We start from the raw sequence: 72,089 nt of genomic DNA, 5'->3' as shown, positions 1-72,089 counted from the left end.
ATGTAGGGCTGTTTGTGCAAGGGAAGCCTTAAAAGATAGGTTTTAAATATATAGGGATGTTCTTCCCCAGCCGGCTCAGGTCAACTCAGCCTTCCATTCCTCTGAGGTTGGTAAAATGACTACCCAGCTAGCTGGGGGAAAGGTAACTATGACTGGGGAAGGCAATGGCAAACCACCCCACTACAAAGTCTGCCAAGAAAACGTCCGTGAATGCAGGCGTCCCTCTAGGAGTCAGCAATGACTCAAGTGCTTGCATGAGAGGTTCCTTTCTTTTCCTTCCCCATCTCACCCCCAAATTTTGTGGGTAACATGCTGTGTCCTTTGTTTGCTCCCCCCCCTTGGCCTTTTCAATTTGTGCTAAATAATCTGAAGATAAACTTTGCACCTTGACAAAGTTAATGCATCAGTTTCACCTGTATTCACTCATAAGCCCATTTTATTCCATTTTCACATCTTTGAATTTAAACACACACACACAATTTTGCATTTATTTTTGTACACAACTTCCCCTAATGTAGGCACCCTTGTAAGCAACCCTAGCATACACACCTTTGAGTTGAGAATCTCATCGCAAAATTCTGGTAAATTCTGATCTCTGCACAGTCCAAAGGATAACTGTGATTCAATCTGCATATCGGTCAGGAGAGTATTAATTAGGACAGTTTGCTAAAAAAATTGTGAGCGAACCAACCAAAATTGCACTTACTTGAGGTGCAGATCAAATTCTCCCTCTTCTCTACCCTTGAAGAGTTAAAGGTGTACATAATAGCATCAGCATCTGTCCTTTTGAGAGGTTAATCTCTCAGTGGAGCCTCTGACCAGCCTTGCAAAAACTTGTGAACCACCAAGCTACATCCAGCCAATACAACCCACCATATATTGTAATCTGCCCAGATCTTGGCCACTGCACCTCCCCTTGCTTGTAATATCTCAGACAGGCAGCAGAAGTAGGAGGTTTATCAAGCCTAGGGTGACCATATGAAAAGGAGGACAGGGCTCCTGTATCTTTAACACCTGCATAGAAAAGGGAATTTCAGCAGGTGTCATTTGTATATGTGGAGAACCTGGTGAAATTCCCTCTTCATCACAACAGTTAAAGCTGCAGGAGCTATCCTAGAGTGACCAGATTTAAAAGAGGGCAGGGCACCTGCAGCTTTAACTGGTGTGATGAAGAGGAAATTTCCCCAGGTTCTCCATATACCTGCTGAAATTTCCTTTTCTATGCAACTGTTAAAGATACAGGAGCCCTGTCCTCCTTTTCATATGGAAACCCTAGACTACACTTCCCTGGATATTACATGGAGCAAGATCAAACGTGAGCTGAAACTCCTTATTTTTGTGAACATTTTTTGGCAGTGTTTTTTTTTATTTATTTATTTATTTATTTATTTTTCTAGCTGCCCTAGCAAAAATGTGCACTGTAGCTCATCATGTCATGTGAATCCAGGCAGGGTGGCTTTTTGACATAGGTAATAAGCCACCCAGAACTCTACAGCAGGCCATGGGTTCTGGCTGGCTTATTACCCATAGCAACAAGTCACCCTGCCCAGGCTCACCTAACACAACAAGCTGCACTACCAAGGGTAATTCTGCTAATCCCCCAGAATTTAACCAGCATATGTGGGTAGGCAACATAAGGAACATAGAACACAGGGATATGGAAAGCTGCCTTATACTGGGGGCCTTGCTAGACCTGCCGGGATAAGCCGGCAGGGAGGGGGGGCGATAGTGCGCTGACGTTAGCGCGCGCCGCCCCGGCTTCCAGACGCAGGACGCGCAGGGACGTCAGGATCCCTGCAGCGTCCGCCAATTTTTTTAAAAGTTTAAAGGGGTCACGTGCGGCCCGAAGACTCCGGACCAGGTAAGTCCGTTTTTTAAAAAAAACGAAGCCCCCCCCCCTGTCCCCGGCCTTGCCCTGGTGGCACCGCTTGCCTGCTTGCTCGGGCGGTGGCACCCGGCACTTGCACGGGCGATGGCGGCTCCCCCCATGCCAGGCCTTGCCCTGGCAGTGTCGCTCGCCTGTTTGTTTGGGCGGTGGCGCCCGGCGCTTGCACGGGTGATGGCGGCTCCCCCCATGCCAGGCCTTGCCCTGGCAGTGCCGCTCGCCTGCTTGTTCAGGCGGTGGCGCCCAGCGCTCTCTCTCTCACCCGCCCTTCCCCCTTGCCATCCCCGGGTCCGGCCTTCCCCCTGCCCCTCTCTTTCCGCCCCCCCCCAGGCCAATGGGCACAGCGCTCGTATGAGCGCTGTGCCAGGTCCGTGGCTTTTCGTGGCTACTAGTGAGAAAGCGAGTAGCCGCAAAAAGCCACGGAAGTCTCTAGACATTCTGCAGCCCCAGCCTCAGGCCGGAACTGCGGAAGAGGCGCGCCATAAGCGACTTCACTTATGGCGCGTTAGAGGAGGCTTCAGTGCGGCCTGGGGATGGATTCCCCTGTGTGTCATGTGGAAGCACAGCAGGGAAACCGGCTCTCAAGGCGCACTAAGGCCTCGTCTAGCAAGGCCCTGAGTCAGACCATTGGTCCATCTGGCACAGTATTGTTGACACTGACTGGCAACAGCAGCAGTTATCCAGAGTTTCCCTTCCATGCAAACCAGGTCAATCTGGGCCTGGGAGATCATTAAGGAAGGGCAATGTGTAACAGGAGATATGGACCCCAAATAGGAGGGCTCTAAACTGATACCTTCCTTAATTAGATTGCATTAACTGTCCTTCCAAATGGGGGGTATTGGCAATCTTGGAGTTTCTGGAGGCAGATAGAAATGATTCCAGAACTTTTAAGCTCAATTCTGAACCAGGATATTGCTGGCCAGTCGTGTGTGTGGTTTTTTACCCTGTGTTTTGTCTAATGATAAAAAAAGAAGAAGAAATCCTGCTTCTGTTAATAAGATGAAAGATCTGGGGCATAGCTAGACGGGGCGATATCCTGGGTATCGCCCTGGGATCATCCCTGTGCATCCACAAAACACAAAGGGCATCCCGAAAGCAGGGAGGGAAGATCCCTCCCTTTCCCCGGGATATCGTCCTACAGTTCTGTTGCACTTTTTTCATGGTCTCAGGATCTTCCTGAAAGTGTGGAACGAACATGTGGCCTGGCTTTGCAGGTTGTCCCGGCTCCTCACAAGGAGCCGGGCACAGGGCACATAGCTCCTCAGGAGCTCTTTGGCCATCTGGGGTGGGTTGGGGGAGTGGGGATTTTTTTTTTAAAAAAAAAAAGCACCTACCTTTTGCGCATGAGCGCTTGTATGCTCTGTTTCCTTTAAAAAATAAAAATAGCAGGTGCAATGTCCTCTTCCTCTTAGGACATCATGCGCTGTGTGTAGACAGAGGTGGAGATCTCGCAATAACCATATCATGAGATCCTCCCTCCTCCATCACTCTAGACCCAGTAGGTCTAGCCATGGCCCTGGAATGAAAGAAGGGGAGTGGAGGAAAGGACCAGCATCTACAGATGTCACAGAAAGCCCCAAATATTGATCCAGATGAAGCATGATTGTTGGACTCCTTTGGTGCATTCCTTGTCATAGATCAAAAAGAGATTATGAATAGATTGGATATATTGCATCTGAGTCCTACAGAGAAATGCATAAGAGATAATGTCTGCTTCAACCCTTGGCTTCTGGTCTCTAATAGCCTAGAAGGTGGTTAACACCATGGAGGTGGTTGTGAAGGTGTCTATTTCCGCAGCCAATAAAAGGACAATGATGTTTAAGCAAGGACTTAACTTACCAACCTCCCAAGAATGGACAGCAAGACGCAATCTGGAGCAGCATGAGCTGGCCAGCTGCTCTTTCCAGTAAACTGTGGTTTCAGACTCTACCACAGGGTGGAAGACTCTTACAGGCAACTGGTATCATCATGGACAAGGAGGAAGGACTCAATAAGACTGAGTTGTTGGACTGACTACATGTTCTTGTCTGGAATATCTCTCGATGGGGAAATAAGAAAATAGATGCTTTATTGTTGAAATGGCTAAGGAAATAGGATCTCATACTTTTTCAAGAGACTTGGGCACTTGAGGGAGATCTCGCATGCCTTCAAGGGTCTACTAGTTTTTAAGCCCCTGCCTCTAGAATCTGTGTGTGTGTGTGTGTGTGTGTGTGTGTGTGTGTGTGTGTGTGTGTTGGCAGTGGGGAGGCTCTGTATATTTATTTCAATAGCTATCAGGCAAAATTGGTATATAATTCAAGGGAACTGCAGTACAACTTGGATTTTACTGGTTTATTTGTACTTAGCTGTAGATGGGGGAGAGTTTGTTTGTTTGAATGCAGATTACCCTCCTAGGCCTAATTGTGGTAATGACTGAGACTTTGGGGAGAAACTGAGTAACATTATGACCACTTTTTCAAATGGTTACCTTATTGCTGATGATTTGAAAGCTAGAATTGGAAATCGTAATGGGGGAAACTCCTTTAGAATAGGGTTTGAATGAGAAGATATTTTTCCTCTAGGTCATTACTCTAGAGATTCCTGTTTAAATAACTGGGACTTTAAGTTGTCCAAGTTCCTTTTTCATCATTACTTGATGTCTTTCAATGGCAGTTCCTTTGATAAATCCACAGGCAATTATACATTTATAGCAGATTCAAGAGCCTCGGTGATAGATGATGCTTTAACCTGTTTTTCTTCTTTAGCGTTGATAGTTCATATGGACATCATTAATTAGACTGAAAATGATCACTGCCCTTTAGAATTAGTTATGAAGTTACATATAGGCAGGGTTGACATGACATGGTAACCCCGATGGTTTGTTTTTCAGAACAGTCTATGATGCGTTAGCATGTTCACTGTGAGCTGTTCCCCTCCCCACCAAACAAGCCACCCTGAGAATCCATGGTCTGCAGTAAGGCTTATTTTGCCCATAGTGGGTAAGTGCGTCATCTGTCAGGCCAGCATGGGTCACGGAGATTGTCAGCAGTGCTGCTCAGCAAGAGTGGCCCAAAATGGTGCCGCCGCTCTGCTCTTCTTGAGCTATCTCTGTTCTCAAGATCTGCCTAGTAACAGATTGTGCTGCCAGCACTCCAACCCCTTCACCACCTGACTCCTCCCCCTCTCCTTCGGCGTGCCCTCTGCAAAGTTGCTTTCACTCACATGAGTGTGAAATCCAAACACCATTAACCACTTACCAACCAAAGTCCAGACAGTACTTACAACCTAAATAGCAACAACCTTTAAAACATAACAAACACCTACATTATATATAATTGGCAATAAACAGTAAAACATCACAGGGCTACCAGGCAGCACATGCGGAAGGAGGAGAAGTCCTATTGTGTAAACCAAAGTCTGCTCATGTGCTGTTGGATTTGATGAGGCTCAAATCATCAGTTTAAACAGTTCTTCAGATTTGAAGACCATTTCATCAATGCTTGCATCTTCGCTGCCAGTTGGATTAATAGCACCAAAATAAATTACGTTAAATCTTCACAGAGATAGCACTCCCCCACCCACCCCAGCCAAAGAAGCATATAAATGCCTGGCTGTGTTTGAATTGCACCTCCTGGGAAAACTGTTTATAAAAAGCTGGCAAATGGAGATTCATTTGATAACCAATTAATTGCATATCTAGATGGAAATTGTATATTAAAATACACATGAGACCTGCACTAATGGAGATTAGTTCATAAACCTTTCGCTGTACTTAATAGAAGCGTATAGATTGTGGGATCATATGCTGATCACAGAAGTTCAATTGGCTGCAGGGGAGATGATCTCTAAAGCACATCATATGCCAAGCCTGCAGGGCACCAGCCTCACCAAGAATCCATGGTAAACGTCAGCCCAGGTGTAGTTTGACCATTAGTAATATAACTTTATTCCATTAATGTGTAGCTTGTGCTTGGGGCTGGATTCCCCTGATCTCACTCATTACCATGATGAAGGATAAAGTAAGGGTTGGTAATAAACACACTCACAGTTCATACTGTTAATTCAGGGGTCCCCAACTTTTTTGGGTCATTGGGCACATTCAGAATGTTAAGAGGGTGCCACGGGTGGCTGACGGGAAGGTGGCTTGCCCATTCATAAAATGGGTGCCATAGCAGGCATGGCTGATTGCAGAATGCTCATTTCCTAGATGTGAAACTGGTGAGACCAAAAAAAACATGGGGGGACATGCCCAAAGACCTAAGTGCAAGGAAAAGGTGGGGTCTGAACTCTAAAACCTCTCTTTTGAACCCCAGTAAAGAAGGCACTGGAAGGCAGCACTTTGCTTTCCTGCAAGCCAGCCTCCCAGTTAATTTTTTTTTAATTAAATGAAACTCGAATAGGCTATAAATCAGGAGTGGCAGGAGGCCTGGCACGCATTAAGAAAGACATCTGTGGACAAGTGAACAAGCAGTTTGCAAAAGTGAAGAGAAGAACATGTCCAAGGGTGTCTTGCTGGGATGTGGGGCTTTGGCAAGTGTCCAACCATATTTATTCTTGACACTGGCTCTGACTCTCGAACCCCTTTCGGAGCGCATGCGTGTCCCTAGAGAAGATGCTGCCACCACCACCAACATAGGCACCACCACCAAAGAACATGGGGTGGGTGATTTTGTACCCTATTTTGCCTCCTGCGACTTTTATCAAATCTCTTAACTCAAAAAGAGTAAAGTGTTATTCCAACTTCACTCAGTGTTTTGAACTTTCATTCCAACCCTTTTAACTCAAAAGTGGCCTGTGTTTATGGGGCTGTCCTGTGGCAAATCTAGCTAACCAGACTTCCACTTGTCAGTGGCCTAACGAGGTAAATTATGTGTAACTTTGCTTGCCATCATAATTGAGCGCTTTGGCCAACTGGGAGGATTTTAACGCTACCAGGGGCTCTTAAATGAGAAATGTAACATCTGTGCTTCAGCGTAGTGCCACCGTTCCTTTGAGAGACTTGAATGGAATAACGTCTCAGTGTTGTGCCAAGTGCAAGCAGTTGAAATAGATAAATGGTGTGTTCGAGATGAGTGGTTCCTTAGGAATATGGATAAGAAGATCAGACCAAAGGCCTATCAAGTTCAGCATTCTGTTCCCACAGTGGCCAACCTGATGCCTATGGGAAGCCCATCAGTAGGGCATGAGTGCAAAAAGCAATATATAGCAATTATGGCTAGTTACTGTTGATAGCCTTATCCACCATGAATTTGTCTGATCCCTTTTTAAAGCCAGTCACTAGTTTCATCAATTATCCTTGCTCTTCCCAGAAAGTAAGCCCTCTGACCTTTATACTTCTGCTGCTGTTAGGGCTCTTTTCATCAAAGGGAGATAAATTGTGGTATCTCGATCTAGATACCTTACAGTGACCATATGAAAAGGACAGGGCTCCTGTGTCTTTAACAGTTGCATAAAAAAGGGAATTTCAGCAGGTGTCATTTGAATATATGGAGAACCTGGTGAAATTCTCTCTTCATCACAATAGTTAAAGCTGCAGGAGCTATACTAGAGTGAACAGATTTAAAAGAGGGCAGGGCACCTGCAGCTTTAACTGGTGTGATGAAGAGGAAGTTTCACCAGATTCTCCATATATACGAATGACATCTGCTGAAATTCCCTTTTCTATGCAACTGTTAAAGATACAGGAGCCCAGTCCGCCTTTTCATATGGTCACTCTAGTGTAGTCTAACCCGTGACATTCAAATTCAATTCCAGCTAGTGTTTAATTCATTGTATTACCTAGGAAGTCCCTTTTCTTTTCCCTGAAAATATTTAACTAGAATTTTGTAATGAGCACCACATTGGCTACAAGTAATTTATTATATTTTAATGACTGGATTAATATGTTTTTATCTTCTTTTTTTCCATTTGGCAATGCAACATAAAGTAGGGTGACCATATGAAAAGGAGGACAGGGCTCCTGTATCTTTAACAGTAATGTAGAAAAGGGAATTTCAGCAAGTGTCAATTGAAGTGGGTGAAATTCCCTCTTCATCACAACAGTTAAAGCTGCAGAAGCCCTGCCCTCTTTTGTATCTGGCCACTCTACTATAGCTAGTGTAGCTTTAACTGTTGTGATGAAGAGGGAATTTCACCCACTTCGATTGACACTTGCTGAAATTCCCTTTCCTACATTACTGTTAAAGATACAGGAGTCCTGTCCTCCTTTTCATATGGTCACCCTAACATAAAGTACACTATTCAATTTATTCACTTACATACATTTCACTTGCCGTGGGCTTTTCTTTAAAAAAAAACGAAAACAAGTTTGCTATTTATATCAGAAATACTTAAGAGAGAATACCAGGACCAAACATTCACGTCATATGATTAAATAGGCATCAACTGCATTATGAAGGAATACTTCATAAATAAGAATGGTACTCTTAATGGACTCAAATAAGACATTTAGGTTAAGAGATCAAAGATTCTTCCAAAGAAATCATACAGAGAGATATGAATTCTTAATTAAAACATAAAACCATAGCAATCAGTTATTACAGCCAAACACATATGGGACTCATGCCTAAGCATGTTTAGAGAGAGAGAAAAACCCTACACCTCCCAGTATTTCCCAGCTAGCATGGCTGGCTGGGGAAAGCTGAGGATTGTAGGATTTTCTTCTGGTGAATGTGCATAAGATTCTGCCCTTAACGGATTTCTGTTTGTGATGTATTCAGCAACCTAGATAATCTGAATTGTTAAGGAACAAGTCTGACGGTGGCTGATTTCAAACAGGATGAAAGATCTAGACATGCTGAATAAGCATTAAACTACTCCACCTAAGCAAACAATCTGCAGATATTATGTAAGCCTTGTGATAAACTGTGCAGGAGACGTCAGATCATAGGAATAAGCATACAGAGCTCCTGCTGTTAGAATGTTGCTTGGCTGAAGAGTTAGCAATGAAACATATTCATGCCTATTGCCGAATTGCAACAACTAACTACCATTTCGTAGCACGATGTGCTTTTTCTCTCTTTTTAATGTGCTGTATTTTACCTTATAGTGTAACTGTGTGCCAGGTCAGGCCCCTGTAAGTGGTTAACTTCTGTGCATGGTGAGTTGGAAGCCCAGATTTTGAGTACGTGTGCCACCATCCCATCCCAAACAATGTTATGTACATGCAATTTGCATTTATTTCCATGCTAGCCAAATATCCTCATCTGTCCTTCTCTAAACTGACTCCTGGCTCGCCAGTGCAGTGATGTAGTCAAGAGAATGATCAGTTAAGCAGGCAAATGGTCCATCACAGGGAAGCAGTCAGATACACGGTCTAATGCAGAACGGTCAAAAGGGCAGTGAGAGGCCAAAAACACAGTTAGGCCATCAGGTACATTATTCAGTCCAGAAGCAGAGTCAAGAAGAAGTCCAAAGATCAATATCACAGATCATCACCACAGAGGAAGGTGCTGGAATTCCAACACTGGTAGGCAGATGGTAAAGGCTTTTAACAGCAGAGCCTGCTGCCCCACTCAGGGCTCAGCTGCAATAAGTTAGAGTTTTCTGGTCAGAGCCCTACTCATGAGGAGCCCCTTTCCTCTCTTGTAGCCTGGCACTTTGTCTTGGTTCCCTGAGTTGGGCCTGCCTCCTCTGGTGCCGTCACTTTCTGGGACTTGGGTATATGCTCAGCCTCCTCCTCTGAGGCAAAGGCCCCCTCTCTTGAATGGATGGACCTCAGCAGGCTCCTTCATGGAGTCAGGCTACTGTTGCGCTGCGGCCCCTGGGAGAAAGTGGGATTCATCCTCTTTTGCATGATATCATCATGCATAATTCACAGTTGCTCACCACCCCTTTTTATTGAATGTCAAAGTTTACACCCTGCATTTTGTGATAGCAGCAAAAACTGTTACTCCAAGTCTTCCTATGTGGCATGTAGACTATGCCTAATGTCACAACGATTGGTCATCATCTGAAGTGCTGGATAGGACCTGACATCTGCCACAAGTCAAGAAAGATTAGGTTTATAAAAAGACATAGCTGTGCCCACAGAAGTCAGAGACAACTCTGTAGAGGCATGAATATTCAATATTGGGACAGACACATTTCTATTAGGGGTGTGCACGGACCCCCCGCTCCGCCCCGCGGGCCGATCTGAACCGCGGGCTCAATTGAAGGCGCCGACGGACCGCGGATGGAGGCAGGTAAGGGAGAGGAGAGGGGGTTACCGGGCCCTGCCGCTGTCGCCGCATGGGCGACAGCGACAGCGGCAGGGCCCGATAAATCCCACTTACCTTTCTGGCGGAGCTCCGGATCGAGGCGAAGGATCCGCCTTCACCTCGATCCTCTTCGCCATGCTCCGCTGGCCCCCCAATCCTCTTCGCCTCCGCCTTAAGGGCAGGCGAAGCCCCCCGCTCCGCCGGTCCGATTAGAAGCGGAGCACATCCCTAATTTCTATCCTGGAGAGAAGATATATCTAGAGTCTGATTTGTCTGCTATAGAAACAGATGCTTTATAGTTCTGGCATTACATCAGTATGAAGACACTTAAATTAGAACTCTAGAAGTACACCAATCCCTTTTAAAAGTTGCATAAAAGCAACCCTAATAATAGGAGGACAAATGGTTTCTGTGGAAATTTCATGGTACAATATTGGAGCATGGTATTTCTTGAAGGTTTCCCACTCACCCTCTACGTATTGCCACACTCACAATTGGGAAACCTTCAAGTGGCTGCAATTGGGTCTAATAAACTGGCAAGAATTTGTTTATTCAGGATTGTACAGGACCGATTCATGACTTGCATTTTCTCACATTTGCACATATTAAATGTTAATTACTCAAATATATATGGCTGGCTGACTAAATACACAAATATAGATAATTCTTATTAAGCTCTTCACTAGCTCAAATGACAGTAATTTCATGCTCTACAATATTGTTTTCTAGACAAATTTTGATTGAAACCAACACCGGGGCGTTGCTTATGAAGAAATATTACAAAAAGCAAGGGTTCCCCCATACTACGCATATACACACACACACCCCTATATCTACATCTCAGATCTTAAAAATGAGGGACATTTTTCTCCCTCTCTCAAAATACTAGAACCTGGCGTCAGCCCATGAAGCTGATTGGTGGGAGATTTAGGACAAATAAAAGGAAGTATTTCTTCACACAGCACATAGTTAAATTACAGGATTCACTACCACAAGATGTAGCGATGGCTTAAAAAGCGGGTTGGATAAATTCCTGGAGAAGGCCATCAATGGCTACTAGCCCTGATGGTTATAAGCTATCTCCATTATCTGAGGCATTAAGCCTGTGTGCACCTGTTGCTGGGGAACATGGGTGGGAGGGTGCTGTTGCATCGTGTCCTGCTTTGTTGGTCCGTGGTCGATAGCTGGTTGGCCACTGTGTGAACAGAGTGCTGGGAGGGGATCTACACTAGTATATGAAATGTTGTTTTTACAGTCATGAACATTTTGTTTTTGAATGATTTAAAATGTAGCGGTTTTTAAAACATTTACTTACGTTTTCTCTTTCCATGGGAATGCATTCTTTTTGGCCACACTAAGAAAATAAATGCATTTGTTCTATTTCCCCATCTGCACATTTCCCCTCTCACTTCCTCTTCTCTCCGCTTCAATTGCCCCTCCACCTACAAACAATCCACCAAGAAGCCTCCCAAAAGTGAAATTGGAAGTGGCTGCAAAAAAGAAGGTTGAAAGAAAAAAAGGCTCCAACTTTGGGCTTGGAAATTACATAAACATGCCCCCCAGGAATGTGATTGGCTAAAGAAATACAGGAAACCCATTTAATACCACACCAAATAGAACGACTTATTTCAGAGAAGTTCAAAATAAAAACCGGAGAACAGACAACAATAAAACATCACAAACTATACGTCATGTGGCCTAATACTATGAAACGCACACTTAAAAACGGTAAGACACGTTCTAACTTGACTAGTGTAGATCTCCTCCGGGACTAGATGGACCCTTTGTCTGATCCAGCATGGCTCTTCTTATGTTCTTATGCACCTACTTCAGCTAGAACACCTTCAATTAATCCTGGTAGCTTTGATTCCAAATGAGATGAAAATGGTTTTAGGGTTCTATTTGTGTTGAAGAACTGCTAGTGTGTAGTGCTTCTTGGTAATTTAAATCATACCATATGATCACTGGATACATGTGGTGCAAGGTATTTTTTTGGAGCCACACACTGCACAGAGAAGCCTGATGTTTCCATTTAAATGTGTTTGTGGTAGCATGGTTGCTAATAGCCATCTCGGTGTTGCAGGTCGCTCCAAACGAAGAAGTGGTGATGGTCTCCACATGAAGTGATAGGAAGCAGCCATCACATATTGATTGTTGATTGATATCCACAGTAAATCAGAATACCTCATAAAAAGGGTGTTGCTGGTTGACAACATCACCTATTCTGGTTGTTCTGCGGATTTCAGCATTACAAAAAATAAAATCAAAATACTTTGCCTAGGTTTTTAAATGCTTCATGTAGTGTGATATAAACTGAGCCCAGTGGAAGCGATCAACACATTAACAGCTCAAGGACATAACAGTTCATTAATTACCATGTAAACACCATCATTAGCATTAATGGACTATAGATCAAGCCATAAATGAAGCAAAATCAGTTGTTTTTTTAAACACAAAGCAGCTGTACTACAAGACAAACAAAACAAACAAGGTAAAATATTTACTGAAGAATTTTGTCTATGGAGGAGTAATTTTTTTTAAAAAAAATATCAGCTTGGGATAAGCAAAATCTATCAATTTTGCTTCTTCCTGCATTTGAATTTTTAAACTCTGAAGTTCTTTCTTTTACAAACATAAACTTGGTAAATTCTTATAAAAAATTAATTGAAACAAAAAGTTTTCAAGATGCCCCCCTAAAGCCTGTTAATGTTATCAGGGGGTTGTGGGAATGGGCAGGACTGATATAAGTATCAAGGAAGGCATTTGAATGACCACCGACATGGGGATTGGTGACATCATACCTATGAGTTTTCATCCACATAAACCTCCTCTGGAATTATATCTAAAGCAGTTCCGTAAATCCCAGTATACAGCTGTCAACTGATTATGTCTGCAATCCTTTATTCACTTACTAAATGAGACTATTAAATGAGTAAACAATAATAATAATAATAATAATAATAATAATAATAATAATAATTGTATCCCACCTTTTGCCCAATTCTGGGCCTCAAGGTAGCCTTACAAAGTTTAAAACATAAATGGAGGGGGGGGAACAAAACCATAAACGTTTAAAGTACACAACAAAATTATAAGACATTATCATAGATGGAGGGCCAGATTATTCTCCAAAGGCCTGCTAGAACAAAAAACTTTTAGTCTGCTTCTGAAAGCCCATCAAGGAGGGAGCCAGCCTAGCTTCCCTGGGAAGAGAGTTCCAGAGCACTGGAGCAGCCACCAAGAAGGCCCCCACATATTACATGGGGCTAGTTAATAATCTGCCTTATTAATCCACTCAACAATTCATGAATTGCCAAACTCCTCAATATAAGTGCCCTTTTCACATACTGCAGGAAGTGTAAGTATTTTAGAATCTAATAAACAAGAGCTACAATTCATGATATATTTTATCTTGTTGTTCAAGCCCTTTTACAGTAACATACCAGAAACAAAATAGCTGGAGGGGAAAATACACACGTGCCTCAAGTCTCAGCCTCACTGATTTAAAAGTGGCCCCTACAGATTAATCAATGCTTTAGTTCAGGGGTGCCTGCCCAACCCTTTCGGCCCTGAGAGCTGTATCGGACAGCCTAGGTGGCTATAATGCACACATACACACGCTTATGAGTACACTTATACACATACATGCACACATACACATGCACATGAACACATAGTCACCCACACCCACCCTTATATCCAATTAGAGATAAGGAAAGGTTAGTTAGTCAGCATTAGCAAATTAACATCTCTGATTTCTGCTGACAGACTGAGATAAGGGAAGGGTTTGTCTAGCCTGTACTAGTAAGTTAAGCCTTTTCTTATCTCTGATCTCTGTTGACAGATTGTAAATACAAGAAGGGTTTCTCTTGCTAATGCTAGTACTAGGAATTTAACCCCTTCCTTATCTCCGATCTCTCAGCAGAAGCTATATCCTTGCTAGCACACCCCAAGCAGTGACACTGTGATTTCTCTGGGCAGAAAAGCCCATGAGCTGCGTTTCTGTATATAGCCAATCCTCTGTTCAGGGAGATAACCACAGGAGGATTATCAGAGAGGCAGGAAATCATGTTTCCTTACCTTCACTCTGCTTCCTGCCTCTCTTCCGCAATAGGGACAAGCAGAATCACATGGGGAAGAAAGGGGAAGAAAGCAGCGACCACAGGGCTCATTCAGTTTAGTAGGACAGTGCCCTCTTGTGGTTATTTTATAGTGCAATTTCTCCTGTACCAGGCAGGAAATAGCGACAAATATCGCTAAAGCTCAGAAAAGTCGGGCTTTCAGGCTCTTATTTTGTGATGGAAAAAAGAGCGGGAGCTGCATAGGAGGATCACTGCATCATCAAAACAACCTACGAACATTTGTGAATGGCCAGTCATGAGTGTGCTATAAAACACTCGTCCGAAGAAGCTCTTGGTTTTGTGTTTAGCCTGGGAAAACACACGTGAAGCACCTTTGCTGTATTACTATCATATTGTATTTTTAACCTAGCTAGCTGTTGATGCACAAATCATGGTTTCCTCTCAATTAAAATAAGTGGCTGCGTTTGCCAACGTGATATTTGTACCATAGGAAGGCATTCTCAGCAAAACAGCCAGGAATGAGGCTGCCCTGTTCCATTTGCTCAAATACGCTGCCGCATGAAAAATATATGGGCAAGTCAGATAAAATTAGGATGATCATACATAATCAAGTTCCTAATCCCCTTTGATTGAAATGGTATGAGCAATGGCCACCAAGCTTTGCATCTTTCCCAGCAATTTGAATCATGTTTTGAGCTGACAGAGAACGAATTATCCCAATTACTCTCTTTCAGTCAATTGCTACATAAATGGAAAACAGATCCATCTTGATATTAGAAAGTTATTTAAGCAAATATCCCTTCTACATTTCCATGTCAAACAAGACCAATACATTTTATACTTCAGTTAATCCTGGTTTTTTCCCCTAGTACTTTTTGTCCAATTTATTTTAGATCTCAAGGTGAATAGCAACTACGATGCTTTTGTCCAGCATTTTGGAATGATAGTCTAAGAAGCACTGCCTGAACTAGGAACCCTTCATCTCCTATGGCTCAGATCTGGCTAGTGGGGGAAGGAATAACTCTGGTTCCTTTCCCTATGACTCCAAGTTCCTAAGGATGCAGACCCACCAACTGCACCATTGATGGTTGGAAACCCCTGACTCAGAGACTTCTGATCATGGTGATGTTTTGGGGATTCTCCAGCAGCTGTCAACTGGGGCATCAGCAGTGGCACAGTGGAGCCAGAGATCACACAATCGAAATGATGGGACATTTTGATTAATGGGGAGAATGGCATCATCTGCCACTGCCCTCATGCTTCCTTCTACCCTCTGAGTTTAGCTGTAGTCCTCACAGTAGCTGGTGAGCAAATGAATTTTCCCAGCAACGATATATTGTTGTGAGCTGTCCCGGTTGTAATGCCAAGTATTCTGGGGTGGCTTAGGCCATAGCTAGACCTAAGGTTTATCCCGGGATCATCCCTGTTCATGTAAATGACACACAGGATATCCTGCAAGCAGGCAGGGATGACCCCGGGACGACCCCGGGATAAACCTTAGGTCTAGCTAAGGACCATTAGCTTAACAAAAGATCTACAAAAGATATGCATAATCTAGAGAGAGAGGGAGAGATGGGTCTACACAGATACCAGTAGTAAAAAAGGACCATCCATCAATATTATTTTCCAAGAAAGGATGCCAATTCCAAACTAACATTCAGACCATGTGGTTGTACAGTGTCAAGCTTGAAAATCCATTCTTCTTCCCTCCTTAAAAGAATATTATCATGACTGTTCCAATTGTATTTATGGGGGTATACTCTATCAATAACCAAAAACTTGAACTCATCATATCTATGAGAGTTTTCGGTAAAATGCTGAACCAATGGTGCATCCAAGATTTGATGTTTTAATTTTGAGCGATGTTCTATTATATATGTTCTCACACTACAAGAGGTTTTTTCCTATATAGAGAAGTCCACATGGGCAGATGATGACATAAACTACCCATTTTGTTGCACAATGGGAGAAATGATGTCGCTTAAGCAGTCGGTGGTCACCTGGATGTTCAAAGTATCAGTTTGCAAAGATAATGTACAAAGATAATGCTTGAAACTGTACAACCACATGGCTGAATGTTAGTTTGGAATTGTCATCCTTTCTTGGAAAATAATATCTACCCAGATGCCAGCATTTCTGAACTTTCCTTGGGGATTATGATGAGTGCCTATGCTTCAAAATTTACCACTATACAACTGTGTGTGGAGATATATATATATATATATATATATATATATATATATATATATATATATATAAAAATGGGGGTAAGAACCAATGCTGTAGAAGGGGATCACCTATTCTGGGGACCATAGAGCAGTGATACATTCAGGTTGGGATGAGAACCGACACTTCACTTTCTATAAGGCACAATGTTTCTCTGGAAGCCCCTAGAAACTCTTCACATAAACTGTACACATTAATCCATCCATTTTATATACTACTTCCCTTGAAAATTAAGTCAGCTCAATTTATTTTGATGTTGTGCTCCACAGGAAAGTCTAGAGATGGGATTCTAATCTAATCAGATGAAAGAATTCATGCTCAGAGTTTAATTGCTCTCAGAGTTATTGTCTCAATAAGCGTAGAGTGAAAACTAGACACAATGCAGATATATGAAGTATGCTATTGTTGGATAATTTAGACTCTAAATTAGAAATAACTTTTAACCTCTCCCAGATAACCTTTATCATTATAACAAACAGTACATTAACACACACATTTATACATTTCACACAACATCTTAATACCCTTTTGTCAAAATACGTTGTTTAAGTACAAGACATTTACTTCATTTTCTTTTTGCCCCGATGCTAGTGGTGTTTCTACCAATGGGCAGGAGTCAATGAGCTTTGCTAGACCAGGGTTTAGCCTGGGCTGATACCCGGACTCGCCCCTGTGTGTCCAGATGACGCATAGGGGATCCTGGGGTCAGGCAGGGGTCAACCCTCCCTTGCCCCGGGTTAACGGGCTCCACTTTTGGCCTGGTATTTCCGCAGTCTTTTGGAAATAGTCCATGGAAGGTCTAGCCTGTTCCGCGGCTTTTCCCAGCTACGTGACTTACTCGTATGTAGCCGGGAGAAGCCATGCATGGGGCAGGGGGAAAGATCATGGCCAAGGGAGAGATCGGGGGCTGAGGGGAGTTCGGGGGCAGGGGGAGCGGGGAAACCTTTTTTTTAAAAAAAAAAAAAACCTTACCTTTGGCGCTCATGCTCTCCTGTGCACCCGGCCCTTTAAAAATAAAAAATGGCAGACACGACGGAGCTTTCCTTTAGCCCGTCATGGCTGATGTGTGGATTAGAGCAACAGCCCATGCTAGTTGCAGCGTGTGCATCAGCAAGACACTGCACAAAAAGAATCTTGATGCAATCATATATGCAATGATTGTGGAATTGCTTTTGTGTGGTGTTTTTACCAATGCACATGTTCACATTGGTAACCCTGAGGGCGGGAAAGATGTAAAGGTGTTGAATGCTAATTCAAACTGCAGATGCTCCAATCCCAGCATTAGGCTTTAAAGCTATTTTAAAGCACAAGCCTGGATTTACTCAGTAGGAAATCCTATGAGCCTTTTTTGCATGATCAAGTAGCCCACCATGGCTTATTTATGTGGTGCATGTAGGTGGCAATTCTGAATATTCAATCCATAACTGAGGCTTGTCATGTAATCCAAATATGGTGAGGATGGGTTTTTGGCATGGTTAACAAACCACCCACAAAACAGTCCATGGGTTCTGGGTGGTTTGTTAACAACGCACCAACAACTCGCCCTCACCAGGTTCAGATGACACAACAAGCTATGGTTGCGGCTTTAATATTCAAAAGCTTCCCAGCATGGGAACAAGTCACAGTTGGCTGTGGAGATCATGCAAACCCAGTCATTGAATACAACTGGGTTTACTCTCACAGTTAAGTGGATATAGGATTACACTAATAGTTAGACTGGAATTCAGAAGGAGTGGGTTACAGAGCACAGTGAATCCTTGGAATAGAAGGAGGAGTGTAAATTGGCCCATGCCAACTGTCATCTAAACACGGCCAAAGAAAATAATTTCCCAGCATCTATTGTTCTCTGGGCATTAAAATAAAACAATGAGGTGAGCGTTAAATAGACCGTGAAGGACAGTGATCCCCAAGTTCTATTGTTACTTACTTACTATCTTCTTCATTTTTAGAGTGCATTCATATGGGAAGGATGAAAGATTAAGTATTTTAAAAAAATAGAATTGGGCAAAGTATTGACAGGAACGTTATTGTGGCTGGCATTGCTGAAAGTGCCAACTGAATGGATAATAGAATGCTAATGTAATACAGGAAGGAACTAAAGAGAAGTTTAATTATAAAGGGCTTTGAAGGTAAAGGAAAGAAATTTGCTGGTGATATAGTGGGAAAACAAGAGCCAACACAGGGATTGAAAAGAAAGGAAGTGGAGGGAACAATGGAGCCACGGTTTTGAGCCAAGACTTAGCAGCAAGGGTTTGAATTGATTTGATGTGGAAAACACTACAGAAATCAAAGCATGAAATAAAGCTCCTGCATTTAATCCTGACCACGAGATCCTGGCAACATACTCAGAGCTAGCGTGGTTGTATAGCAACTGGTGCTTGACTTGGCTTGGGGAGTCCTGGGACCAAACCTTGATGCAGGTCAGGAAGCTCATTGGGGAGCCTTTAGGCCTTAGCTAGACAGGGCAAAATCCCAGGGCAATCCCCGGGATCATCTCTGTGCATTCACATGACACACAGGGGATCCCAGGATCAAGGAGGGATGATCCCTCCCTTGCCCTGCGATCTCGCCCTCCACTTTAGGCCTGGTTTTTCCGCAGTCGCAGAACGTGTAGCCCGGCGTCACGGTTTGTCACGGTTCCTCGCAGGACCCGTGCACAGGAGCTCTGCGCCCATCGGAGGTGAGGTGGGGGGAGCCGGGGAATTTTTTTTTTAAAAAAAAAAACCCTTACCTTTTGTGCATGAGCGCTCGTGCACATCTTCTGTGTCTTTAAAAAAAACCAAAATGGCGGGCGCGATGTCCTCTCTTTCTGAGGCCGTCGTGCGCCGTGTGTGAACAGAGGCGGATCTTGCGATAAAAACATTGCGAGATCTTCACCCCTCCGTTGCGCAATAACAGGTAGGTCTAGTTGAAGCATTAGTCTAACATACTTCACAGGGTGACTGTAAGGACAGGTTGAAGGTAACACTCATGTGCGCCACCCCAACCCCCTTGGGGAAATGTAGGGATAATGATATTATAAAGTAATATTTTGGACGGTCTTTGAAGAGCTCACTCTGTGTGTTGATGACGACACATAATTATCCAGCAATTAATCAGCAATAAAAAACCCACTGCGGCAGTGAATATGCAGGAAGTACATATTTTTTAAAAGTATCTTGGCATAGCAACTTAAATACACTATGCCAAAAGTTGAAAAGAAGTGTAATGGGTCTCGTTCCATTTTTATGATTTATCAATGGAAACAAATCAATTCAAACAAAAAGTTTTGGAATGGAATCAGGGGGAAAAACCTCCCAAAACCTACTATCATATCTTTCTTAATGAAAACACTCCAGCAATTGCAATAAATGAATGGATAGAGCAAATAAAATCTATGATCAAACTGTTGGTATTTGAACATTGAACAATATCAATCCATCTGCTTTTCAGGAAGTTTATGTACTATCAACATTTGTTCAAATGTGGTTCTTTCCTGCCCTGGTGGATCCTTGCAATTATTCATACACATGGAAAACACTGAATGGGAATTCAAAATCTGTATGACTTTTTCAGAAGGATCCATAAATGGGATATTAGATTCTTGCGAGTTGCTGCTCAGGACTTGTTTACCGTGGAGTCTGAATTGGCATACAATGATGTTTCAGGAATCACTCCAACACTGTTCTAAGATATGTTGGAAGAGACCTGCCATTGACTGAGAACATAGATAACAGTTTAGTGAAAGAGTAATTTGTCACCCTTTCAAAGCCACCCAATGGAACTGATGGACAGATAAAAGGAAGTAATTCCTCACACGGTAGACAACTGACATATAGAATTCATTGCCACAAAATGTACTGTAGGTAATGGACACTTGCTGAGAGCTGTTTTGGGATGGATGAGGCCAAACAAGTTGAAGCTTAATTCAGACAAGATGGAAAGTAAGAAGTAAACTATGAATGGTTCTTCTTTTCCCTCACATCTTTGCTTTTCCTCCAGCTAACGATCTTTGGGCCTTGCTAGACTAGTCGGATAAGCCGGCAAGGAGGCGGGGCGACGGTGCACTAACTTTAGCGCAGGCTGCCCCGCCTCCTACACGCATGACGCACAGGGACTCTAGAAGCCCTGCAGCGTCGCCCATTTTTTTTTTAGTGTTAAAGGGGCCACGTGCGCCCCGAAGACTCCGAACAAGGTAAGTGGGTTTTTTTAAAAATTAAGCCCCCACCCGCTCCTGATTCCCCCTGCCCTCCTGCCCACTCTTTCCCCGCCCTCCCTCCCCGTCCCCGATGTCTGCGCCACCCTCCGCCATCCCCCCGTCCCCGATGTCTGCGCCGCCCTCCGCCATCCCCCCCGTCCCCGATGTGTGTGCCGCCCTCCGCCATCCCCCCGTCCCCGATGTGTGCGCTGCCCTCCGCCATCCCCCCCGTCCCCGATGTGTGCGCCGCCCTCCGCCATCCCCCCCGTCCCCGATGTGTGTGCCGCCCTCTGCCATCCCCCCGTCCCCAATGTGTGCGCCGCCCTCCGCCATCCCCCCGTCCCCGATGTGTGCGCTGCCCTCCACCATCCCCCCGTCCCCGATGTGTGCGCTGCCCTCCGCCATCCCCCCGTCCCCGATGTGTGTGCCGCCATCCCCCCGTCCCCGATGTGTGCGCCGCCCTCCGCCATCCCGCCGGGACTGCGGAAAAAACGCCCTATAAGCGACTTCGCTTATGGCGGTTCAAATGAGGTCTCAGCACAGCCTGACCCCGGATTCCCCTGTGCGTCATCTGGATGCACAGCAGGGAAACCGGGCCTCACAGCGTGCTAAGACCTCGTCTAGCAAGGCCCTTTGTCTCTTTTTTGCACTGAGGAGCAATTAACACAAAGCATGTTAATTGTACATAAGACTCAACTCTTTATATACAGAAAGTTGTGGTGCTACCTAGATTTCTGTATGGACACACTGAGGAGATCCCAAATCCAAAAGGCTAATTTTCCATCACAGCTCTGACAATTCAACCATTTGAACAGCTATAGCATTATTAAAATTACTTAGTCAGCTTCTGTCAATACCTAATTTCAACCAGTTCCCAATATTCCAATTAGTTTCCTAACTATTGATGTAACATTTGCTACTCTTTAACTTCGATCAATTCAAGTGTGACTTAAATCCTTTAGTACTCTTTGGTCACAAAAACATTGCATTTTACTTTTCCCTCCATGGTGGTGAGGGAAACAAAATATGCTTTTACAGTAGGAGACATTTCAGATTTAAGACTCAGGGCCTTGCTAGACGCACATGACGCACAGGGGAATCCAGCCCCAGGCCGCACTGAAGCCTCCTCTAACGCGCCATAAGTGAAGTCGCTTATGGCGTGCCTTTTCTGCAGCTCCGGCCTGAGGCCAGAGCTGCAGAACGTCTAGAGACTTCCGCGGCTTTTTGCGGCTACTCGCTTACTCGCAAGTAGCTGCAAAAAGCCACAGACTGGGCACAGCAGCGCTGTGCCCATCGGGGCGGGGGGGGGGAAGACCGGACCCGGCAGAAGGGGGGAGAGCAGGCATCGGGGATGGCAAGGGGGGAGGGCAGGTGAGAGAGAGAGTAGGGGGCGCCGCTGCCCAGGCAATGCCCAGTGTGGAGGGGGGGCGCGCCACCCAGGGAAGTGGCGGGCGCTGCTGCCCAGGCAATGCCCGGTGTGGAGGGGGTGCGCCGCCGCCCAGGGAAGCAGCGGGCGCTGCCGCCCGGGCAAGGCCGGGGACAAGGAGGGCGGATGGCACAGGCATCAGGGATGGGGAGGGCAGGGGGGGCTGGGGGGATGTCTTGGGGGGGCTTAGTTTTTTTAAAAAACGGACTTACCTGTCTTCGGGCCGCACGTGGCCCCTTTAAACTTAAAAAAAATGGTGGACGCTGCAGGGATCCCGATGTCCCTGCGTGTCCCGCGCCTGGAAGCCGGGGCGGCGCGTGCTAACGTCAGCGTGCCATCACCCCGCCTTCCTGCCGGCTTATCCCGGCAGGTCTAGCAAAGCCCTCAATCTTTGCATGTTTAGACAGAAAAAAAGTCCTACAAATCCCAGCATTCCCCAGAGAGCATGGCTAGCAGTGGCATGCTGGTAGTTGTAGGACTTTTTTCTGTCAAAACAGACATACGATTGCACCCTTAGCTGTCCTTTTTGGCAACATTAACTTACATTACTCTGTTTGCTTTTCCACACATGTAACTACCAAGTTATAGCAAAAAGGAGAAGATTTAAACTACGCATGTGTTGCCATGTTAGAGAAAAGGAAAATTTGAAATATTTTCTCTTAGCAGGTACTTTTCACAATGGAGCCATTTCACATAAATACCATCCTACTTGGAAAAGGTGTGAAGAATAAAATGACCATATGAAGAATGATCAAATCATCAAATAAATGTATCAGTTCATCCTTAGGCAAGTTAGCAGCAATTAGTAATTCCTTTGAGGACTAAATGAGAAGTAGTAGAGATACTATAAGTAAGAGTACCAGAGCACTGCAAGGGAAAATATATATGTGAACAAAAGTATCAGAGCATTATGAGTGGCTGCCATGTTTTTGTATTGTAAGGGGCTCATGGGGGGGGGGGGGGAGATGGCTGCACCAAAACACTGCTTGTTGCTATGTTTTTGTGATGGTGGTGACTATCATTCCCATAATACTCCAGAAGGTTAACTTCCAGGACTTTGGGATAAATCCAAGATGGTGGCTAGACACTGCTGAGCACTAGAGTGCTGAAAATAATTAAAAGGTTTTTAAAAAAATGTTATTTGATTTTCAAAAGGGATTTTCGGGCAGGTATAAGGAGTGGAAGAGGGGCCTTGATGAGAAGGGCCCACAGGACAGCACTTTGCCACGGAGTCAGTCCTGAATAGCAGCAAAGGTACCTATAGAGAGGCTTCACTCCAGGGAAATAAAAGCTCACGTCTTTCTACAATAAAGAAGGCTGTTTGGCAGAAACTTTCCCTATGAACCAATTAGCAGATGAAGTGCAATTAATATATGTGCATATTTTTGCTCTAAAATCCACCATGGGCATCATGCCGAGGGTGTATGGTGGACCGGCAGAAGCATGAGCTGCTAACAACAGTGGGGCTGATAACCTGCCAGCAAGTGATATAAACAGTGTGCTGCCAGAGCCATCTCATTGGCTGCCTTCAGGCAATCAGCAGAGGAAACAATGCATTGGGTATGGCTTCCCCTGTCCCCGTGCATGCTCATGGGACCAGCGTTTACATAATTACTCACACCATGTCATTCAAACCTGGCATGCAATGTGGCAGGGGGTGGTTTCTAACCCACCCCACAACCCCTACAACAAGCTATGAGTTGTGGGGTGGGTTAGAAGCGAGACTCACCACATGGCGTGCTGGGTTTAGGTGATGCGGTGCAGATGATTAGGCAAAATGCTGGTCATACCAGCAGCACAAGTGGGGAAAACAACATATACTGTGTTGTTTCCCTCCTGATCAAGTGATCTCAGTCATTGCCTCCTGGCAGGGCCTGGTTTAGGATAAATAGCACCCCAGGCAAGGAGTGCCTTTGGCGCCCCCACCCACATGGTCACCTTTGCAGGGTCACCCAGAGGATGCAGGTGTGATGTTGGTGCCCAGTTCAGCTTAGTTTGGCGCCCACTTAGCTTGGCACCCAGGAGGCCACCCAGCTCACCAACCCCTAACACAGACCCTGCCTCTTAGACCTTACATGTAAGCTGGAAATTCCACTCTCCCCTCAGTCCTTCCGATTTGACAACTGAAGGTTCTGCCCCGCAAACCACTTTACTGGCTTCTAACAACCCCATCCCTGGACCACTCCACTGCACAACCCATTTTTGGCTTTGGCTTTTAACAGACCTGTACGTATCCACAGAGTTTCAATATTTTTCTCCCTAGTATTGAAGAATAAAAGAAAGAAAGGGGAAAAATCCACTTGAATAAAATGAAAACAAAAGACACCATGGCCACAGCTAGACCTAAGGTTTTTCCTGGCATCATCCAGGGTTCGCCCCTGCCTGAGCACTGGATCCCGTGTGTGACCTAGATGAATAGGTTTGACCCCTGGATAATCCAGGGATAAACCTTAGGTCTAGCTATGGCCCATGTCTTCAACCATGTTCAAGATCTTATGTAGAACAATCTTGCAAAGATAGGGGCAGAGGAAAGGGCATACAGTTCTGCTCACTGAATGGCAATGAAAAAGCCAAACTTCATTTTCCTTTGAAATTATAGGGATAAGATCTCTGGTGTACTGACATGCAGAACCAAGGCCAATAGAAGAATATCCTTTCATTGCAGATATAAAGCCCAAAATCACATTGAAGAAATGTTTGAAACTGGACCATAAATCTCTACATTAAACCATTCCAGAAATCCATCTTGGAGAGCAGATGCCATATAAAAAGATCCAGCTGCAAACATGGCGCTGTTAAGTCTGTTTGCAAGCTAACCCATACCTGTATGTGCTATGCTGTAAGAATCCTTTATATTGATGGAGGGGGTGTCTTAAAACAAAATAATAATGGTGAGGTTTGATCAGAACGTTAAGCCTGCCACAAATCCCTGAATGGATGTTTAATGCCATCCTGCCAACATGCCTACCAAACATACAGAATGCAACAGAAACATGTACAGAATGCCATAAAAGGGAAAGGGGGTCAAGAAGGTATTATATATTAGGGATGTTGTAGCTGTGTCTAGCGTTACAGAGCCTGCGTTGAGTTAAATGGTCTAGATCTAGTGTGGTGTAGTGGCTAAAGTGTTGGACTGGGAGTCGGGAGATCCAGGTTCTAGTCCCCACTCAGCCATGGAAACCCACTAGGTGACTTTGGGCCAGTCACAGACTCTCAGCCCAACCCACCTCATAGGGTTGTTGTTGTGAGGATGAAATGGAGAGGAGGAGGGGAGGAGGAGGAGGATTATGTACGCCGCCTTGGGTTCCTTGGAGGAAAAAAAGCAGGATATAAATGCAATAATAAAATAAATAAATAGATGATCTCCAACTCCCTTCCAACTTTATGATTCTATCATCTTCAGAAGAGTGGTATCTCAAAAGGCTTCATTGTTAATGTAATGTGTAGGTAAGAATGGCTGAACATCCCCTGTTCACATCAACAACCATCTAGGGCAGGATCTAAACTACTGCTTTGTACGGTTTATAACAGCTTTGACAACTGTTTGGGCCCAGGACACATTAAACATACAGTTTTCAAACTGTTTTCAAAGTGTTATATCCCGCTTGGTGTAGATCTGGCCTAAGTTATACACTGCACTACAAATAACATACTTTTATTTTCAGAAAGATATAATCATATTATTTTAACATTAAACTGGAGTAATCAAATATATCTGTCATTTTTTAAACAATGGTAGGCAGGATCTACATGACTGCTTTTTAATGGTATTGACAACTGTCGGGGCCATGACACATTCCATATACTTTTTTCAAATGGCTTTCAAAGTGTTATATCCTGTTTGGTGTAGATCTGGCCTAGTTTCATTGAGTTGCTCTTTTGTACTTCCCCCCCCCCGAATGTAGGATAGTAAAGAAAATGTTTTTAAATAAGAAAGTACTCCAGTTGTGATAGGGAGACCCAAGCTATATATCCCCAGCATGCTGAGAGACTGAATGTTTGACTGCTTTTCCCAATATGAAAAAAACACACAATTTGCTTGTAGAGAGCTAGTATTTCAGGAAAAAGAGTTTTATCCTACCTTTCTCCTTAATGCACTTAGGGCCAAAACAGACATTATTTTAAATCTGTGTCTAGCAGCTACGAATTAGGGGGTTGGACTTGATGGCCTTATAGGCCCCTTCCAATTCTACTATTCTATGATTCTACGACTTGTATTCATTTTTGTTCTAGAGTAAGTGCAGGAGCCTCAATTCAGATTCAGACCATACTGTGGGTGGTAGGAGGCTTTCAAGATCCAGATTGGGGACCCTGCACCTACTCTAGAATGAAAATGAACAAAAGGCAAGACAAACACAGGTTTAAAGTGTGTCTGTTTTGCCCTTAGCTTACTATGCAGAACATTTGTAGTGTGTGCATGAATGTGTATGTGTGTATGTGTTGGGTAGCATTCCATTTCAATTTTCAAACATGCAAATCCTCACTAACAAATAAAAGCCTATATGAAAGTGGTCCATATAGGGTTTGTTTGAATGTGTAGAGCAGCTCCTGTTCTCTTCCAACTCTAGCCCTTTCTACACCTAAGAGTTATCCCAGGAAAATGGAGGGATCGTCCCTGCCTGCTCCCGGGATCCCCTGTGTGGCATTTAGATGCACAGGGACGATCCTGGGATAAATGGCTCGTGCAAACATGCTCTCTCTTAATCAAAATGCATTAAGTGTGCATAGGAGTGAGGAGTTTTAAATCCAAGCAGATCTGCATACAAGCTGTCTGCCTGAAATGAACTGTGTTCCTAATAAAGCTACAGGAACTCAAATGCATTCCCTGGTGCTGTAAAGTGTGTAATTGGCTGGATGAAGGGCTATGTTGACAATCACTAGTCAAGTTTTACATTATTAGTTCAACTTTGAAAAGCAGCTATTCTGGAGAGTGGCTATTCTGTTCCTTTTTTTCTTTTTTTTAAAGCTTCATCTTTTGACTTACACTTGGCATCACATTGTCACGTCATCATGGATTTACAGAGTGAGAGAGAAGCATTTCATGATGATTGATTCCCTGTGGGCTTGCAATGCTGTAGAAAAATAGATGAGTAGCATTATAAGGTGTCGTACACCCTCTAACTCAAGATGCCAACTCTCCAAGAAGGGGGGGGAGATATTTTAGATTAGATATTCCCAAAATGTACAGGTTTGCTTTTGCAGGGATTTTAAAGAGTGTAAAATTAAAGTAGGGAAAAGTAACTCAGTGTCTGAGGTTATTACATAAATACAGGGAAACGCGCAGCTAACAATGTCTGGAACTTTTGCTTCTTCAGCTAAAAGGAAAGAAGTAAAATGACTTTAAATTTAAGTTCAAATTTAAGTTCAAAAGTGAGCAGTCTTTTTTACTTTGTTATTTAAAAACGTTCTACAACAGATAGATGGGATGGATGTGTGTGTGTTGTGTGTGTATGATCAAGGGTCTTACAATCTAAAATTTGAAACATGGGAACCAGAGGATAGATGGGGAACCAGAGGTACGGGTAAAGAAAGATTTTACAGACTTTGTTGCAGTACAACATGGGAATGATGGGATTTTGCCCAAGTTTCCCTAGAAAGTAAATGTTTTGAGAAATGTTTTTAAGGAAGCAAGACCAGTAGCATCATACAACTGTTCTAGAAGACAATTTCTAGCATAAGGGGAGCAAGGGAGAAAGGGCGAAGTCATTGGCGGATGCAGGAGATCTCGAGATGACGTAAGGCAGCGGAGCTTGAGGAGCCTAGGTCTCAGGCAGTGATGTAGTAAGAGCAGAGAGATGATGGAGAAATGGTGCAGCAAGGTCACTGAAGAGAGCCAGTGTGGTGTAGTGGCTAAGGTGTTGGACTGGGAGTTGGGAGATCCAAGTTCTAGTCCCCACTCAGCCATGGAAACCCACTGGGTGACTTTGGGCCAGTCACAGACTCTCAGCCCAACCTACCTCACAGGGTTGTTGTTGTGAGGATAAAATGGAGAGGAGGAGGATTATGTACGCCACCTTGGTTCCTTCAAGGAAAAAAAGTGGGATATAAATGAAATAAATAAATAAATAAAATAAATAAAATACGGACCAGAAGCTTATGCTGGATCTAGGAGAGACAGGAACCAGTGTAGAGATTTAAGGAGGGATGTCGTATGATCAAAATGACAGGAGTCATTTGGCAATATGGGCCAAACTAAATGTTCATCAAATCACTCATAGCACTGTTGTGTGCTTTGAGAAACATTTAGTTTGGCCCTAAAGTTCTTGCCACCTCCGTTTTCAACGCATTGTCTGCATCCATCTTGCCTTTCTGTTTTGGTGCAAAGGCAAGACCAAAATGGGGAGATGAGCCCTATTCAGTGTTCAATGAATGTGTGAGGAGAGGGAACACTCCAGCCCCGCATCTGTCACCCTATACATGTGGAGGGTGGCAGCCTGAACACGACAGCCTCCTGTATCCCTAAATAAGAACCTTGGAAAATCACAACCATGAAGCCCCTCCCCTTCCCCCTGGTTTCACTCCCTCCCTCTCAGCTTCCATGATGCCCTTGTTATGATCATGGAAGTCACTTAGAACCCAAGCATCCCCAACCTGCCACCCTTCAGATGTTTGGGACACCAGCTCCCATCATCTGTGACACTAGCCATGCTTGCTGTGGCTGATGGGAGTTTAAGTCCAACACGTCTACAGGGCATGGGAAGCAGATCTAGAACATGCAAGTGCTTCTCAGTCCTGACTCATTACAGCCAAGCATACACCTCTGCATGTGTCTCAGGACATCATTGTTGTTTCTACAGTGCCATACGTCTACATGATGCTTTACAATGAATGAGGGAACAGGTCCTCTCGGCCTTGATTACAAGTTGTTTAAAGTGACAGTGGGCAACTTGTGGCCATTCAGATGTTTTGGTTTACCGCTCCCATCAGCTCAAGAAAACATAACCAATGGTGAGGCATGATGGGAGTTGTAGGCCAAAACATCTGGAGGGCCTCAAGTTTCCCAGCCCTGACTTTCTTTTCCCCTTTTGCAGAGCTCTGATGTTTTTCGCAGCAGCATCACAGGCTGAAATTCAACAAGTGAAGCATTTTGCATCATTGCAGCTCCAGGCTGCGAAAGGCTGCCCTTGCTGAGTTTCTCCTGCAGTTGTTAAAGACACAGGAGACCACCTCCCAAAAGAAGGCAACTATTTTGTCTAACCAAAAGTAATTAAACTCATTCCATACTATAACATTTGAGGTGAAATTGGAAGTGTTACTGAATGACAGACAATGGACTTTAAGCAAGATTGATCTGACTGCAGGCTGAATATATATCCACATACACCTTGAGCAAGAGAACTTGCCAATTACATTAAAATGGTAATGTGGAATGAAAAGTACAATATATTTCATCCGACTCTGTCTTTTGTACTATATGAATAATATGCATTTCAGAGACATGAAATGGGTTAAAGACTATTGCCCGTAACAAATGTCTCAGATGCCCGACACATCGAAAATGCACTGTCGAATTCCACCATGTGATTTCTCCAATATTAGGCTATTTTCTGTTGAATCTAACGCCTCTAGGTGATGGTGCTCATTACAAATGCCCAGCCAATTAAAAAAGGGACCAGATTGCACATTAGAAGCAGGTGATTAAGTCATTATCTAAATCACATAAAGAGGTAACTCCCATTTTGTTCTGTTAATCAGTCAGAATCAAGAGTTTGTTTCAGAAGAAGAAGAAGAGATACAAGGAAGCAAAACAGAGTTTCCAGATGTAACCAGCTGCAATGTGCTGTTTAATCCTAAAAACAGCTCATGGGAAAAACAGTACAGGTGTGAGGGAGCGGGTCTGCTCTGCTCTGAAATTCGAAGCGATGCTCCAATGATCAGCTTCTCCACTTCAATTTTTGTAGCGGCTCCCTTGCTCTGCTTCACCAGATTACCCATGGAAGCGTTGCTCCATTTTCATATAATCACTCCATTGTAGTCTATGGGAAGTAACCAAAATGCTTACATCTCCATCATTTTTAAAGATAAAGAGATGAAACTTGGTGCCATGATAGCTCAGAAGTAGCCGGGTAGAGGGCAACGCTCTGTTAATTTACTCCTTTGATGCTGCACTAATTCACCCCAATTTATGTCCAAAAACTGCACATTTGTGGGATCTTTTATCCTTTACTTTGCTGATGCACCACTGTGCATCTCCAGTTTATAAAAATAGAGATCTGTCTGACCGTTTGCACTAATGGGGCGAAATGGGGGGGGTTGCTTATTAGAGCAAAAGGTCAGGCAGATCTTTATTTTCATAATAGAGTGAACCACCCAGAGAGCTTCGGCTACTGGGCGGTATAGAAATGTAATAAATAAATAAATAAATAAATAAATAAAATGGAGCTGTACAGCGGTGCATCAGTAAAGTACTTAAGTTCTATCATGGTGCCAAGTTTCATCTCTTTAGCTTTAAAAATGACAGAGATATAAGCATTTTTGTTACTTTCCATAGACTACAATGAAGTGGTTATCCAAAAATGGAGCAGAGCTTTGACGGGGCTCCTTTCCACTCCGTGGTTATTCAACATTTTTTAAACCGTCCCCTCTCCACTCCAAAACCTCGAAGCTTTGTCAAACCTTCAGATTTTCGGAGTGGAGCACACAGCCCTAAAAAACAGATTCCGCCGATCAAGTCCAAGTCAAGTTTGTTGTATTTTACAACCAGCCATTATGCAGTTTCACATAGATGTGTTACATTCATTCATTCATTCCCTTGGCCTTTGTGCGCAAGAACAGGGCCAGCACAAGAAATTTAGCAGTTCTAAAAGTTACATATTTATTAAAATCATTCAATAAAAAACACAGCTTTTTGAGGGATGATCTTCCCTTCATCCGAACTAGCAAAGGAAGGATATAAATTTTCCTAATGTCTAAATAAACTTCGCATTCTATTAGGACCATTTTCACAGGGGGCCTTTCAAGAATAGTTTACCATTCCTTATTTACAACTTAATCAAAATAAATGCATTGTTTTCAAATAACTTATTCTCAATTGGTACTGCAGTTGATGCCATATCATCTATTTGATCCCATAGATATTTATTTTTAACCCCTCATCCAAACAGATCATTTTCCCTTTACTTCTATGGCCAAGGATATAGGCTTCCCAGGAAAGCTTAGTTTATACATTTCAGCTGCCCTGATTAGAGGTTATCTTAATTCTAAGAACACAGCGGTGTAATGGAAGTACTGTGGTGCTTTTAACAGCCGTAACTAATTGTTTCCAACAACCAGTAAGGGAAATCTATTGTTTCACCTAGGGTTTAGAAATCCACATTCCACTGACTTGCTCAAAAATAGCAATCTATCTTGAAAATGGCTAGACACAGCCTTTACCAGCCACATGCCTTATGGGGAGAGAATTAACTTGTTTAAATGCTAATAAGGATGCCATTTGGTAGAGAATCAACATCTCTGGGGAAAGATGCCTCTTCCCAAAGGCTAGGCAACCAAGATGTGATGCTCTAGTGAATACGATAGCATAGGCATTTATCTTAAAGTGACAGAGCCGCTGAAGTCAACTTTAGAGTATTCTTGAGCTCTTCAGCTACAATGATTAACCTCTACTACATAATATTTTTTTAAAAAAACATATTCCACAGGGTTCTTTCAAACAATATTGAAAATATATTAACCCAGATGTTCCCCTCAGTTAAGAACAACTGGATTAACTAGTTCGGCAGGTAAAAATAGAAAGTAACAGGATTCAAGAGTATCTGGAAGTAATGACCTTCAATCTGGAAGCTCTTTTTGCCCAGATGTGTCAAGGCTCATTGTGGTTTTCAGTGATGAGAAAAAGTCAGAGGCAGTGTCTTTTCTTTCTCTCTCCGCCCCTCCTCTTGTTTGACCCCTCTCAATGGCAAAACTCCTCGACTTCTGCAATGAGCTGTACATAGGACTACCTTTGTGCCTAGTCCAGAAACTTCAATTAGTTCAAAATATGGCAGCCAGGTTGGCCTTCTCCTGTACAATCCGCCCCATGCACTCAGGTCCTCTGGGAAGAATTTACTTCAGTCAATGAAAACTAGGCTGACCACCGTTACCCAGAGGACCTTCTCTTCTGCCGCTCACAGACTGTGGAATGGCCTGCCAGGAGAGATCCGCCAACTCCATTCTTTCTGAATTCCAAAAAGCTATAGATACTGATATCTTCTGACAGGCCTACCCAGTCAAATTTTAAAATGCCTGGCTGTTACTTTAATAATGTATTAGTTTTTATATGTTTCTCGCCTTAATCCAGAGGGAGAGGCAAGTAAGAATATACATGTTGTTGTTAAAAAGGCAGACTAACTAATCCCTCATCAGCCATTTATGGAAAAGCAAGAATGTGCAGTAAGTAATTTCCACTGTGTTCGATGGCACTTACTGCCTGGTAACTGAGTCTATTAGTATTTTACTGGTTCAACACAGTAGTAAGTGGTAACCAGAGAGCCACTATTTTTAACACAGCAGTTGGTACCCATATTGAGGGACTGAGAAGAAAAACAAAATGGAAGGAAACCCAAAGAAAGACAATAGATGTCTATACCCAACTGTACTCTAAAAGAATAGGCAACTGATCATGTCCCCAAAGAAGCGGCAAAATAGCAAAAAGAGAAAGGAGCTGAAAACACAATTTATGTGAGCAGAAATGTGTCAGAAGAAACTTTATGACTATTTGCCACAGCCTGTTTGCTGGGGAGGAGCCATGGCTCAGTGACAGGGCTCAAGCTATGCATGCAGCAGATCCTAGTTGAATTCCTGGAATCTCCGGTGGGGGACTGGTGGTAGAAGAGAACCACTGGCATCAGAGCAGATGCTATTGGAGTAGATCAACAATTATTATTATTATTATTATTAGTAGTAGTAGTAGTAGTAGTAGTAGTAGTAGTAGTATTTACATTTGTATACCGCCCCATAGCCAAGGGTGTCTGGGTGGTTTACATAGGGTAAAAACACTTAAAAACAATATACAAAAATTTAAAATTGCAAAAACATACAATTTTAAACCACAAAAACATACAAAAACAAACCCAGGCTAATTACATATTGCTAAATGCCTGGGAGAAGAGGGAAGTCTTGACGTGGCACCGAAAAAATAACAACGTTGGCGCCAGGCGGGCCTCGTCAGGGAGATTGTTCCACAATTGGGGGACCACCACAGAAAAAGCCCTCTCTCTTGTTGCCGTCCTCCAAACTTCCCTTGGAGTAGGGATAGTCTGCCCTGGTGGAGTGCAGGCCCCTATGTTCATCTCTCTGAGATAAGGTCAAGCTGGCAGGATGGACTTAGCAATGTCAGCAGGGATAAGCTACATCTGTGCAAAACATTCCTCTGCTATTTCGTTCTGCCTGAACGGAAGCCTTGGGGCTCCCATGGTAGCACGAATTTTAGAGGCATTCTTTTTTACCAGCAGCTGGAGAGCTTTTGCCGCACACCCAACCAAACTCCCTCCATTCACCTTCAGAAACCCAGACAGTAACCAAAAGGAGCGTTAATGCACTGTATCAACGGCCACTTTGGAAATATTAAAGGAGGGAAGAAAAATGAGCAGTCATTATTCAATTCATAAATGAAAGATATATCGGGCCTATATTGTCTCTCTGTTGCTTGTGTTTCCCACCACTGTTTTGCTATATTACTCCCGCCCGGGCTGCTCATCAGTTATATGCAAAGTCTCTGGCATCTTGCTGTATCTAAACCATACAAGAGGGACACAGCAATTACAAATCGCAATCACTGGAACTGTGCCTTTTCATTTCTAAATTTCCCCCATTTCCAGTCATCACACACACACGTCTCTATTTTTAATCCCTCTCATTAACTGGCAATGTCTTGTCACTAAATCTTTGTATATGTTCTACTTTAGTGCATATAATTCATCATTTTGCTATTACTTGTACAACTGATTAATTAAAACTGAACTACAGTGAATATCACAGCTAAATCCTTAATTTATTTGGAGGGTTGGGGGAAGCGATCTAACCATCTGCAGAGATGCAGGGAAACATGATGTTCTGAAATCTACCAATTGATTTTACAGCCAGACAATGTTACAAATACAGTGGTAATAGTAGTAAATATTTAAATAACTGAAAGAAACTTTACTGGTTCAAGCAATAGGGTAGACAAAAGCTACTGGAGGGAAACCCAGTTTAACCAAATTAAGTATCACTCTTAATAGTAGGATGCTTAAGGATTTCATTCAGCTTGCACTTTTTAAATGAACTAAATGCACCATTCCTGGACTAATACTCAGCTCACAAAAGAGTTATTCTTTAGTTTTCGCACTTCAAATTTCACGATACAGTTCTCAGCTCAAAAAGTGTACCAAAATTCAGAATAAAAAGCATGTTTTCAGTTACAATGCATACAAAATTGTGTAGTTTAAGGGGATATGTATACAAAAATGCATATTTTGTAAAATAGAATACATTCAAATATAATGCAAATTATCATGGGCTCTTTTCAAAAGAATTCAGATTGATGAAGAAATGGGACAGAATGGAGTTATCGATGACCACATGACAAACTGACATGGACTCAATCCATCCATCCTTACTTAATACACATGTGTGTGTTTGAAATGCCACATATATTTTATTGTTTTATTTTATTTATATTAAAATCCTATCCTGGAGATTTGGTGTGGGTACCAATGTTGTAATCAAAAGAACATCAAATACGACAGCTTTGACTATGGGGCAGTATAAAAAATGTAATAAATGAAATGAAGGTACTGTAAACTTAAAGAAACTCTGCACCCTTTAACTATGACTGCCAGATGTCTTCCCAGATTGGATCAGTGTCACTCAGTTCCTGAAATAAGTTCAAGCTACAGCTATACCGAACTTCCAAGACAAGGAAGTTTCCTAAACATGGAGCAACCATGTGTATCCCATGGGAAACTCAATAAAGTCATGGGCATGATTTCTGTCCTGAGCACCCAAGGAGGGCAGGGTTTGGAGGCTCCTGCTATTATTATTATTATTAATTATTATTGTTGTTGTTTTTATGCTTTTTATGTTTTTAAACTTTCTATATTTGTTTTTAATATTTACTGTTTTTAACTTTTGTAAACTGCCCAGAAATACATTATTATTATTATTATTATTATTATTATTATTATTATTATTATTATTATTATTATTGCTTTTATATCCCACCTTTTTCCCTCCAAGAAACCCAAGACAGGATACATAATCCTCCTCTCCATTTTATCCTCACAACAACAACCCTGTGAGGTAGGCTAAGCTGAGAGACTGTGATTGGCCCAAAGTTACCCATGGCTGAGTGGGGTTTCCATGGCTGAGTGGGGACTAGAACCCAGATCTCCCGACTCCCAGTCCAACACTCTAACCACTACACCACACTAGCTCAAAGTAATGTGCTAGGCCAAAGTATGGCAACTGAAGACCTTTTGACAGGGAGATCTAGTAATCCAGGCCATTCCATATAGGAGTCATTTCATTCCAAGTGAAATTCTTTTGTAGGGGGACCTGTTGCCTGGTGAGGAGGAAGGGGGGCTGGAGAAGAGAATGTCCACCAGTAAGCTTGATGGGGGCTGGAAAAAAGGAAAGGTTAGGGTGGCCATATGTCCTCTTTTAGAGAGGACAGTCCTCTATTTGAAGAGCTGCCATAAGACAGTCCTCTATTTTGAAAGCTATCCAATTCAAGCCCAATTTTAAGATAAAGAACTGTAAGAAGTAATTGCTGGGCCATGAAGCTACCCAGCAACAACACCTGGACAGGAGACTGAGCAGGTCACACAGGTCACCTGGTTACAGTCTTTTGGACTATGGTGAGATATACTGTATTTCTATTTAAAGTACACAGAACAATTATTTCTAAATTCGTATCTAGACATATACATTAGTAGATGCAAATTTTATGCAAACTGGTGGTCTCGTTGATCCTCTTTTTTGGTGATAGATTTCTTTTGGAGGGGCTGATTCCTAAGTGGCCACCCGAGGGAAGGCTGGCCTGGCCTTCTTCCCAGTGCTTGCCACTCAGGAGGCATGTGCGTCCTGAGGCAGTTCAAACCATAAGGTGTTGCTGATTGGCAAGCATCTCCTTAGGGTGGCCATGAGTCCTATTTTACAGAGGACAGTCCTCTGTTTGAATTCATTCTCTGTTTGAAGGATTATTCAGTCCACATTTAGTTTAAAGATAAAGAACATGAAGAATGGAGAGCAAGGAGGGATCTTGAAGGTGCCCATCAACATGAGCACCTGGACAGCAGACTGAGCAGCTACCAAGCCTTCCCCAGGGGGGTGAGATGGCTTGTGTTTGTGTTTACATATCATGTCTAAATTACCATATGCAAATGTTACAATTTGCATACAGTAATTTGAAAATAAATTTCCATGTGCAAATCTTATGGAAATGTGCACATTTTTTCAGCAATGTGTTTCCTATTTTTTGGCAATTTGCAAGAAGCCACACTGCTCTCTTCCTTGCCACTTCCATCCTATACAGGCAGAGCTTTCATGGGGGACAGTTCAGGACTGTGAACAATTAAGTGATGGTTTATTCCAGGGAACATGAAGGCTAGAGACAAGAAAAAAAAGAAAAAAGTCATGGATCTTGTGTGTGTGTGTGTGTGTGTGTGTGTGTATTGTATATCCTATACTGTTTTCATCACAGCAGCTTTGCCATTCATAGCAAGGTGCTTTTTCTAAGATAGACAATCCAAAGAGGGTCATTTCTCTACACTGTAACGTTGGTGGTAAATTAAATTGCAGAAAATGAAGAAACTCTGAAAATATTAATGTCCATAAAGTCCTACTAAGTGTGGTCAGTCATTAAGTCCCCATAGAAAATCCCTGAAGTTACTTCTCAAGACACAGTAAACAGTGAAACTGTTGTCTTGCTTGACTAGCTATTTTTTAATTATTATTTTTACTCAAGTTTAGTCAACTTGGTGCCTGCCAGATGTTTTGGACTACAAGTCCCATAATCTCTACCATTGGTTGTGTTGGCAAGGGCTGATGCGAGTTGCCTACCTATGACTTCTTTTATGGAGAAAGCCCAAATCTTTTTGGTTACTTTCCTTTCTCATTTATCACATACCCAATTGTTATTTTCAGTTTGGTATTCCATCATTCTTTTCCCAAGGCATAATAGATGCTCCCTAGAGTCACTCAAACAAACTGTATTATTTATCACAAGGCATATCGTATATCCCGCAGAACCACAGAGCTTGCAGAGTAAGCAGCTATGCAGGCAAAGGAGTGAAATTACCCTCCCTCTTAGCTGAAGAGCAGTGAAAGTAGTTAACTTGAGAAAGAAAGACAAGTGGGGGGAGAGAGAGAGAGAGAGAGAGAGAGAGAGAGAGAGAGAGAGAGAGAGAAAGGATTGCAGCCAAAATTCCAATCACTAACATTCGCTTGCCTTTGTAATTGAATCCTGAATGATTTGATTATGTTCCCCCATTTTAATAATCATAGAGATCCTTTGGTAGACTAGGAAGGAACCCGTCTTAATTATATTTTGGCTTTTTGCTCAACTGTGGAAATAGCATTATTTCTTGTTATGGAGCCTCCGCCAAGGCAAGAGACACCGAGGAGGTTAAAATGATATCAACAATGATTGGGTGAAGATCTTGCTGGAAATGGAAAAAAAGAAAAATGTCAAGGTTGACCTTCACAATATAGGGCTACATCCCATATGGCATAAATGGATTTTCTTGTCCTCTCTTCTGCTCTGCAGCCCACCCCCTACACATCCCAAAATCTGCTGCAGAGGATCCCCAACCCAGCAGGCCAGATTTGTGGGGGTGAAGGGGACTGCAGAGGGACTGTCCTCCTGGCAGATGCTGTTCGGTCAGCAGACAGAGACATTTGGATGTCACCCTACATTGGCCAATTCAGTCCAGTGTTCTGATTGGTGGGAACAGCAGCTTCCCATGGTCAAGAAGTGGCTCACTGGAGGTCAATGGACTTCTGAGGGAACTTATTAGAAGTTACTGTGAGGCAGGCAATCTCTTAGCTCAACGCCATGGAAATGTGTGGCCACCGGCTTGCCAACACTGCCCTCAACAATACTCTGATGCCTTATCTCCCTATCCGTCTGTTGTGCCTGCCCCGCCTCTTTGGGCCAAACACTTGAGATGGTGTACATATGTACAATTCAAGGTGCATAGGCCCAGAATGCACATATCCCAGGTAAAATCTGGGAATTAACCACACAATTAGCCTAATTCCATTTGGATTTAATGTGTACAAATTTGGAGGTGTCAGAGGTAGGACAAGTTATCAGGTAGGAAGGAAGGGAAGACATGTTTTCTTTCCCTTTTACACATCAGGAAGCAGTCCAGGTAAGATTATAATCTATCCAGGCCTTAGTTATTTTCCATGGGATGCAATTTTATATTCCTCAGGCCGCAATCCTATGTCTCCCAGGAGCCAAAGGATGTGTCAGACCTCCCCCTCCTGGACACAGAGAGGTCCACCCTCAGAGGTGGAGATCCAGCCTCCCAGCCACTGTCAACACTTCCATAGCCAGTGTTTCACCAACATCAGAACTCCGATGTTGGAGTGGGGTGGGAAGGGTGCTCGGAGGGGCAGTGGATCCATTAGAGCCACAGCCGTCCTAGACCCTAGACACCCCTTCAAATGAGCAGGAGGTCTACACCAGCCTCGGAGCTGGTGCTGATTAATTCCCTCACACTGAAATTAACAGGAAGAAATTAGGTTATTTTTAATTCATTTTTTAAAAGACACACCCACTGGAAAAGGAAACCTACTCCTCATTAGAAATGTCACCTCTTACTCCCTGCCAGTGTGAACCTACCAGCGCTTTGGTGTTTTCGGTCCCTCCATGGTGGACCGCCCCACCCTCCAATAGGATTCCTCTGTTTGTCTACAATTTTTCAACCGAGGCAGTCAGCTTCAATGTAGCGCATTGTTTTCACATGGTGACACTTTCAAACAAACAACACTGAGTTGGTGTAATTGCATGTGATAAACAAGACAAAGCTCACATTGTAGGACCTCATGTTCACAAATTTGTTCATCTGGAGTAAGATCAATGCAGCTTAGGGTGCAATCCTACACATGTTTAGACAGAAAAACATCCTACAAATCCCAGCACTCCCCAGTCAGCCATAAATTAAGGATTATGCCCTTAATTTTATTTCATATTGTTGATTGTTAATTCAAAAATAACAATAAGGGACAATGTATGTTTGGTTACACACACACACACACACACACACACACAGATTGAGAGAGAGAGAGAAGAGAATTTTAATAGCTACAGAAGGAACTGCTGCAGAAAACTGTGTGGAATAAATATTACTGTGTGGATATACCCCTGGCCCACCAAGTTGTCTCAATAAAAGGGAAATGTCTGCTCTCCATCCATATTTACACATAGTGATTTTCTGTTACTGTAGCTGATAGAAAGAACAGATTTTTAGACTTTAGGGGGACTGAGGTATATCCAGTATATTGTGCCCACTTTCACAACAGGAAGAGTCACCATATTTTACGGAGTACTTCAGGCCTGAATTTCCAGCCTAGCTATATCAATTTGGTTCAGGCTGGAGAGAGAGAAAAATTATCCCCTCCCCTCCCACACATGGTGAAGAACAAGATAGCAGTGTTCAAACTATTGCCCTGGGACAACTACAGAATTATTTTAGGAGAACAAAAAAATATTGAATGCGATTGGGGATGACACTTGATTTTGAGGGGAGAAATTGGAAGGGAGATCTGTTTTTAAGACAGTTTGAACTTTCTCTTCTTTTTTGTGATTCTAGAAATAAAATTTTATTTATTTATTTATTGCATTTTTATTTATTTATTTATTTATTTATTATTTATTCATTACATTTTTATTTATTTATGTTTATATTTTATTTATTTATTTATTTATTTATTACATTTTTATACCACCCAATAGCCAAAGCTCCCTAGGTGATTCACAAATAATTCATCTGAGTCGGTTGCAGATTTCTCTGAAATCCTTTAGCTGGAGGGCATCAGGTTGGGGAAAGCTACCATAAAGTGTGAAGCATCCTCTTCGGCTGCAGTCCTAAGCGCACTTTCATGGGAGTAAGTAGGGAAAGCTGGTGGCTTCAGTTCCGGTGGTGCTGGGAATCCATTCCAGGTTTTAGACAGAACTCTAAAGGAACTAACCAAGGGATTGAACCACAGCCCCCAAGTAGGTTCAACACTTTGGATAGTTCCTTAAGAGTTCTGGCTGGTTCTGATTAAAACCCAGAATGGATTCACAGCCCCCTGAAATCAGAGCCACCAGCCTCCAATGGGAGTAAGTCTCACTGAACTGGACTTATTTGTAAATAAATGCACATAAGGTCACTCTGCACGCTTCTCTTAATCATCTTTTATTCACATGTCTTCTCTGGCAAGAGAGATTTAGCAATGCATTTAACACTCCCCCTGAAACAAATCTGCTGTCTCTAGAATTTTCATCTCTTATTTGTCAATGAACCCTCATCGCTCAGAACACATTTCAGGATTGATGCTCATTAAATCACCTGCTTTCATTAGAAATGTTTTTTCCCTCCAGAAAATTTTCCACTCTCTGGTCCCATTTGAACAAGCTGCAGCACGGATAAGGCTAAGTATTCCATTAGAGCCCTTTCATCAGTTTGCTGAAAATGGCTCAATCACTCATAATGCTCAGCTTTTATTCAAACAGTCACAATTATGTACCAATGAGGCAGCACATTATATCGATTACTTGAAGACGGGGAAACTGCTATAGTCAATTAGCTATTAGGGAGTTAATAAGCCTACCACTATGGCTTGATAGAACTTAAAATGGTGGCAACACTCAAGGCCCTGGTTCGCATGTAACGGCAAGCCACCGGGGGTTAACACTCTGGCTGCCATTTTAAAAATGCAAGCTGTGGTGGGGGTGGTGGCAGCTTGTTGTTATGGGCAAACCCAGGCAGGGTGAGTTGTTGGCATAATTAGCAGGCCACCCAGGACTTGTGGGTGGTTTATCCACCCCAACTGCCCACCCTGGCCAGATTTGCACATAAAGACGAGCTGCAGTATGCCCAGCACTGCCTGCATTTTAAAAATGGCAGCTGGCACCTAGACCATGGTGGCTTGTTGTTATGTGCGAATCAGGTCCTTGTATGTTCCCAAGCATTTGAAGTGAAAGATGGGGTGAAAGCCTTATGTACCTTGCTCCCCAAAAAAGAATAGAGGATGGAAAGATAATCAATTTCATCAAGAATTCCCTAGAGTAATGGCTGTTTTTTTAGCCCTACGTAGCAATAAACCTGGAGACGTTCTTCTGTTCATGGAAGGTCCTGTTCCACAAACAAAAGGTTCCCGCCTGCATATGGAATGGTCCTGGGTCCAGCAGCTGTTTCCACCATCAGAAAGAAACAGGTGATTTTCATCCATTTGCCTTTCTTTCTGCTGCCTCCTGTACCAGTTCCTATACTATTATCCCAAGAGGTTCCCCAAACCTCCAGAGCAGATATTTGGGGCACAGGGGACTGCAGTGGAGAACAGGAAAAATCACCTCCCCCTTTCCATTTCTGGCAGCACTGCATGTTTTAATCCAGGGTGGGCAACTTCAGCAGGTCCCTAACAGTGGCTCACAAGAATAACCAATAGTAACAGAACTACAGGGTAGAAGTTATTGCAGATGGGTCAGGAGTAGTCCTGAAGAAAGAAATTGGCATAAACAATGACTGGGTTTGCCCAACATGCTAACCCACTCAGTGGTTGAGTGTGGGTTGTTGTTGAACCATGGGGGTGCTGTCTGAAGCCAGGACATTTTCCACAGGATGGCTTGTTTACCGTACAGTGTAGCTTATTTTTTCTGAATAAGCCATCATAAGAACCTATGGTTTGTTGTGTTGTTTTGGGTTGTCCATTTGCAAGATGGTTAACAAGCCATGTTGCAAATGCCCTGGGTTCAGACAACACACTAAGCCACAATTCAACAAATAACCCATGGTTCAACAACAACTCACATTCAACCACTGTGTGAGTTACCGTGTTGTGTGAACAGGCCCAATATGCCTTATCCTCCCTAAAATGAAATCTGAAGGGTGACAGTTCATTGACAAATATGTGCAAATATTTCATGTGCGGAATGTGCTGCTAAGACACTATTGCTAGAGAAGAATGCATTTGATTTCTGGTTGAATTGTTTCAGAAATGGTAACAACACTCACTGGAAGAATATGACCACTGCTCATGTCTTTGCACCTTTCTCTTCTGCTACCTTGTTTACATACCAGGGGCCAAATTGTTTCAGAATGACTAAGACACAGTAGCTACACAACAGCTGTACATGATGTTGTCATTTCATTTTTGTTCATAATAATAAGAGAGTTAATTCTTTATGTTCATTTTATTTCCATAAGTCCCAGGTGTCTTGAGAAACATCAATCTGGAGCTTGTGCACACTTATATTCTCCACCGTTCCCTTTGCTTTTGTGACAAAATTACAAAATACCGTTTTATCATTCCAAATATTGCTTTGGGCAATGTGTCATACTGAGTTATTCTTCTGTCTGATGTTTTCTAAAGACCTGAACCAAATAAAATAACCACTGGATTTGAAACAAGCAGTAATGGATCCTTAGGGGAGAGTGAAAGAATTATAGCTTGGAAAATAGTATTAATAATTAGGGCCCAGAGTAATGGGATTAAAAAACAGGAACACTGATGAGAGAGATTATGAATAGCTGCTGCTATTAATACTAGTGGTGTTTCAATATCAAAAATGTTTCTCAGTCTAACTTATAGGGCCAGCATGTCAGACAACATGCTAACCCACCATGGATTGCTCAAAAACGCAATCCACAGTGGGTTAGTGGGTTGTGTGGTCGGAGATTTCCCTCCACACAGTGGGCAGACTACACATACCTGCTACCCATCTTCTGCAGGATGGTTAGTGGGCGTCCACGGTGGTTCCTGTCATGTGACAGGACTATCATGGGTATTTCTGCCCATTTTGGTAGGGAAAAAATGGTGGCGACCATAGAGCAACTGCCACTTCTGACGATGCCCTTGCTGCCACGGACCATGTCCATGGTCAGTGGTTATTTTTTTTCATTTCCCAAAGGAGCTGCTGACCGCCTCTTAGGTGCATGGGTTAGATTGAACAACTATTAGGTGGATTCACAGTTGGCTACAGAATTGGACTCAAATAATGATCAATGGTATCTTCTCAAACTGGGGGAGGTAACGAGTGGGGTAACGCAGGGCTCAGACCTGGGCCCAGTGCTCTTCAACATTTTAATTAATGATTTGGATGAGGAGGTGCAGGGAATACTTATCAAATTTGCAGAAGACACAAAATTGGGTGGGATAGCTAATACCCTGGAAGACAGAAACAAAGTTCAAATAGATCTTGATAGGCTGGAGCGTTGGCGTGAAACTCCTACTCCTTCTGAGTATATGGCTCAGCAATACTACAAGTGAGAAGGATCTTGGAATTCTTGTAGATCACAAGCTGAATATGAGCCAACAGTGTGATGTGGCTGCAAAAAAAAAAAAAGCAAAAAGCAAATGCTATTTGGGGCTGCATTAATAGAAGTATAACTTCCAAATCATGTGAGGTACTGGTTTCCCTCTATTTGGCACTGGTTAGGTGTCATCTTGAGTACTGCGTCCAGTTCTGGGCTCCACAATTCAAGAAGGACGTAGACAAGCTGGAGCGTGTTCAGAGGAGGGCAATGAGGATGATCAGGGGTTTGGAAACAAAGCCCATGAGGAGAGACTGAAAGAATTGGGCATGTTTAGTTACTGGAAGCCAGATTCTGGCTGGACGTCAGGAAAAACTTCCTGACTATTAGAGCTGAACAACAATGGAACCAATCACCTAGGGACATTGTGGGCTCTCCCACACTAGAGGCATTCAAGAGGCAGCTGGGCAGCCATCTGTCAGGGATGCTTTAAGGTGGATTCCTGCATTGAGCAGGGGGTTGGACTCGATGGCCTTGTAGGCCCCTTCCAACTCTACTATTCTATGATTCTTCAGAGCATTGCACAAGACAGCCCATTCAATTCTGCTAATATTCAAGGAGTAACACGTGTGGTATCTCTCACACACCCCACCCCGATTTCATTCTTGGGATACTCATTGTCATGCAAATGGTGTCCTGTTTGTTCTCAGTTTACTCTTACAATGGAAACAAGGCTCCAGAATAAATTTTCATTCATTCCAACCAATGGAAAACAATGTCTAGAGAAACTGAAACCCTGCCAATTTGAGAACAAAACCAAGCAGATTGGACTACCAAGAAAAGAAAACTCTGTTGTACTGTGAGGATCAAAGGGAGACCCTTTGCTTTCTGAATAATGTTCAGTTGCATTTAATTGGCGGGGCACTTAGAATAAAGTTCACTTTGATGCTGGGACATTTGTCCGCTTTCTGTTATGGTAGATTTTGCACGACTGTGTGTGAACTAATATCTGCAGCAAATATTATTAAATATCATTTTGTAATGCCGGTGGTACATCAGATCCAAGAATGCCAGCGTACGTTCAGCTTTTATGAGAAGAACAATGACATTATGTCCATGATTAGGAGTCTAATCCTATACTCTGAATAGGAGACACTATTTACCCTCCCCTAGTAATACCAAAGGAGAAAGGTTCAGGGGGATAACAAACTACCCTGAAACCCTGGTTGTGCAACAGACTTGGGAAAGTGGAAATGGACCAGAAAGAGAATGGAGTGACACCATAGACCAGTGGTTCCCAAAGTGGGTGGTACTGCCCCCTTGGGGGCGGTGGGATTGCATAGGGGGGGGCGTTAAGAGGCAAGGGGGAGGCAGGGGGTGCTCAAGGTGGTCTTTTCCAAGAAGCGCCTCTCCAGAAGGTCTTAAAACCCAGGGACATTTTTATGAGAGAAGGTAGTTTGGTCCCAAGCCACAGAGGGGAAGAATCCACACATGTATTAATACTGTTTAAGAAGAGTCCTCTTAACGGTGAATTGAAATGTTTCAAAAGCACCAAAATGCTAATGAAGAAACATACCCTGCTTGGTGTGCGCCACCATGCCAGCTGAAAAACAGAGGTGTTCGCTCTCTTTTCCCTCCCTCCTTTGGCAAGCCTGCAGCGGATGCTTCAGATTTTGAATAAATAGTCAATTAATTGTTAGTTTTGAATTTTATTGTTATTATCTTCCTTAGTGGGTCATTGAAAACTGCTATTCTGAATAATGATTTTTATAGTGTAGGGTAGGGGGCACTGGGCATGGGTTTGTGGAACCAAGGGGGCGGTTACCTGAAAAAGTTTGGGAACCACTGCCATAGATAGTGCTACAACTTATCGCCCCTTGGAGTGCACCTAGAAGATTACAAAACGGGAGCAGTCTGGAAGCAGGTGGCGCAAAAGATGCTTTACCATTTGTCATACATCTAAAGCCATCATTTCTCTTAGGGTTCTGTAGTGTCGAATTTCACACTGCATACAAACAAATGTAATGAGACACACACACACCCAACAACTGCATTTTTCTAAGGAAACAGCTGGAAGGACGGACGAGCTGTAGCTCAGTGATAATAAGACAGTCCCTGCCCTCAGGCTTATGATTGATAAGGCTTGACACACAAGGTATAAGGGAAGGGGAGGGAAGAGGAAAAGAAGCACGTTTGGGCACTAGTTTTTAAAACTGCAATGTAATTATGGCAATAGACACCAGAGCTGCAACTTTTAGCTGATTGTTTAGGTTCTAAACTTCAGAATAAAGATAGGTTTTAAACTTGCAAATATTTGCAGGGGGGAGTTAAGGTTTTTTTTAATGGAAACACTTTACACAAACTGCAGGTGGCAGGAATTTTCTTAGATAAATGAGGCTAGAGGCATCATGTCAAGTGCATCACCAAGCAACAAAGAACTTCCCCTTGCTCAAAACTATTGTATTTCAATATACATTTATGCAGATTGGATTGATTAAGGCTGCAATCCTCTGCAGACCTACCTGGCAGAAAGTCCCATTGAACATGGTGATACTTACTTCTGAGTAAACATGCATAGGATTGCATTTTAAAACTCACAGACTTTCATCAACTAAGGAAGCAATCCTATGCATCCTGGACAGTGTCTGGGGTAGATGGGGCATAGGATAGTTCAGTTTCCTGGCTCCTCGCCCCCTTCCAATCATCGCTGGTGCAGAAACAGCCATGCTAGCTGTCACTCCGTGCTCAGAAAGTGGAGCACAGAGATGGGGAAAAGAGGGCATTCCTGGGGAGGGGAGGAGACCAGGGTGGCTGCACTATATTCTATCCTATGGCCTCCTCAGCCTCTTTCCCTCCCCCTCCAAAGAGCTGCTGCTAGATGGTCAAAATCACCCATCTAGCAGAATTGCAGGATGGCTGAAGCACAGAAGCGAAGATCACCTCTGCTGTCCTCCTGCCCTGCATTGATACTTGGCAGCCTTCAAGTTCAGATGCTGCCAGGTACCCACATGCAGATTTACCTGGGATTAAGTCCTATTGAACATCTGAGTTGAGATGTGTAGGATCACACCACAGGGCTGCAACCCTAAGCCCAAGTGAACCCATTAAAACTTACTTCTGAGCAATTCTTCATACAGCACGATTTCTTTTATAGGGTCTCAGCTCTAATCTCCACAAGATGGTGAAAAACATAGAGCCTAGTAAGATATTTACTCATAACATGGGTATCTTGCCCTTCCTGCAGGAGCTCATGGGTGACCCACATATGGTTATCCCATTGTATCCTTACAACAGGGATGCTGAACCTCTTTCATCCCAAGGGCCGCGTTCCATTCTGGAGGAACTCTGGGAGCCACATTCCAGGGTCCAAAGGAAAGGGGCAGATTGTCCAAAATAACAAAAAATACTAGGACATTTTATCTTAAAGTTCTAAGCCTTAGGAGTGGCATTTCAACCATTTGGCAAGGGGGCAGGGGGAGAGACATAGAAAAAACAGGCATAGCGTTGGAGCTAGGAGAAGGGGGCTGTGAGATACAGCTAGGTTAGGCTGGCTGAATGGTGATATGCACAAGATGGCCAGCCAAATTTCACGGGAGGGGGCATAGTTCAGTGTGATAGAGCACCTGCTTTGCATGCAGGAGGTTTCAGGTTCAATCCCCAGCTTCTCCAGGTAGGGTGAGGAAAGAATCCTGCCTGAACCCCTGGAGAGCCATTGCTGTCGGTCAGTGTGAACAATACTGGGCCTGATGGACCAACGGTCTGACTCAGGCCATGGCTAGACGGGGTGGTATCCCGGGGAGTAACCGCGAAGAGACAGGAACTGGGCCTGGGGCGCAGAGCTCTTCAGGAGCTCTGTGCGCATCGGAGGTGGGGGAAGCGGGAAAATATATTTTTATTTTTAAAAAAAGACCTACCTTTTGAGCAGGAGGCCTTGTGCACTCTTCTCCAATGAAAAACAAAACAAAATGGCAGATGTGACATCCTCTTCCTCCCTGGACGTCACATGCCATGTGTGGACTGAGGAGGACTATCTCTCAATCATCATATCGCGAGATCATCCCCCTCCACCTACCTCATCTAGCCATGGCCTCAGTATAAGGCTGGTTCCTTGGTTCCTATGTTGATGGGGATTTATAACCAGGTGCTCCAAGGCCAATGCTCTGCCTGATATATATATGCTACTCTGCATATCTAGGGCTCTCCTACAAAAGTTTTTGACCTTAAGTTGGCTAACCATATGAAAAGGAGGACAGGGCACCTGTATCTTTAACAGTTGTATAGAAAAGGGAATTTCTGCAGGTGTCATTTGTAAATATGGAGAATCTGGTGAAATTTCCTCTTCATCACAACAGTTAAAGCTGCAGGTGCCCTGCCCTCTTTTAAATCTGGTCACAGTATAGCTGCAGTATAGCTCCTGCAGCTTTAAGTGTTGTGATGAAGAGGAAATTTCACCAGGTGCAACATGCATACAAATGACACCTGCTGAAATTCCCTTTTCTATGCAACTGTTAAAGATACAGGAGCCCTGTCCTCCTTTCCATATGGTCACACTACCTTAAGTAATTTGGGCTTCCCCCATCTGAACAGTCATTTCCTCAAGGCCCCATCAAGAGGTTTTGACAGGCTTAGGGCCTTCATTATTGATACACTGACATCTCTAAGGTTCACCTCTTTTCGGTATGGGAGGTGGAGGGGTGGAATGAAATTCATGAGCAGTATTTTCGGGAAAGGATAAAAGAGTTACTATAAAAAATCCATGACTGCCTTGTTCAATAAGAAAGCTTCCGAATTTCAGCAACAGACCACTCTAGCCTCATAATATTGGGATTAAGTAGCAGCTGTTGCTTTGATATGTTTATAAAGCAAAGGGCTGGAATTTCATTCAAGCTTATCTGGCAAACACATCAGTGAAAGAGAAGAAGCAACCTCAGGCTCTTGCCCGAAGCAATCAATTCGATCACAGATTTTGTAGACATAAGGTGGCGTTGCTAGGTAAACAACCCACAAAAAGATAAGGTGATGTTGCTAGGCAAACAACCTAGAAAGACATTCTGAGGAATCACCAGTCTTTTTTTTACCTCCTTCAGAAAAACACAAGCCCCATCCACACACAGAACATGCCAATTTTCTTTCTAACTTTCAAGTCGATCAAATGAAAGTAAATTAGAATCCTCCGTTTTGGTTCTGCGACAAATCAGTTTTCTAGGGTGACCATATGGAAAGGAGGACAGGGCTCCTGTATCTTTAACAGTTGTTTAGAAAGGGGAATTTCAGCAGGTTTCACTTGTATGCATGCAGCACCTGGTGACATTCCCTCTTTATCACAACAGTTAAAGCTGCAGGAGTTCAGGACTGCCTCTTCACATCTGTTCACCTTATTCTAGCAAGTGCAAGCCTCTCTTGTCAAGGCCCCCATCTATACAACAATGGGATTGCTCCTCATTAAATATAAACCCAAATTTTGATTGATTCAAATCTAAGTAAATCTAGATTTGAATTTTCATTGATTCGAATCTAGCATCACACTACAGCAGCAAGAGCGATTTATTTCCTGAATTTTTTATAGTGCAGTTATAAATGCGTATGTGCGCATATACGATGCTACAGAGTAGAGCCGATGGAAACTATAAATTTTATATGTGGAGCTCCGCAGATTCATATAACAGGGAAACCGGGACCGGGGGTGTGGAAGGAACAAAGCAGCAGAGAAGGATCCCCATTCCCCCTCTTTAATAAGCTTTCTCTGCTGAGCAACGCAGAATCAGAGACTTCAAACTAGAAATGGCACAAAAGAAGGAGGCAGCCAATTGGTGGGAAATCAGGAAATCGGCCAATCATGTTCTGCTACCCTCAAAGCTCCACCCACATGTCAAAATGTGATTTAATTCCCGCGAAGACACATAACCATAACGCAGTGCAAACTCGGATGTGATCCCAAAGTCGCAGTAAATCGCGAATGCGAATATGTACATTATCACGTTAAAAAAACCCATCGCTATGGCTACGTCTTATGTCCTGTAATGTGAATATGTGCATTTAAGTCGGGGAAAACAAGCCGTATAGACAAGGCCAAGGAGAACTATGCACTCACCAGAACCTGGCCTCATGGATCATGCAACCAGCAGGTGCTCGCCAAAGAGATGCTTTCAGAGCCGGGGAGATCCAGACACACTCAAAGAAGTCAAGCCACACCACACTATGCACTCATACATTATCTTGCTGGGACAGAACAAATCTGGAACAAGACAATACTCTGCAATTGACCAGACATAACAGTCATAATCAAAAAAGAAAAGTACACCTACCTCTTTGACAAAAGGAGGAGCTGGTAGAAGGTAACATTTCAATAGGACATGTTGGGCTGCAATACAATTAAACTTTCCTGGGAGTAAGGCTCACTGGACATAGTGAGTATGATGTCCCTTGGTTATTATTATCTGATTCGCTGCCTTGAGGGGGTTTTACTCTTAAAGGCATCCTAAAATAATTTTATATAAATAAATAAAGTTCTGTCACTGTGGGATACACACATATAGCCAGGGAATTTGGGAAACATCAGAGGATAATACAGCAAACTAAGACTCACACAGCTCATCCAGAGATTATCTCACCATTCTGCCCGGCATGATTAAAAACAGAGGCATACATGGAAGAAAAAGCAGCAGTTTGGCGAGAGATGCATTTGGCTTTTACTCAGTTGCTAATTCACTTCCTCCTTCGAGACTAATAACAGGTCCAACAGACTTGCATGCTCATACGTGACTGCATACGGACCTGCTTTTTCAAATGAAGCTGAAGCTGATATGTGTATGTAAGAAAATGCCCTACAAACCTGGTAGGAATGAATACTTGTCACTTAATGCAATTATTTTGACAGACCTGTTCTCTTGAACACTAACCAAGGGCTAGTCATTCAAAGTCATTCAAAATCCTTTCCACATCGCCTACCCTGATTGGTTCTTCAGGATATAGTTGCACAGAGGATGGAAAGTGTGTCATGGATGATCAGGGGTCTGGAACCAAAGCCCTATGAGGAGAGACTGAAACAACTGGGCATGATTAGCCTTGAGAAGAGAAGACTGAGGGGTGACATGATAGCACTCTTCAAATACTTGAAAGGTTGTCACACAGAGGAGGGCCAGGATCTCTTCTTGGGCCCTTTCTACACCACACTAGTGTAGAAGGGGGAGGGAGAGGGGAGGGGGAGGGATCTCATGATATTCTGATCATGAGATCCTTCCCTTAGTCCACATGCAGGCACAACATCCCAGGAGGAAGGAGGGAGTCACGCCCGCCATTTATTTATTTTTTAAAAGAGATGAGTGCACGTGTGCTCCAACTAAATGCAAGGTGGTTTGTTGTTGTTTTTAAAAAAGACTCAACCCCGCTCCCCCCCATCCCCAATTCCTCCCGGCCCAGTTCCTTCCCTACTCTCCTCATGGGGAGGAGGGAAGAAGCCGGGATGGGTGGCCACACATCCCGTGGTCTCGGGACGATCCTGAGATCGGGGGAAGAATTGGCTTTTCCCAGGGACTATTTATCCCTGGGAAAACTCGTTCTTGTCCCTCCTTCCTCCACGGAATCCCTGTGCATCATTTGGACACACATGGACTCGGCCATGATGAGCCTGGATTTTCGGGCTGGTGTAGAAACAGACTTGATCAGCCCAGAATGCAGGACATGGAATAATGGGCTCAAACTACAAGAAGCCAGATTCCAGCTGGACATCAGGAAAAACGTCCTGACTGTTAGAGCAGTACAACAATGGAACCAATTGCCTAGGGAGGTCATGGGCTCTCCAACACTAGAGGTGTTCAAGATGCAGCTTGACAGCCATCTGTCAGGGATGCTTTAAGGTGGAGTTCTGCATTGAGCAGGGGGTTGGACTCGATGGCTTTATAGGACCCTTCCAACTCTACTATTCTATGATTCTATGTCTGCAATTGAAAAAGATGTGTTGTTGCACTGCCAGAATTGAAGGTGCTAGATAGCTGAGGCTGTGTTCATCCAAGGTTGCATGTTATATTATCCTGGTAAATGTATTCCCAAGGACCATAGGGACGGAACCCATGGAGAACATCTCAATCTTCTGAACTGGCCCTAAGGGTAGCCAAAGAAATGTGAAGAAGTAGTAGTGGTGGTCACTTGCCATGAGAAGTAGCATCCAAAGAGTATGCGCAACTGCAGGGCTGCTAGAGAAATGGCGTCCCAACAAAAAACCGGGCCAGAGAGAAAAGCATAGCTTGTCCTGTGCCACATTATAAAGGACCTCCCCCTCAGCATCTTCTGGGTGAAGGCACCAAAAGCAGCCTTCACCCAGATGTTTTTGACTGCATCCGTGGCCATTGGCTTACTGGCTGGAAATGATGGACGTCGTTGTTCAAAACATATGGAAGGGCCCAGATTGGGGGAAAGTTGAGCTGAAAGTAACAGCAGGAAGACTCCTCCTCCCTCTGTCACCACACCACACCATAGCGGTTGATGGTTTAACCTAGTGAACTGTATCCCTAGCTCTGTCCCTGGCTTCAACTGACCTAGTTGAAGCATCACATCAGCCAGATCTGACATCAGCCCAAGGGACTCCATTTTACCATTGAGGAGCTGGGCAGAAAACACCCCAAAACAAAAGCAAAGGCCACTTTGTTCACACAATGAATTTGTGTTGCTGCTGGTCTCTTGTTTCAGAGTTCCAGTTTCATTTCACGTATGCCAATGGCCACATGTGAATTGAAGCAAGGACTCTGAGACACTAATCTTAGGAAGGTGACATTCATACCCAACACCTTGAGCTTAAAGACATTCAACTGGGATTAAAAGGGTGTCAGTCTGGAGGACTCTTACCTCTCCGCCTGGACAATGCTCATGTTTCTGAAGGCAGCTATGGCTCATCCTTCTGGGGTCCTGGGGTCCATCTTCCTTTCTTGCCCACTGTGGAGATCAGCATTCCAGGTGTGTTGCACTGCAGGTAAGAGTGACAGTAGAACTAGGTAGGGTAGAATATGGAAGGCACCACAGTTGCTTTCTCTCACTTGGTCAGGGGAATGGAAAAGTTGGAGGAAACCTGCATATCCCCCTGGAGAACACTGGGGGATATGATAGCATTTTCCAAATTCCTGAAGAGCTGCCACATGGAAGACGGCAAAGAGGTGTTCTCTCAGGAGGCAGGAGGCCATTAATGGGTTTAAGTTACAGAAGGGTAGATTTCTGTTGACCATTAGGGAAAGCTTCTAGACACTAAAACCAGTTTATCAGTGAAACCAAGTAACTAAAGAGGTGGTGGGCTCTCTTCCATTTGAGGTCTTCAAGCAGAAGGTGGACAGCCGTCTTTAGATCTGAATTTCCTGCCTTGGGCAGGGGTTTGGACAAGGCCCACCAGCTCCATGATCTCATGTTTCTACTACTTCCTCGGGAGATTTAAAAGTCAGTTATTTGATGTCTGGTTTGTGAAGTGACAATCCTAATTTCAGTTAGTGTTGCCTTTAGATTTCACCCAAATCAAAACGTGAGATTTACCTGGCCTCGTGCTCAATTACTTCACTGGACATTTGAGGGGCACTAAATAATGTTGATGAAATTAACAAATTTTATCAAGAGGAGGAGGAGGAGGTGTTGCACAGCTCCAAAATTCAGCGGTGCTTATATTTTATGTCATAAGATAGAGTGATTGGTTTAACTATCACAGGGGCCTTTCCATAGCCACTATTTTGATGTCAGTACAAATCATTTGAAACAAGGAGTGTTGTTAGCAGAGCGGGGCTTCAGCTTCAGAGCTAAGCCTGTGACATGAAAAGCTCTCAGATGTCTCGAATGCCTAATGGCAGCGAGATCAACATTTGCACTGCTTAGGAACAAATCTCTTTCCTGCATGCTTTAATTTATTTTTCATCTCTAGAAGCAAAGGTTTCAAAGCTTCTTCAAAGGCATTGCTTCTTGCTAAATCAAAGGCCAAAAAATGCAATCGCCAACACACCCACCCCCCACCCCAAAACAGCCAAGGAAATATTTGGTTTGCATTTGCAAAACCACTTGTGTGCAAAATACAGGAAATGAGACTTCTGATTTTTCTCAGTGGGGCTTGCCCACCCTATTATATATTAATTCTGGTATTAATGTTGCTTATATTGGGATGGATAACACATTCATGTCTAACAGTAGGGTGACCATATGGAAAGGAGGACAGGGCTCCTGTATCTTTAACAGTTGTAGTGAAAGGGGGATTTCAGCATGTGTCATTTGTATGCATGAAGCACCTGGTGAAATTCCCTCTTCCTCACAACAGTTCAAGCTGCAGGAGCTATACTAGAGTGACCAGATTCAAAAGAGGGCAGGGTTCCTGCAGCTTTAACTGTTGTGATGAGGAGGGAATTTCACCAGGTGCTTCATGCATACAAATGACACCTGCTGAAATTCCCTTTTCTATGCAACTGTTAAAAATACAGGACCCCATCCTCCTTTCCATATGGTCACCCTATCTAACAGGGAAGAGCCATAGCTCAGTGGTAGAGCACATGCTTAGCATGCGGAAGGTCTCAGGTTCAATCCAGCATCCCTATGTAGATCATTCCCCTACCTGGAAACCTGGAGAACAGCTGTCAGTCAGTGTTGGCATCACTGGGCTAGATGGATCTATGGTCTGACATAGTATAAGGCAACAACTTCCTATGTTATGACATAGCCTGTAATTTGCTATTTCCCCCTATGTATTTGTTTGTTTGAAACCGGGACAGTAGAGAAAACTCAGGTCCACAGTGGCCTAAAAGTCTGAGAAAATCAAAAGGTATTTACCCAATGATGAAAAAACATCAGAGCAGGTATCAGGCAATAGTAGTTCAAAGGAAGAGCACCACCTCCAAAAAGACCTCGTCCTAGTTGCCATCTGCCTTACTTCCGAAGGCAGGGGCTGTTGGATAATAGGAACAACTCTGCATGCTTCCAGACACTTTGTTGTTGTTGTTTATTCGTTCAGTCGTTTCCGACTCCTCGTGACTTCATGGACCAGCCCACGCCAGAGCTTTCTGTCGGCCGTCGCCACCCCCAGCTCCCCCAAGGTCAAGTCTGTCACCTCCAGAATATCATCCATCCATCTTGCCCTTGGTCGGCCCCTCTTCCTTTTGCCTTCTACTTTCCCTAGCATCAGCCTCTTCTCCAGGGTATCCTGTCTTCTCATTATGTGGCCAAAGTACTTCAGTTTTGCCTTTAATACCATTCCCTCAAGTGAGCAGTCGGGCTTTATTTCCTGGAGTATGGACTGGTTTGATCTTCTTGCAGTCCAAGGCACTCTCCAATACCACAACACTAGGGGGAGATAAAGAATGTCCTGTATCTTGATCAGTTTCTAGTTGTGTTTGCCAAACCCAATTCTAAATCACGCCAAGAGGAGTTTGCCCATCACTAATGGTCACATGCATTTCTTTGTTCACTTCAGCCTTCAAACAGCGGTTGCCAATTTTGTATTTAAAAAACTTCCTTTAGAGGCAGTTCACTTTGCTGAAAACAATTCTCATTTAACTGCTACTGTCCCCCTGCCCCGGTTTGCCCTGAAAATGATTAGCTTTGTTCTTGTTATTAGTGGGTTGTTGTTGTTTTTTACTGAGCAAATGACTAAACCCACAATCCGATGTTTGCACAGGGACAATTCCTTTCCAGGACATATTCTTAATGAAAATCAGAAGTAAAATAAATTAAACTCTCCTGTGTTGACAAGAGCTTACAGCACTTTGAGTACTGCCATTTTAAAATTTAATGAAGAAACTTTATATTTTGCTTGGTCTTTGACTTGCTGCAAATAATTGCCTTTGCGGTTTTTGACATTCCCCATTCTTTAGGAATATCTCTACAGTTAACTCAAATGAATAAAATAATTTAATGCCACTTCTCTAGGACCCGTTGCATATACAAAGTGAAAGAGTTTAATAGACATTTGAATTGGCTGACACCATTGACTTTCATTTCTTTTGTTTCTTCCTTCCCCCTTTCTTTTTGTCTTAAGCTATTTGGAATTTGCTGTGTCCTGGCAACAGCAACAAAAGACCAGTAAAAGTCTATTTTACAAATGAAAAAAGCACAATGTCAAGACAACTTTTCCAAGCTCATGCAACACATCAGAGAATACGAAGGTAAAATCCACCTAGTTTTGAGTTCCAGCATCAGTCCACAGGCTTGGAAGAGACACACCTGGTTTGCAGACACAATAAGTCATGGTGAGTTGTGACCAAGGGTTGTTCCAGGGTAGCTTATCATGTTATCTGAACCCAGAGCACCTTTTTCATCGTGGGCTATTTCCCATGAACAAGCCAACCTGAAAATCCATCACTTGCTGTAGAGTTGTTCAGGGTGGCTTGCTTTCAGAGTGGCTTGTCGTGGCATCTGAACCCAGTAGGGTAACCATCATGGATTGTTGAGAACAGCTGGAGAGCCACCCAGCAAGAGCAGCAAAACCCCTGCCAATGCCTTGTGATCTCGCTACTGGTGCTACCATCCTTCCTTATCCATTGTCAGTGCCCCATGCTCCTAAAAATCGAAAAGAAGGAACACCGGACAGTGTCCTATATGCATTCACAACACTGCTGTTTTTTGGCCTTGCGCATGTGTGCACAGTCGAAAGTCTGCTGCTATGAAATTTGCCGAATTTCCCACTCCATTTTACTGGTCTGCCATGATATTTGTGTATATCTATTGATCCCACTCACAGCTCTGTTTTCAAGTAGAATGTAAGCCTATGCGGCAGGGTCTTGCTATTTACTGTTTTATGCTGTACAGCACCATGTACATTGATGGTGCTATATAAATTAATAATAATAATAATAATAATAAGTCTCTGTAAATTTATTGATCTCCATCACTACTCTGCATTGAAATTGTTGTATCTTTACCAATCCCTGTCACTGCTCTGTAACATATATGTATATCTGAGAGTTAACAACAGAGACCAGTGGAGGGAAGAGACAAGCACAATATGACAGGGTCAGCCAAAAAACGGCTGGTGGCTGCAGGAAAAGGAGATTTTTGGGCGGGTGCAATTACTTCAGTGTTATATGAAACAAAAAAAGAAGGGGGAAAAGGTGTTCACTAACAAGCCAAGCCCTGAAGTGGAGGCTTAATTTACAAGGACATTGACAAGAGGGGGATATCAGAGTTCTGTGCTAAACAGCAGACAGGCCATCTTGCGTTCCTGTGCACTTGCATAAGACTCATATCAACAACATACATAACGTTGCTTGTACATGTAAATCTTGCTTGCTGCTTTGGGGAGCGGGGGAGGATTCAGCATTTTTAAGCAGACAAGGATGATCACCTCTGCCCTTTTGAATAGGACAGTCCCCAGAGCTGCACATGCAAGGAGTTTCCAAAAATGCAGGCAGCTGTGTTGACCCATATCTGTGTCTCTGTGTGTGTTATATAGGTCTTTTGTGGGTTGTTTGTAAAGCTAATGGGTCGTAATTGCCCTTTCAGGGCCATGCCACCCGCAAATGCTTAGCGTTATAACAGGGATCGCTCATGATATATTGTTGCTGGGAAAATCTATCTTCCCACCAGCTGCTGTGAAGATTGCAGCTAAGCTCAGAGGGCACAAGGAAGCCTAAGTGAGCAGCAGATAATGCTATATAAATAAATAAATAAATAAATAAATAAATAAATAAATAATAATAATAATAATAATAATAATAATGTCAGCACCCTTGCTACACAAACAGTCTCAATGCTTTGACCCTCCACTACACTACTGCTTCAGAATAAGGTGCATATATGAGCAGGAGAATCTACATTTTGGTAATCTTTCTATGGTTGTTTCACTTTACAATCTACTGTATAAACCCCTGCTTATGTAGAGGTCAGAATAAGATGTCACTCACAGGAAGGCACGGCTAGTGAAAATCTATACATTTTTGAATTGTAGATTTGCTAAGCCAAGACTTGTGAGAGTTGAATCGTATTCTGTTAGTGACTCCCAACTGATTATTCTTTTGTGCAGGTGTGGGGGTCTTGTTTTTTATTTTATTTTATTTTATTTTTTTAATCATTGCTAGGAACCATTACCTGCACACAGCTTAGTTGGCTTTTCCCAAAAAGCTACATTGACTGCCACAATTAAATATGCACACTGAAGCCAAATGGGCTTTCCAGGAACGTCAGCACACCAAAGCCTTTGGTAAAAAGGCAACACCCACCATTTCTTCTGCGTTGACCCCATTGAAGAATGGACTCTCAGCAGCGACTGTTTCACAACATTTGCAGTAAGATTTGACTTCTCATTTTGCTAGCAGCAGCAGATGAAATAACAACTGCTCAGCTGCCTGATTCCATCATCCAGATGAAGCCTGACAAGGCAAAGCAGCGCAGCTGGAATGCTCTGCTACAGTATTTATCTTAATGTCAACACTGGACAGGAAGATTACATCAACATGCTTTGATCCAGACATGAAGGGCCTCCAGGAGGTAGTCCCTTATCCAACGAGCCAGCTCTGAGTGCTCACACCTTATTCGTCATCCTAGGAAGCACATTTGCAGACATGTATTATTGCACAAATAATCCTGAAGACACTTTTATATACAGAGCTGTTGGAAGAAGGGAAGAAACCCCACTAAAAGGGGAAGCAAGCAAGCAATTTGTTTATTGTTAAACAAAGCGTGAGCTTTAAAAACTTATTGTTCAATGAATTGTGAGCTTTAAAAACTTATTGTTCAATGTACCGCATTTGATATAAAATCATGAGCTTTACAATTATTCATCTACAATATCATTGAGGCTCCAATACACATTTAAGATTGCACAGAATAATACTGAAAGCTTTGAAATACTGTCCCAAAAGGTGCATGTGTGTGTAAACCAGCCTTTCCCAAACTGGTGCCCTCCAGATGTTTTGGATTACAACTCCCAGCATTCCTGATCATTGGCCATGCTGCCTGGGGCTGATGGGAGTTGAAGACAAAACATCTGGAGGACATCAGGTATGGAAAAGCTGGTGTTTACACATGCACACACACACACACACACCTATAAACTACAAGAAAAGAAAAGAAACAGTCCCATGGTCTCAGTGGCTTGGATCCTAAGGTAAGTTCACTTCAGGGCATTCATGTAAGGAAAGTTTCTTGTTCCCTCCTTCCCAGTGGAGGCTGGTGCCTCTGATTTTGGTGGGGATGTGAATCCCTCCGGTTTTCAGGCAGAACCAGCCAGAACTCTAAAGGAGTGATCCAAAGTGCTGAAACTATTTGGGGGATAGGATTCAGCATCTTGCATAGCTCCTTTAGAGTTCTGGCTGAAACCCCGAATGGACTCATAGATCCACCAAAATCAGAGCCACCAGCCTCCACTGCTCCTCCCTCTGTGGTGTTTGTCCCCCACCCCCCACAAAAGTCTCTTTAGACTTAGGTGGCAGCCTTTCTGAACAATGGGTAAATAGGGTGTGGAGGAGGAGACAATGGGAATTTTTCCTTACATGAACTTCCTTAATTTAGTGTAACATCCAAGAGTGATGTTAGGAGATTCCCCTCCCCAAGCCAGCACCCACCCCATCTCATATTATTCAGGATGGGTGTGGGGCATGCAGGTAGCTGCAGAGGAGAGAAAGTAATGGGAAACTTTCTTTCTGTGAACTTCCTTATCTTAGGATTAAAGCCATTGGGCAATATCCAATGCTGACAATCCACCAGCTCTCAACACACACCTGCTGGGGACAACCGCTAGCATAGGGGGTAAAGTAGCGCTTGCTAGCGCAAGCCAAGAAACTACCTGAAATGGGACTTTTCAGAGGAACTCCCTTCAGCAATCTCTGCTGACTTGTCCTATTCCAGAAGTGCCCACTTCCATTTAGGCAAGTCTCATTTCCCCGTTGTGCTAGCGGTCATTCCCGCTAGTGCAGCAGCAGTATTGTATACCACCCATTATGTTTAATTTCCCCCCCCCCACGAAATTGTACTATGCAGTCAATATTCATTTTTGTTGATGCGATATCACTCTTACTTAACTAGAATCTCCAAGGCAGCTTCCCATAACTCCTTTCACCACTCTCTAACTCTAAGAACCTATTTCCATTGTTTGGTGCCCTGTATCCAAAAATCATATAACAGATTTGTCCATCATCTACATTTTGTTATCCTCCTACCTCTTAGATATTTATTTTATTTATTTATTCATGGCATTTATATACTGCTAAATATATTTAAAATCCCTCAGTGGTTAACAGTAATAAAACACGCTTAGATATAATATTAGAAACACAACATTAAAAGCATGACATTAAAACAGCAGCAATAAAAACTCTTTAAGGAGCAGCAAAATGAAGCGGTGTGATTATGGAATGCCTGGGTGAACAAATGCTTTTTTAGGAGGTGAAAGATGCTACATTTTCGGCCTCCCAAACTGCACGGATACATTAAATAAGAAGACTTCTAAACCCAGCAGGACTCCATCCATACCCAAGAATTGCTTCCATTTCCTCTTTATCTTTAACCAATATTTTTAAGTAATTTACAATGCCACCATAGGTACGTTAACACTTCCTTTGCTGTATGACATTTCCAACATGTATTTGAATGTCTTTGATTTAAGCTAATTCGGTTTAAGGCAGAATATGTATTTTATTAAAATGCCCACTTGTTAATATGGACCCACAACTGAATGTTTAAAAATGTGGGAGTAATAAAAGCTCAGCTACACACTATGCAATTAAAGTAACATGTAGTTTGACTCTCAGACAAGCTAAAGCAAGGGGCCTATGAGCTATTTTAGCTCAAAGGTAAAGGCCCCATGCCTCTCCAGATGTGATTGGGCTCCAACTCCCAGCATCCCCAGACAGCATGGCCTATAGCCAGGGATGATGTGAATTGTAGCCCAATAACGTCTGGAGGGATATAGGTTCCCCACCCATTTTAAACAGTGGAGGCTGGTGGCTCCAATGTCAGTGGGGCTGTGAATCCACTCTGCGTTTCAGTCAGAATTTTAAAGGTCCCATCCAAGGTGCTAAACCTCTGGGAGGGCCACAAGTTGCCCACGCCTGCTCTATAGTGTTCTACAGATGCTTAATCCTATGACTGATTCCCCAATGTTCACTGCCGTCTCTCTGGCAGCCGGGGGGTGGGTGGGGGGAGATGAGGATCATTGGCAGCTTTAATTTCCCCATTTCAGAACTGCTGCTTTATAAAAACCGCAGTCCTCGTCACTTACATTGACACTGATTAGGCACAACACAATACAAGGCTGATCCTCCTCTCTGCTGGCTGGTCTCAGTCTCTCTGGTCCAGCTTTGTGCAAGAGATTGGTGGGGGAGGTGAACTATGCCACATCCTTTTACCCTTGTTAGCATACGATTAGAGCAAGGTGGAAGGGATTACTACAAGCAATGGATTAATTCAGTGCCTTATGTTGCAAGCACTGCGTGGTATTTCTTCCTCACCCCAACATTCTTATGTTGCCTAGAGTATTACAGTTTATGAAGCCAGGAATGAATGCCACAATTTAGTTCCTTCCCTCTGCTTTGGCACAAAGTTCCTAGCTTGTATTAAGCCAGAGTTTTTCCGTTACTCTGGCTTAACGTCACTTAACAAACCAGGAAACCTTTAGTTAAAATGAATCAAGGCACAGGAGGATTCCTTTAGGGATACAGTGAGGCTCATAGGCTTCACAATGCAATGTCAGGTCAGGTCAATGGGAGTCCCTCTTTAATGGTCCCAGATACTCCATCCTCCCCATCTCAATTTGGGTGTGAAAGACCAAGGGAAACTGTGGGTGCATGGAGGGTAAGTTGTAACCAAGCACCATTTCTGCTGTTGCACAATGTCATAAACGGATCACAGAACACATCAGATAACTTCCCATCTCCTGGCTTTGTGGAGTTTGAGACAACATGAGATAACTGTAGACATAGTCTGAAACTGGCAGTTTTTTAAAAATAATAATCATTGACTAAACTTTGGTAGAGTGGTCATGTATCCTCTTTATAAAGAACAGTCGTCTATTTGAAGGCCTGGCAGAGTGGTATCCTCTATTCTGAAGGCATCCTGTATTTGAAGAGCTGTCTAGGGCAAGTCCAGTTGAAAGATAAAGAACCATCAGTAGGAAGGATGAGGTGTTGAGGTTGCCAGTCAACAGCAACTGGGCAGGAGATTGAACAGAAGTGCTGCCAGGATAGAGAAGTATATCATGCTGGGGCCATTTTTGAAGTAAAAAAAATAGAAAGAAGATCCTTCAATCATCTCTCAAACTAAGAAAAAAAGATATGTGGAAACCTAGTCCCCCTCCCCAAAGCAAAAATCCTCCTAAATTCTCCCCTTCCCTGAGAAAGAGACAGAAGAAACAATGCTTCTTTCACAGGGAAAGAAAAAAAATCCAAAAATACAGGGGGTGGGGGAAGGAGGGTCCAGCACAGCTTCCCAGAACCAAACATGGACTCAAACACAACTTGCTGTCAGAAATTCATCCCACAAAACAAAATTGTGATGCATTCCACAAAACAAAAATGTGTTCGACTACATTTGAAAAATGTGCCAAGAAAAAATGTGTACATTTCCTAAATTTATGCAAACACACTTTAGTCAACGACTGCACGCATACAAAAACGTGTATATTTGAGAAATGCACACAAAAATACTGAACAATTTCTGAGCGGGGGAGGGGGGAAAAGCTTACATAGAGTGCAAATGGAACATGTTTGATGGTGAATAAACAAGACTCTTGATTGGGCTTGACAAATTTGTCCATCCTTACCTAGGATGGCGTTCAAAGGCTAAAATGCCTTGTATGTACCTTGGAATGCTCAGAGCAGCTTGAATAGAGCTTCCAGGGGCTTCACCTCCAGGCATTAGGTCTCCTTTACATATTCTTTCTTATCAAGCTTTATAGTTTCTATTCTGCCAGACTATGGGGCTGTCTACACGTGGCTGTGGATCTGTGCTCTGTCAGACAATGCAGGTGCAAGTTCGAAGTCACCGCAGGGTGTCCCTGCGATGCTGCCTTTTGAAAAAGTCAGGGATTTACCCCGACTTTTTCAAAGGAAGTGATGTCGACACGGCGCTTCTGCCATGTAACATTTCTCCACAGCTAATCTGAGGCCAATCTGGGGGCAGAGCCCAGTGGAAGGCAACCAGCGAATGGTCACCTTCCACCAGGAAGAAGGTGGGGGCAGATCTGGGATATGTATGGCTATCCACAACCCCCCTCAGCATAGGGATTACCCGATGCTGCAGGGAGAGGGAAAGCGTAGGGTTGAGGAGGGCGGCGCCACCAACCCAGCAGTGTGAAGACAGCCCCTAGGCTGCCATCCATCCACCTACATGGTTTAGCTACCTGTCCTGATTACAAACCGTAAGCATAATGCTCAATCCCTTAGGAGGCCCACTGTTTCCATGGCCATGTGTGCTGGAGACTTTACATGTAAAGTAACTATAGGAAACACTGTGGGAGTAACTATGGAAACTGTAGCAACCACAGCATGGTGGATTTATTTAAAGGGGCTTTCTAGCCTGAACAACAATGATATTTCCTCAGGTGCTTCTTGACCATTCACTGGGGCTATTCAATTGTCCTTTCCCAAAGGGTAATGATTACTGAAAGAAAGAGGTTAATTTCTGTTAAGTGCCTGCCCAGAACAATTGTGAAGGCATCAGCAGTATCACTTCTCAAATTCACCCTTCAGTAATAATAATAATAATAATAGTTTCCCCTAACAAAGTTTATGACCTCTTAATCTCCTGCCACCTTCTGGCTTTTTGTTATTTAACCATGGTGCCTTTCTAACTCCCAGATGTATTAGCTTATGTGAAATTGTGTCCAATGCTAGAAGAGCTGAGGTATCCAAATACATGAGGACGCATGGTGTGCTGTGCACATTAAATTTGCTCCAGAGCCTAGTGACATTTTCTGCTAATCAGCAAGGTACTCACCAGCTGCTGTGTTGTCCTTTACAACGTTATTATTCATGAGCGTTTACTTGGAGATTAAAAAAAATGTTCTTCATGAGCATAGCCCAAACATTCTAAAATGAGATGCAGCATCTTGATTAGGGTGTTGTGAAAATGAGACTTTGGGGACCTGAGTCAGAGGGTTAAATATCGTGTCTTTGGATCACTTCTGGAACTCTAACAGCTGGAGGTATTAAATTTAGATAGCCCTTCCTTCCCACTAGAATTCCAAGAGCTCGGACTTCTCGTTTTAATGTCATTGCAACTCTTGAAAAAAGCCTGGACTTGGGGGAAAAGCCTGGACAGGTTGGTAAACATGTTGCTTTAAGGGCCATGGTGTGTGTGTGTGTGTGTGTGTGTGTGTGTGTGTGTTTGAGAGGAGGGATGATTTTCATTGAGGCCATGGCACGCAGAGGCCATGGCATTCCCTACTGCAGTCCAGGTGAAATTGCCCTTCCTGGCAGCAATTAGACCTAGAAAGCAAGCTCCCATTGGCACCTATGGGAGCTTGTGTTCCCCGAAGGGTGACCACTTGCACATTGGCAAAAGAGAGAGAATTCATCACCCAAAAACAGGATGAAGAAGGACTCCAATTTTGATAACATTTACATATGCTAATTGATATGTATTCATGCAAATTTAGAAATAATAACTATAATTTAGAGATTCAAAATTGACTGGGTGACCTGTGTGTCTGCTCAGTCTGGTGTCCGGGTGCAAATTGTTGATGAGCATCTTCAAAGCCTCTTTCTGTTTGCCCTTCTTTTGGTTTTTGATCTTTAAACTGGACCCGGACTGGGCAGCTCTTCAAAGAGAAGGCATCTCCAAACAGAGGACTGTCCTCTGGTAGTCCTTCAAATAGAGGATTGTCTTGTGTAAATAGGCCACCTGACCACCCTTCTTCAGAGGCTAACAGCCATGACAGGTGTTCTGACCTGCATTTTGTTGTACATGTTGTGCATGCATAGTCTCAGCGCTGATGATCAGATGGATTTGCAGAAGTTGGGATACCCCACATTCACTAGTAATCTGAAAAGAGCCGTGATTATTCTTCAGTAGCACCATATGTCTGGCCAACTCACTGGTTCTACAGTGAGTACAATTTTGACCTACAAGGATGGCAACTTGTAGGTCAAAATATCCAGAGGACCACAACTCCCAGCAACCTTCACTATTGGCTATGCTGGCTAGGGCCCATTAATGATGTAGGTCAACACCTGGAGGGCCACAAGTTGTCCACCCTTGTTCCACACAGTGGGCTGTAAGCGTCTCTACATTAAAGAGAAATTGTGTTGCTTACCCAGGGCTTTGTGTTTCCTGCTTTTTTGGCGTGATTGTTATGGGCTGCATTGCATAGGTGGAGAGGGGCAACTATATGGCTTGAAATGACTACTTCCCCTCTGTTCACTTCCATTGAGACACCACCATCTAGTGGCAGAAGATCCCACTTTTTCAAGCTATGACCACATTAAAAGTGGTTCTTTTAATAGTGGGATTTCTAGGGTATAGCGCAGGAGATGTCCTGGTTGTTGATGACATTGTGTAACGGACCTGCAAACTTCCATGAGTGGCCTATCACAAGCATGCAATAAATCACTCATTTAGGGGAGCCCAGAGTCCATTAGCCCCTCTTATGGATAGCAGAATGGGGAAGGGCCATTCTCCCTTCTCCTTGCAGTCCCTTGCATGCCCTCAAGATCTGCACCAGAAGGTTGGAATAGTCTCTAGAGCAGATTTTGGTGAGGTTTCAGTGGAGAGGAGAGATGGCAAAAGTCCCATTGCACAAGTAGGTGTGGGATTTCACTGGTAATGGACTGGATGAGGGCCAAAAAAACTGAGAATCAATCCAGACAAGACGGAGGTACTATTAGCAGGTGGTTCTCCTGTCCAACTAGGTGATGCTCACCCTATTCTGATGGGGTTGCACTGCCCCTAAAGGATCGGGTTCATAGTTTGAGGGTGCTCTTGGATCCAGAACTGTCTCTTGAGGCACAGGTGAACTCAGTGGCAAAGAGCACCTTTTACCAGCTTAGGCTGATATACCAGCTGCGCCCTTATCTGGACAGAGATAGCCTAGCTACAGTTATCCATGCTCTGATAACCTCTCATTTGGATTACTGCAATGCTTTATACGTGGGGCTGCCTTTGAAAATGGTCCAGAAACTTCAACTGTTACAAAACAGGGCAGCAGAGTTACTAATAGGGACTGGCTGACAAGACCACATCACACCAGTCCTTTTCCAGCTTCATTGGCTGCCAGTCCAGGTCTGGGCCCGATTCAAAGTGCTGGTATTAACATTTAAAGTCCTAAATGGCTTGGGGCCAGGCTATCTGAAGGAACGCCTCCTCCCATATGTACCTGCCCGGACCCTAAGGTCATCGTCAGGGGTCCTTCTCCGTGAGCCCCTGCCAAAGGAAGTGAGGCAGGTGGCTACCAGGAGGAGGGCCTTCTCTGCTGTGGCACCCCGGTTGTGGAATGAGCTCCCTAAGGAGGTTTGCTTGGCACCTACATTATATTCTTTTAGATGCCAGGTGAAGACCTTTTTATTCTCCCAATATTTTAACAGTCTATAAATTAATTTTAACTTTGCTGTTTTAAATTTGTATTTTAAATTTGTATTTTTGCATTGCTGCTGTTTTTATCTTGGTTGTGCTTTTATGTTGTTGTATTTTATATTATGGCTTTATACTATTGTTTTGTTTTGAATTGTCTTAAATTTGTAAACCGCCCAGAGAGCTTCGGCTATTGGGTGGTATAGAAATGCAATAAATAAATAAATAAATACTGACTATCATAAGAAAGAAAGAAAAAGAAATACATTTGTGTGGTAGCCATGGATCCCTGAGGTGCATATTCCTTTGCTTTAAACCCAACAACACCCCAACAGCAAACCTGACCTATATGTTGATAATATTGCTATAAGCATTTTGTAAAAAACAAAAAACAAAAAACAACGTTCCTAAATGCTCACAGAAATACACTACTTTCAGCAATTTAATCTGGAATAAAAGCATTCAACTTCGCTGATCATTTTCCCTCACAGAAACAGAAACCTGAAATGGCACCCCTGTGACTTGCCCGTGGCCGCTCCAATGAGCTTCATAACGGAGCAGGGATTTAAATGCAGGTCTCCGGCAGCCAAGCCAAGCCTCTTCTGATCTGTTACACCATGCTACCTTCATAACAAGTTGGGGGGAAAAGCCCGTCTGGTTACTCCTTAACAACATAACCAGGAATCCTGCCTCGTTCAGCTACCTGTGCATGGTGGCACAAATGTGCACACACACCTGGAGGTCTTCTTTGGAGTTTTCAGTCACAATGCTTCATATTTCTATGGCACTTTGGGGCTCATGAAATCTGTGTGGGATGGGAGGGGTAGAAATCATGCCACAGAAGCACTGCATATGTAGGCCTCTCAGTATGGACATGTTAAGTCTTTTTGTTTTTTCCCCTCAGGAAAAGGGGGAGGGGTGGGCCTTCTCCTCTGCCCTGCAAATTAGAATGCCAGCCCAGGAAGGGAATATATTTTGGTCCTCCCTTCCATAAATTGTATTTGAAACCAGCAGATGGAAACAGTTCTATTTCCTCAGAGATACTTAAGTTTCACATTTTTCATTCCAAACAATACAGTCGCGGAATTCTTAAACTGACAGGGTTGGGAGACAGAAAAGTGTTTCCCCCACCCCCTGCCCCAAGAGAAAGAAAGACTTAACATTATGAGGGAGAATGATAGCTTTCCTTCTGTAAACAGATTTATTTTTTTACCTGGTTATCTTAAGGAGAGAAAGCCGAACATCTCTAAACATTTTTTAAGAGGTCAAAACAAGGAAAGCTTGTATCCGCTTGTTCATTTACTCTATCTAGAAGGGATTTACTGCTGAGTGAAAAATAAACTACAACTCCAGTAAAAAAAAGTAATGTATTCGAGAGGAGGCTGTTCTGGGCCACATGGTAGCATTTTTCTCATCCATCCATAATTTGGGGGAGAAAAATCAAAAACAGCCAGACTATTTCATTCAAATTACTTTTGATGCAGGAAAGAATGCCACATGGTCCTCAGGGGAGTGGAGAGAGGGTTTTTTTTAAATCTTCCCTAAACAGTGAAACAGATCATTCTGCTCTGTGCTTTATTACTCAGCATGTTCTCTTTATTACTCAACATGCTCAGTTCTCTTTATTACTCTTTATTACTCAGCATGCTCAACTTGATGTTCCCAGATGAGTTCTTCCTATTAGGCAACTGTCAACTTCAAAACTCCTGTCAAAATTAAAAGCATGCCACTCCATCAGAATCTGCATTTGGAGGTCTCTTCTCCCCCTATGCACTTTAGTGCCCCCTAGAACTTAGGGTATGTCTACATGAAGCGATATCCCAGGGAATGCCCTGGGATCGTCCCTGTGCATCCACATGATGCACAGGGGATCCCAGGAGCAGGGAGGGATGATCCATCCCTTTCTCTGGGATATTAACCGACCCTTTAATCATGGTTTTTCCTGCGGTCTCGGGATGATCCCGAGACCGCAGGATGTGTGGCCCGTCGTCCTGGTTTGTCCTGCCTCCTTGCGAGTAAATGTGAGGAACCGGGCACAGAGCACAGAGCTCATCATGGGGGGGGGGGAGTGGGAGTGTGGGTTGTTGTATTTTTTTTAAAAAAACAACTTACTTTTTGCGTTTGAGCATTCGTGCCCTCTTTTTTGATTAAAAAACAAAAACAAAATGGCGGGCGCAACATCCTCTTCCTCCCGGGATGTTGCATGCACATGTAGACACAGGGCGACGATCCTGGAAGTAGGTAAGTCCGGGATCGCCCTCTCTCTGGCCCTCTACACCTGTAGGTGTAGACATGCCTCCAGTAAAGTAGAACGGATTTTCTATCCTGTAACAATGACAAGCAGTAAGAATGAAATAAATACTCTAGTATTGGTGAACTGGGGATTAGTATCATAGTAATGCCGTATATGCTTGTGTAAGTAATAATTGGTGGGCTTTGTGGGAACTTTAATCTTGCACTAAGGATTTGGATGGTAAGATATTACGTGTTTTTAATATTATTTTATAGAGTGGAGATTTGGACTGTTAAGAAGAACAATTTGTGGGGGGAATGTGGATATATCAATGCATGTTGAAGATAACATGGACTGACCAAGTAACAAATGAGGACATATATGAGGAAATGGAATTGATATATACCATCAAAAGAAGAAAATTACAATATATTGGTCATATTCTCTGAGGAGAAAAATACACCATACTCCAACTTATTATACAAGGGGAAAGTGAAGGGAAAAGATGAGTGGGAAGAAGACAAACATCATGGTTAAAGAACGTGAGGCAATGGTATAGCTGTACTTATATACAATTATTTAGTGCAGAGGCGTCAAAAACAAAAATAGCTGTAATGATAGCTGACCTCCGATAGGAGAAAGAAGAAGAAGAAGAAGAAGAAGAAGAAGAAGAAGAAGAAGAAGAAGAAGAAGAAGAAGAAGAAGAAGAAGAAGAAGAAGTGGTGAGTGGTTGTTTGTTTCCAACAGTGCAGAACCTCTTTTCACCCAAAAGCTGAATTTCAATGGGGTTGTGAACGGGGTAAGTTTGCATGATTTGCGACCTGAAATGAAATTCTTGTACACCTCGACCTTGGAACACCAACTCATCCAACGCCACTTTACCTTCCCTGCTTTCTTTAGCAGTCCCTAGAAAAAGAAGCAGGAAGACGCTACTGCAAGAGTGGTCCACAACTCCAAGGTATTGCTCATTGGCTACCTCCTGAACCTGTTTACTGCCATTTGATTTGCCTTGCTCTGACTTGATTCTGCCCCTGCTATTCATCTATTTATCCCTTTCCCTGTATGTTTGCCTGTACTTTTGAGCTTCTGATCCACCCATATCCTGTTTAGGAATGGGCAAATCTGTCAAGCTTAAACTCATTCAACTTCTCATTTTTCCACCACCAGGCTCATTCTATCCCAATTACTTATCGGATTGCAACACATTTTTTTTTCTTCATAGAAATACACGGGGGTGGGGGTGGGTGGGGGGGAATTGTGCACATTTTGTGTGCATTTTTCATTTGTCTGTTTTTTTGTCTGCCTGTACCCTTTTTCATGTAGAAAGGAATTGCCAGAGACACCCATAGCAGGGAGCCTCTGCCTGCTTTGTCCAAAGAGGTACTAATCCTCAAAGCAAAAGCATCTGACAAAGAATCAGACTACATCTTAGCAGATTTTTAAAATGTACGCCTTTTTCCATGCACGTTTTTCAAGTGGACACGTGGTTCTGAACGTTTTTTGTTTTGCTAAACGCATCGCAAAATTTGACGTGTATAGATTTCAGCAGCAAATTGGGTTTGAGTCCATTTCTGGGAAGTACGGATTGGGTCATCTCGCATTAAAATGCAATGAATGTTTCACCCATCCTTATTCCTGCTTTGTGACTTGGCGAAACTTTTAAAACAGATTGCTGAGCATGGGAATATTACTGATCCCACTCAATCATGCCATGCCATTAGGGAGTGGCAGGGCTGGCTGCGTGGAATACTGCTCCATTCCTTTTTCTCAAGCCCGAGTGCAAAGGTGTGCAATTTTAACATGATTCTCACCCAGTCATGGAACACTCCTCCTATGATTGTTCTTTGGAGTTTGAGTAATTGATCATGGCAGAGAAGAATTTGGCGGCTTAAATTATTTACTCCCGTAACCTTTGAGGCTCACCTTTGTAAACATCAAACGTCTCATGTTGAACACACACTTTGAAAGGGTTGACAGGCTTGGATCAATAGTGAACTTCAAGGATCCTTGCTGCTTTTCAAATAGATCATTCACAGTTATGGCTCTAGCAGGCAGCCCCCTCTTAATCTATTTAAGATTGGGAGCTCAATCGACTCAACAAATTTACCTTCCAGTTGAGCCAGTTGTTGTCCTGGACCCATTGCTTAGTGGTGAACTGTGTTCAGTTCAACAAGCCAAATTAAGATTTATTTACACAAACATGTACCTAGCATATAAATGCATATTTAGACTACAGCATGGTTACAAGGAAGTCCCTTGACATGGAGTATTCAGGACAGGAAGTGATAGGAAAGACGCATTAACAAGACAGCTGCCTCAGGGCTTCATTCATATACCTGTGTTTCCTTTTTAAAAAGCAAAGCAACATTTGTACATAAGAGAAATTTCACCATTCCTCAAAAGAGGAATGGAGGCACTTAAGTTTCCATGAGATGCAGGATGTGCAAAGTATAGTTTATTCCATTAAATAAAATCTCAGACTGCCATTAGACTGTAGCTTAGATAGGGTGACCATATTTGGGAAACCAAAAAAGAGGACACCTAGTGTGTGTGTGTGGGGAAGCAGCTTTCTGAGTCCTGCAGAAAGTACTTTATTCCCCCGCCACCTTAAAGAACCTGATTGGAGTGGAGGAGGGGAAAGGATTTCATTCTGCACCACCACCATCCACTCCAATTGGGGCCTTTTCTATAATGTCCACGAATGACCCACTTTCCCCTTAAGACCTCAATTGGAGCTCGGGGTGGGGGAATGATGTGCCTCAAGAAAGCATGTCATTCCCTCCTGCCATGCTAATGGCAGCCTTAAAGGGGAAGGTGTGTCATTCCAGGACATTATTGAAAATTATAGAAAATCCCCCCTGACACTATGGAAAGAACAAAAACCAGGACAAATCAGGGGAAATCCTGACAGTTGGTCACCCTAGCTTAGATGACTGGAGAACACATACAAAATATGCATTTGCAGCTCATGTAGAAGAAGCAGTCCCTTTTCAGCATGTAACTCCTTTGCTTAGGGAGCCACACGAACTCCCTACCTGCTATTGGGCTGGGTAGAAGGTTCTGTTACTGGTGTATAAAGCCCTGAATAACTTCAGACCAGGATATTTTAGAGAACTGCCCAGTCTCTAACTTCATCAGATGAGGGGCTCGTGGTGGTTTCCATTGACCTATGGCCCAATTGAGGTTGACTCAGAGGCCCTTTCTACACCTAAAGTGTAGAGGGGGGAGGGGGAGGATCACAGACTTACCTGTTTCCACGATCCTCCTTGGGCGTCCAAATGGAAGTGCGACATCCCAAAAGGGAAGAGGGACATCGCCCCATCGCACCCACCATTTGTTTTTTTTAAAAAAGCAGGAGCTGGGAGTGCAATTGCGCTCCAGTGAAAAGTAAATACAAAAAAAAAGGCCCACTCCCCACCCTCAATGTTCCTGGACTCCCACCCCTGCAGCCTGGCTCCTTCCCTCTGCTGACCCCCACTACTCATGGGGAGGAGGGAAGAAGCTGGGACAGGCGCCCACACCACCCGTGGCCCTCAGGATTGTCCCGGGACCACGAAAAAATTGGGATAACTACAGAAGCAGTTATCCTGGGAAAATGGAGAGGTCATCCCTGCCTGCTCTTGGGATCCTCTGTGCATCATTTGGATGTACAGGGAGGACCACGGGAAAAATCCACAGTCAGGGCCGGTGCTATCATAGAGGCCACTCAGCAGCTGCCTAGAGCACCAAGCTAAGTGGAAAGGGCCAAAGTAGAGCCTTCAGTATATCGGCTCCCTCTATGTGGAACTCCCTGCCTGTTGATGTCAGGCACCAATGTTTGCTTTGGACTCCTATTGAAGACATGGGCTGTGTTCAGACAACACAATAGTCAATGGTGGGTTAATAGTCAATTCCACGGTTGATTATCGAGGGGGTACACCCCTAGACGACACAACGATAATCAACAGTGATGTGGATTAAGGCCAGCATCAAGTTGACTATTAGTCAACAGTGTGTTTGATTGACA

The sequence above is a fragment of the Elgaria multicarinata genome, chromosome 2 (assembly GCF_023053635.1).
Source record: "Elgaria multicarinata webbii isolate HBS135686 ecotype San Diego chromosome 2, rElgMul1.1.pri, whole genome shotgun sequence".
In the NCBI taxonomy this organism is placed as follows: domain Eukaryota; kingdom Metazoa; phylum Chordata; class Lepidosauria; order Squamata; family Anguidae; genus Elgaria; species Elgaria multicarinata.
This window is presented reverse-complemented; position numbering follows the sequence as displayed.